Genomic DNA, 72,089 nt, shown 5'->3' on the forward strand with positions numbered 1-72,089 from the left:
AAAGAATACAATACTGTATAATACACTAGTGACTGGTGAACTAGCTAATAAATAAATGTATATATTTATCTTTGTACCAGAGCTACAAAAGAATACAATATTATATAATACACTAGTGACTAGTGAACTAGCTAATAAATAAATGTATATATTTCTCTTAGTACCAGAGCTACAAAAGAATACAATCCTTATACTAAAGTAACAGGATGTTTGTCTGTGTGTCTGTACCGAAGGATCTCGCTAACCGCTGAACTGATTGGGTTCTCCTTAACAGGGTAGATTCTCATATGTCCCGGGAAGGTTTTAACTATTTTGGGGGAGGGTACCACCACCCTCCCAAGAGAAATCACAATAAAATCGGAAAAAAATTTAAATATTACCGCCGCTTATAGTAGTCGCACTGCGTAGAAAAATGAATTTAACAGCTGATAACATAGACAAATTATTTCTCAAATTAGATATTTAAAATAAAAAAAAACATTTAAATGCCACTAGAGGCCTCTAGGCACGTAGCCGCTAGGTGTATAATACACTAGTTACTAGTGAACTAGCTATTAAAAAAATAAATGTATATATTTCTCTTCGTACCAGAGCTACAAAATAATACAAAATTGTATAATACACTAGTGACTAGTGAACTAGCTAATAAATAAATGTATATATTTCTCTTAGTACCAGAGCTACAAAAGAATACAATATTGTATAATACACTAGTGACTAGTGAACTAGCTAATAAATAAATGTATATATTTCTCTTAGTACCAGAGCTACAAAATAATACAAAATTGTATAATACACTAGTGACTAGTGAACTAGCTATTAAATAAATGTATATATTTCTCTTAGTACCAGAGCTACAAAATAATACAAAATTGTATAATGCACTAGTGACTAGTGAACTAGCTAATAAATAAATGTATCTATTTCTCTTAGAACCAGAGCTACAAAATAATACAATATTGTATAATACACTAGTGACTAGTGAACTAGCTAATAAATAAATGTATATATTTCTCTTAGTACCAGAGCTACAAAATAATACAATATTGTATAATACACTAGTTACTAGTGAACTATCTAATAAATAAATGTATATATTTCTCTTAGTACCAGAGCTACAAAATAATACAATATTGTATAATACACTAGTTACTAGAGAACTAGCTAATAAATAAATGTATATATTTCTCTTAGTATCAGAGCTACAAAATAATACTATATTGTATAATACACTAGTGACTAGAGAACTAGCTAATAAATAAATGTATATATTTCTCTTAGTACCAGAGCTACAAAAGAATACAATATTATATAATACACTAGTTACTAGTGAACTAGCTAATAAATAAATGTATATATTTCTCTTAGTACCAGAGCTACAAAAGAATAATTTTACAATTTTCTATAATGTTATGGTGTTCATACAGAAAATTATTTCTGGCATTTTAAAAATTTAATTCACATTTCTAGTAATAAAGTACAAAGAAACTCTTTGATTGCAAAGACTTATTTTAAAGTCTTGTCTATTGAAGAGAGAGGGAGAAGACAAATAGCATAAAACCATCAAAGAATAAAATTCAAATGGCTTATAACACTTCTGAAACCTATGAAAAGCTTCTCTAAAATTTAGATCTCGATTAGTTCAAAGGTTAGCGATATCTTAACGGACAAAGAACATAACCTAGCCCCTTAGTACGTTTGTCCGGGAAGGGAGGGGACATTGTGCTGTTTGTTATACTAGTCCTAAAGTCTTATTAGTAATGTTGTCTTATTCGTTAGTTTAACAATCTTGGTGACTTTGTCATTGAATTTTGATTGGTTGGCTCATTTATTTGAGTGTAAAAACTATTTTATGTAATCTATAGAAGGCGTAATTTTGTGTATCATTTATTGTGAATGAATAGACTAATGTTTTATCCCTTTATATCCCTGCCTCAAAGTCCTTGACGGTGTACAAATTTGCTTAACTTGATTGTTGGAACACTTGTATCTTGAGAAGAATATATGAATATTGTCATTTAGAATGACCATTGCTCTTTATCTCAAAGTAGCAACGTTACTCTATAAGTTACTTTGTCTGTACGTTCAAAACACTCGACACTCTACGTACAGAAGTTTAAACATATTTTTATTACCCAAGATAGTCAATAAAGCACAATAAACTTCTTATGGCTCTCCTATAATAGGAATAAAGTTAGCTGTTACTTAACTAAAGTTGAGTGTCCAAACGTTTCTGCAATTGGCAGAAATACAGTGGATGTGTTTTTGTCAAAATTGTTTGTCTGGATGTAAATTCGACAGTAATTTGCCATATATCGTAGGTACCCTGACAAATATACATCTAACACAGGCATTTAAACATCCAAAATTGTCAATTATACATCTATTTCTTGCCAATTTCACATCTAATTTTTTTTATATGTCAAAAATACATCTTGTACATTTTTATCAATAATAAACAATAGTAAACTGTATAGTAGATATTTATACTACAAGAATATACATAATTAATATATTAGATTATGGCTAAATGTTTAAAATCTTTATTCTATAATCTATTCCTTTTTCCCTGTTTACCCATTTCACGAATTATTTTTAGAATGTCATTTATTAATTAGTTTGATTGTATCCTATATTTGTATTTTTTTATTTAATTTATTTCATCTTAATATTTATGTCAGAAAATGTACAGTACACAAATGTTAGTAATTCGTTGTATTAACTGCGTGCAACATCAATTTATAATATGTGAATTTTTAAAAAAGAAGTGGTCATTATGTTTTCTTGTTATTTTTAAAGCGAAGTTTTTCTATAATTATGGTATGTATGCCTGTCAGCCCTGTTCGTTAAATTAGACGTTATAAAGTGGGGAGGCGGAAGTGACACTTTTTAAAACCAAAAATAAAAGTCAAAGTCAAGTGTCTAGTGAAAATATGAGGGAAATTTTTATGAAAAAATAATTTCTCAGATAATTGAAAATTGGTATTTTGAAAAAAGGCAAAAAATAATCGGCGGGAGCGGCGGTTCCACTGCCGTTTCTTCACAGTTCCAAAACTAAGAGCTCTAACTCTTTAGGTATTTAGTTGAGTTTCTTTGACTTTTAGTTTTGGTTTCAAAAAGTGTCACTTCCGCCCCCCTCACTTTTTTTCTATTTAGAAAGTGTAGCAATTCTATAATCGTAACCGGCAATTCCATTCCTCCAAGCAACACATGCAGATTTTTAACTTTTTAAAGGTAAGATTTTCTATGATTAGGGTTGGTCTGTCCGTCCGTTTAAAAAGGTTAGCTGTTTTCATTAATTTTGACATGTTCAAATTTTCCTATTGAATTCAAACTTTGCCTGATGATTCCTATAACTAATAGGTGCAATTTAGAAAAGGTGCAAACAACCTTGTAGCATATCGACCCTAAAACTAACCTTGTATGTCTGACTACTAAATGTGTATTACCTTGTAAAATTCTATTTAACTCACATTTATACATTTAAAAATGATCAATGTCATCACAATCAACTGTATAAATTCAATTTTAAAGATTTTAAACATTTAACTATAATTTTAATATAATATTTATGCATGTTCTTGTATTGATAGTAAATGTCTACTATACAGTTCACTATTGTTTATTATTAATTAAAATGTATAGGATGTATTTATGACATATAAAAAAGTTTAGATGTAAAATTGGCAAGAAATAGATGTAAATTTGACAATTTTGGATGTATAAATGCCTGTGTTAGATGTATTTATGGCGGTTACTTTAAGTATGACTGTATTTTTGGCAGAGGTTTTTACATTTTGACAAAATTACATCCAGCTGTAATTCTGCCAGTTGCAGGAACGCCATGTACCCGTTTCAACTACTCATTTTAATCTACAGAAGGAATATTCTAATTTACGTATTCTCATTAGAGATATATAAAAAATTTTCGGCCATTGACTTATCCCCTTAGATCCCTGATTGTTAGCTAACATTTTACTACTTATGCAACTACTATTCCTTGTTATTGGAATATTTTATTGGATTTATTAAAGAATAAATGGATTCAGATGAAACAAATGTATTTATATTCATGTCCTTTAGTTTTGTGAGAGGAATTTTAAATCTCTATCTATCTATCTATCAATCTATCTATCAATCTATCTATCTATCTATCTATCTATCTATCTATCTATCTATCTATCTATCTATCTATCTATCTATCTATCTATCTATCTATCTATCTATCTATCTATCTATCTATCTATCTATCTATCTATCTATCTATCTATCTATCTATCTATCTATCTATCTATCTATCTATCTATCTATCTATCTATCTATCTATCTATCTATCTATCTATCTATCTATCTATCTATCTATCTATCTATCTATCTATCTATCTATCTATCTATCTATCTATCTATCTATCTATCTATCTATCTATCTATCTATCTATCTATCTATCTATCTATCTATCTATCTATCTATCTATCTATCTATCTATCTATCTATCTATCTATCTATCTATCTATCTATCTATCTATCTATCTATCTATCTATCTATCTATCTATCTATCTATCTATCTATCTATCTATCTATCTATCTATCTATCTATCTATCTATCTATCTATCTATCTATCTATCTATCTATCTATCTATCTATCTATCTATCTATCTATCTATCTAATCCTTTCCTTAAAATAATAAGCTTTAGGTAAAGGTGTAACAAATTAAGAGTTAATAATTTGTTATTTTATTCAGGAATTAATTACTAAAAAGTTGAAAAATAACTTTTAGGGGTCATTACTTTAGAAAGCTTAGAGATTAAAATAACTTTTAGAAAACATTCCTGGACCTATAAGAAGCTACACTGTAAAAGAGTACCATATCAGTTGAGCAGTTAGCGAGATTTATCGCTACATCCTATTAGTTTTGTAAATTAAATATTTTTTTTCTTTTATAGTTTGAACCTTAATGCAAATAATAAAGGTACTAAGAAAGAGAGGGAATGTCTGATTGAGCCAATAGGAGAATCGCATCGGAATTTACATTGGATCTCATTGGTTGAAATTGTGTACACATTTTCCTACTAAGGCATGTTTTTTTTTCATTTCATACATACATAAAAGTCAGCTGTAAACAGTACATTTTCTTAGTAGAAAGCTTTGCGGAATCAGAATTAATTGCCCAAAAATTTCGTTTAAATTTGAAAGCTTAGTAACGAGGTGGATTCTTAAAAAAAAGTTAGGCTGGCTACTCGCTGGTGAGGCAAAATTATTTTTGTGAAAAATCCTCCAAAATCGAATAAAAAAATTACAAAAATTAAATAAAATCTTAAAGGGTTATTAACATATTATTTTGTTGAATTTTTGTAGATTTTTAATGTGCTTTTGAATGATTTTTCACAAAAATAATTTTGCCTCACTATCGAGTAGCGAGTCTATAATTTCTTAAGAATCCACATCAGCTTGAGTCGAAAGTAAACAATACTTTTGTCTGCTAGAAATGTTCCTTCTTAGATTTGACGAAAAAAGGGTTCAGAATATGCTTCTATTCTTCTATTTCTATTATGCAAATAAAGGTATAATTGTTTATATTATTATTTCTGTCATAAGTTAATGTATCACTATTAAATATTCCCACCTAATATTTTAAACTTTTAGATGTTCATACACAGACGCTAAAATTAGAATCTAGTGCAGTTCAGGCTAAAATGTTCCTGGGAACGATTATCTCCAAAAATATTTATATGAACTTTAAAGGCTACTAGCTGTCAAATGGCTGAACGTACATTTCTTTTTCGCATATTGTTATGTGATTCATTAGAAGGACTACAAATAATCTTTAATAGCCAAGATCCAATGATACTCAAGTAAAGCATGACTGAAGGATCAACGCGTAAAATTAGTGTTTTTTGGCACATTTTTGTGCGCTGCAAGATAAGATCAGAAAATGAGTGTTAAGTAATAAAATAAGAGCAATTTAATATCAGTTAGTTTCACTTTATTAAAATGCAAAAAACCATAGATAAATCGTTATATAGAAGTAACAAGATATCCTTGTGTCTGTCTTTACCTCAAGTGCCCCTTGAGGCCTGTAGCATATATTTTGCTAATTAATAAAATATGATACTTTGTAATTACACCCTATTCCTATTATACCCCCTGCAAGGCTATTGGAATTATTTTACAGAAAGAGGGGGGGGGGGTCAGGGGTCGTCTCCGGTTTCCGTAATTACACCTCTGTCAGTGATTGCTCAAGAGTAACAATCTCACATCCCCCCCCCCCCTCAACCCCCGGCCACTATGCTCTGACACTTAAAATCCTTTTATTGAAGTAACAGGATGTCTATCTGTTGCAGATAATCTGGCTAAACACTAAATTGATATAGTTCTTCTTCACAGTGAAGGTTTATGGAGAGTTTTTAACTATTTCGAGAGAGTGTACTTCCACCTTTCTACGATTAATCTATGATAAACAAAATTACCCTATTTATAGATTAAAATCATTGATTGAAACTTTAATTAATTTTATATTGCTGCAATACATATGGAATTATTTGCCCTTGTGTATAAGTGTGTGAATTTTGAAAAAAAAGGATGTGTTAATATTTTTCAAATGGTGAATATGATATCATAATTCCTGTATATAATATACGAAGATCTAATTGAACACATACACACGCCTTAACACACAGACAAACACACATCCTGTTACTCTTACATATACGATACATACATTCAATATAAAATGATTCAACGGGGTAAATATAATTTGATATTTAATGTATATAAAAACTTTGTGGGACCTTTAACAAGCTACATTGTAAAGGAGAACAATATCGGTTCAGCGTAAGATACTCATACTCACTCAGACATGCACAGAAAGTCATCCTGTTAATTTTAAATACGGATTATAGAATTTTTAAAAATGGGTTTTTCTATAAATATCAATTATTAGGACAACGAGGTACAATATTATAAATGTCTACTATACAGTTCACTATTGTTTATTATTAATTAAAATGTATAGGATGTATTTATGACATATAAAAAAGTTTAGATGTAAAATTGGCAAGAAATAGATGTAAATTTGACAATTTTGGATGTATAAATGCCTGTGTTAGATGTATTTATGGCGGTTACTTTAAGTATGACTGTATTTTTGGCAGAGGTTTTTACATTTTGACAAAATTACATCCAGCTGTAATTCTGCCAGTTGCAGGAACGCCATGTACCCGTTTCAACTACTCATTTTAATCTACAGAAGGAATATTCTAATTTACGTATTCTCATTAGAGATATATAAAAAATTTTCGGCCATTGACTTATCCCCTTAGATCCCTGATTGTTAGCTAACATTTTACTACTTATGCAACTACTATTCCTTGTTATTGGAATATTTTATTGGATTTATTAAAGAATAAATGGATTCAGATGAAACAAATGTATTTATATTCATGTCCTTTAGTTTTGTGAGAGGAATTTTAAATCTCTATCTATCTATCTATCAATCTATCTATCAATCTATCTATCTATCTATCTATCTATCTATCTATCTATCTATCTATCTATCTATCTATCTATCTATCTATCTATCTATCTATCTATCTATCTATCTATCTATCTATCTATCTATCTATCTATCTATCTATCTATCTATCTATCTATCTATCTATCTATCTATCTATCTATCTATCTATCTATCTATCTATCTATCTATCTATCTATCTATCTATCTATCTATCTATCTATCTATCTATCTATCTATCTATCTATCTATCTTTCTATCTATCTATCTATCTATCTATCTATCTATCTATCTATCTATCTATCTATCTATCTATCTATCTATCTATCTATCTATCTATCTATCTATCTATCTATCTATCTATCTATCTATCTATCTATCTATCTATCTATCTATCTATCTATCTATCTATCTATCTATCTATCTATCTATCTATCTATCTATCTAATCCTTTCCTTAAAATAATAAGCTTTAGGTAAAGGTGTAACAAATTAAGAGTTAATAATTTGTTATTTTATTCAGGAATTAATTACTAAAAAGTTGAAAAATAACTTTTAGGGGTCATTACTTTAGAAAGCTTAGAGATTAAAATAACTTTTAGAAAACATTCCTGGACCTATAAGAAGCTACACTGTAAAAGAGTACCATATCAGTTGAGCAGTTAGCGAGATTTATCGCTACATCCTATTAGTTTTGTAAATTAAATATTTTTTTTCTTTTATAGTTTGAACCTTAATGCAAATAATAAAGGTACTAAGAAAGAGAGGGAATGTCTGATTGAGCCAATAGGAGAATCGCATCGGAATTTACATTGGATCTCATTGGTTGAAATTGTGTACACATTTTCCTACTAAGGCATGTTTTTTTTTCATTTCATACATACATAAAAGTCAGCTGTAAACAGTACATTTTCTTAGTAGAAAGCTTTGCGGAATCAGAATTAATTGCCCAAAAATTTCGTTTAAATTTGAAAGCTTAGTAACGAGGTGGATTCTTAAAAAAAAGTTAGGCTGGCTACTTGCTGGTGAGGCAAAATTATTTTTGTGAAAAATCCTCCAAAATCGAATAAAAAAATTACAAAAATTAAATAAAATCTTAAAGGGTTATTAACATATTATTTTGTTGAATTTTTGTAGATTTTTAATGTGCTTTTGAATGATTTTTCACAAAAATAATTTTGCCTCACTATCGAGTAGCGAGTCTATAATTTCTTAAGAATCCACATCAGCTTGAGTCGAAAGTAAACAATACTTTTGTCTGCTAGAAATGTTCCTTCTTAGATTTGACGAAAAAAGGGTTCAGAATATGCTTCTATTCTTCTATTTCTATTATGCAAATAAAGGTATAATTGTTTATATTATTATTTCTGTCATAAGTTAATGTATCACTATTAAATATTCCCACCTAATATTTTAAACTTTTAGATGTTCATACACAGACGCTAAAATTAGAATCTAGTGCAGTTCAGGCTAAAATGTTCCTGGGAACGATTATCTCCAAAAATATTTATATGAACTTTAAAGGCTACTAGCTGTCAAATGGCTGAACGTACATTTCTTTTTCGCATATCGTTATGTGATTCATTAGAAGGACTACAAATAATCTTTAATAGCCAAGATCCAATGATACTCAAGTAAAGCATGACTGAAGGATCAACGCGTAAAATTAGTGTTTTTTGGCGCATTTTTGTGCGCTGCAAGATAAGATCAGAAAATGAGTGTTAAGTAATAAAATAAGAGCAATTTAATATCAGTTAGTTTCACTTTATTAAAATGCAAAAAACCATAGATAAATCGTTATATAGAAGTAACAAGATATCCTTGTGTCTGTCTTTACCTCAAGTGCCCCATGAGGCCTGTAGCATATATTTTGCTAATTTATAAAATATGATACTTTGTAATTACACCCTATTCCTATTATACCCCCTGCAAGGCTATTGGAATTAATTTACAGGAAAGGTGAGGGGGGGGGGGGGCAGAGGTCGTCTCCGGTTTCCGTAATTACACCTCTGTCAGTGTTTGCTCAAGAGTAACAATCCCCCCCCCCCCCAGCCCTTATGCTCTTACACCTAAAATCCTTTTAGAAAAGTAACAGGATGTCTATCTGTTGCAAAGAATCTCACTAAACACTAAATTTATATAGTTCTTCCTCACAGTGAAGGTTTATGGAGAGTTTCTAAATATTTTGAGGGAGGGTACTTCCACCTTTCTAAGAGGAATCTATGATAAACAAAATTACCCTGTTTTAGATTAAAATAATTGATTGAAAACTTTGATTAATTTGATATTGCTGCATTACATATGGAATTATTTGCCCTTGTGTATAAGTGTGTGAATTTAAAAAAGTGATGTGTTAATATTTTTCAAAGAGTAAATATGATATCATAATTCCTGTGTATATAACACCAAGATATTATCAGACACATACACACGCCTTAACACACTAACAAACACACATCCTATTACTCTTACATATACTCAATATAAATTGCATCAAAGGGTCATTATGAATTTATTATTTGATTTTTTTTTCAGGCCAAAGAATGTAAAAAGTTTTGGGACATATACAAGGCTTCATTGTAAAGGAGAACAATATCGGTTCAGCGTAAGATACTCATGCTCACTCAGACATGCACAGAAAGCCATCCTGTTACTTTTAAATACGGATTAAAGAATTTTTAAAAATGAGCTTTTCTATAATTATCAATTATTAGGACAAGAAGGTACAATATTATAAATAAGGCATCTCTATAATCAAATATTAAAAATGAAAGTATGTCCTTTTATTGTATTTATGCAATTTTAAGTACAATTTTGTTTTGACTTACAAATTAATTTTCTGCGTATTAGGCTATGACACTCTACAAGGGTTATTGGTCGTTTGTCTTTTCTATTAATTGTAGAACTGTGCTTTAATGGATGTTGTCATCTTTCTTACTTTTTTTTCTTTCTTTCTTATTTAATAATTTATTCCTTTAAGAACAAACTATACATAATTAAATCACATAGTCTTGAAGTATTAATATATACAGTTTAAAAAATAGCACATAAATTGTTAATAACAAGAGATATTATAGTATGATGTTAATAAATTTTTCAATAAGATATGTTGCTATACCACCTTTATATAATAATTTTGAACAAAATTGAGCTAAAAGCAATGTTTGAGAAAAATAATTGTTTTCATTCCATCTTGATAGACAAGGTTCTTTACTAATTTTTAGTGCCTTGTCTTTAGCTGCTAAAATAAGCATCGAAATTTGAGCAAAATCATCACCTTTAAAGCATTCATAATAGATGTTAAAAAGAAAGAAATTTTCTTTAAGAAAAATGAACTCAGGACAACCTTGGAAGTAAATTTCATCCAGAAAAATAGCAAGAATTATAAGAATAAGTAACAAAGTAAACTTATCCAATGACTCATATTTCCAATTATATTCATGTACTGTACATCCTTTTCATCTATCCATCTATCTAAATTCTTCAGGGATCATAAGAGATACGAAAATGGAAGATAAGTTTATGTACATACCAAATGATGAAAAAAATACTCCTTTTGTAGTTTAAAATTATTGACTGAAAGTTTGATTACTAACTAGTACCCAAAGTTTAAGCATACAAATTAGATAGCGTTCCATAAAACTTTGGGTATCAGTATAATTTACAGTCCAATATCCCCTACTTCATCCCTGATGAATCTAAATTATTAGAAAACCTAGAAATAACAAACTTACATCTGACTAACATGATATTTTACTTTTGTTGATAGATGGATGGATCTTTTCATAGAGCAACAATCTAAGAATGGATATAGGATAAACCTGGATATATTGACAGCGGAAATTAGTCGTCAATTTAGCTTGTTGATATGGGCCTCATTTATTGGTCAATTCGGTCATCCAGGAGAATAGCTGAACTGGCATGGGTGGCCACTGGCGGGTATCGTTATTTTATCCATCTACGAGAATCATTTTATCAGAGTACATTAAAATCTGGTGCAACATCCAAGTAATAATATATCGATTTTCAGCTTTAAATATGACTTTTATTACAGTGATTCATGTAACGATCAAGACAATGGATATACAATAAAAAGGTTGATTATCTGATAGGTGATATTTCTAAACAAACTAAATTTCTAGGATTTTTTTTAAAAATTCTGCCTCTTCACTTCATAATCAGGTTTAAAACACAAAGTTTTTTACTTTCTTTCTTATTTTTAATATTAGAAAATTAGAATTAGAAACTGTAGACTGGAAAAAAATAATTTTTAGGAAAAACAAAGCAAAATAGTTATTAGTCCGATTATGAAGCCTCTCTGTATAATCTAGTCGATGATTCACCTCAAAGTGCTTAACGAGCACTGAAATCTCTTTTTCCAGTTATTTTTTAAATACATTGTAAATAAGAAACGAAAAACTACAACAACGCCCCCCTCCCCTCCACTTATTTTTAATTTTTATTTTTTATCTAGAAAAATGTATGAAAGATTGATGACAACTTTGAGGACTTTAACTAAATATTGATTGGTTGGTTCATTAAGTTGAGTTTCAAAACGTTTAAACCACTAATTGTAATCTACACAAGGTGTAATTTTGTGTATCATCATTGTGGATATACTATACATCTATTTATTGGACATTGTCTTATCCCTTTAGATCCCTGGCTATATAGTATTTTATGGTATACTAGCGGCTTCGCCCCTAGCCTCTAGGGGCTTTGCCCCAAGAGGTTTGATCAAACCAATTTTTCGTATTTTAGATTTTAAAAAAAAAAGAAAAAAAAATTTATTTGGGGGGGGGGGGGGTAGTCGACCCCACTATTTTAATTTTAGTGTTAAAAGAAAAAAAAAAATTTTGGGGGGGTATTTTTCATTTTTTGGGGGGGGTTAGGGGTGTCCCACCCCCCAAGAAAATAGTTATAAACCTTCCTGGGAACTATGAGAAGCTACCCTGTAAAGGAGAACCCGATCGGTTCAGCGGTTAGCGAGATCCTTCGCTACAAACAAACAGACAAACACACAAACACACAGACAGACAGACATCGTTCTACTTTGTATTATAGATTAATTTCCTCTAATGAAACTCTAATGTCCTAGGATCTGAATTATTCACTCATCTAGAAATTATTCATTCAAAAGGTCAATACAAATTATAATTAACCTCCTTCTTTCTTCATACACAGATAGATAGAGAGACAGATAGATAGATAGATATATAGATAGCCGGACAGCTAGATAGATAGATGTATAGACAGACAGACAGACAGCTAGATATATTTCTAGATAGTTAGATAGATAGACAGATGGACATTTCTGAACTTTTTGATACATAAAGATTGATAAATATAACTTTGCTGACTGTTTACCATACATTTGTATTGTGTAAATATTCTGTCAGCTAGATGTAAACCACTAGACTTTGTAATATATATACAAAACAACCAAGAGATTCTTTTAAAAAGTAAATGCGCCCCTAGAGGCTCTGTATTGAAAGGGGCAATAATGGAAAGAAAAATAGCTTAAAACAAAACTAAACCTACATATAAAGTAGTATTTTTTTTTTGTCTGTAGAGAAGGATCTTGCTAATTTCTGAACTGATATGGGTCTCCATTACAGTGCAGCTTCTCTAAGGTCCATGGAGGGTTTACAACTATTCCATTATCTCAAGTGTTCATGGAGGGTTTACAACTATTCCATTATCTCAAGTGTTCATGGAGGGTTTACAACTAATCCATTATCTCAAGTGTTCATGGAGGGTTTACAACTAATCCATTATCTCAAGTGTTCATGGAGGGTTTACAACTATTCCATTATCTCAAGTGTTCATGGAGGGTTTACAACTAATCCATTATCTCAAGTGTTCATGGAGGGTTTACAACTATTCCATTATCTCAAGTGTTCATGGAGGGTTTACAACTATTCCATTATCTCAAGTGTTCATGGAGGGTTTACAACTAATCCATTATCTCAAGTGTTCATGGAGGGTTTACAACTAATCCATTATCTCAAGTGTTCATGGAGGGTTTACAACTATTCCATTATCTCAAGTGTTCATGGAGGGTTTACAACTAATCCATTATCTCAAGTGTTCATGGAGGGTTTACAACTAATCCATTATCTCAAGTGTTCATGGAGGGTTTACAACTATTCCATTATCTCAAGTGTTCATGGAGGGTTTACAACTAATCCATTATCTCAAGTGTTCATGGAGGGTTTACAACTATTCCATTATCTCAAGTGTTCATGGAGGGTTTACAACTATTCCATTATCTCAAGTGTTCATGGAGGGTTTACAACTATTCCATTCTCTCAAGTGTCCCTAGTAAATATCAAGCTGTTTGATAATAAATCTTTTTCTGTTTTGAATAAACACACCTCAGAGTGGTCACATCATCCAGGGAGAGAGGAGATATTAGATCCTAAATTATACTAGTATCCAAAGATAAATATACACCCATACATTTTTGGCTTAAAAAACACCAATAAATTTTTGTATGGTTAGTTTCAAACTTTTCAACCAATGATTCTAATTGCTTGTTTTCTGCCAAGCTAATTTGAAACGAATGACAACTTATTTCTTTTATATAAAAAATATTACTTACTTTGATTTAACCCTTACAGATCGGGCCCCAATTCCCACCTTAATAGATCGGGGGGGGGGGGGGGGCTAATTTGACCCCCCCCCTCTATCTTGGCTTCTGTTACAGTTAGAGACATAAACATTTTTTCTGGTGGCTCATGTGCATATTTAGAGAAAATTACTTTTTCTAGTCATAGCGGTCAGACCGCTCATTAGCCGCTATTTAGCGGCCAGCCGCTAAATATTAAAACAGCTGTAGAGTGGCCACTTTTAAAGCTAGGATCACAGGTGCCTGTCTAGCCTGGAAGTCCTATAATTCCTGGCAGTCCTGGCATTCCTGGCAGACCTAGCAATCCTGGCATTCCAGCAGTCCTGCTGAACTCTGCCCGCCCAGAGAGAGAAAGGACAATGAGCGTTTTATAAATGCCGTTTTCTTATTTGTTGGCTTCACAAATTTTGGACCCTTAGGGAATTTTGATTGGATGCATCATTTTGAGTGTTCAAACGTTTCAACTATTGATTTTAAACTTTTGTCTTATCCTTTTAGATCCATGATCCTGGCAGTCCTTGCAAGTCCTGCTGCCCTGTGGCCGCCAGCTTATGGATGCTTCAATGGTTTTCCTTTCACAATATTTTCCAACAAAATGTTTGTGTATGGATGGATGGTGGCTGCTAAATATACAACAGAATGTGTAACCATTACATTTGTCACACTATTTGGGGAAAAAACCCTAACCCTGCGGGGATTCCTGCAGTGCTCTAACCTTGCGGGACTACCCAGTACCCAAAATAACCTAACCTAACCTGCCCAGGCAACAGGCATTTTGAGAGATACCGCCTAAATTACATATGACAATCAAAATCAGATTTAGGCGAGAGGCGTAAAGAAGGGAAAATGTAGGTGTCCAACACATCTCCCTAATACAGCCAAGGGGGATTGCATGGTTAAAAAGTCACACACACCTTCGTTTGTCAATTTACCAATTTCGAGACGGTTGTTTGACTTTTGAGTGGGTGGGTACTATTGCTCAATTAATCAAGTTTTCAGGAAGGAAATTCTACTTAGAATAAAAATAGATAACATTATTTTGTTAAAAACCCCATAATTTACTTTTGCTTGTTGTTTCCCTAACTGAATGATTTTCTGATTTTTATATTTTGTTGGTTACTTCATTTACATAAATCTTTCAAAACATTGAAAAAATAACATTTACATTTATTTCATACGTTTATATCTGTCTATCTATCCAACTATCTATATATCTATCAAAATTTTTGTCTATCTATCTACCCATCTAATTATATGACTATCTATCATCTACATAAATCTGTCTATCTGGCAATCTATCTATCTATCTTACTATCTAATATATATCTCACTAATTATCTACCTATTTGTCTAACTGTCTATCTTACAATCTAACTATCTGTCTATCTATCTATTTTATATGGTACAAGTTCAATTTAGAGTCCAATTTTCCCTCCCTCCCTAGTTTATAAGTATGCATGAATCAAAGGGATAAGACAATGGTCAAAAAATTAATGTACATCCCTATTTACCCCCTTTGTAGATCATAATTTATGGTTTGGAAACTCAACTTATTGAACAAACCAATCAAAATTCACCAAAATTGGTTAGCCAACGACTAAGATGCCTTTGTTACAAATCTTTGAACACCAGTATTATTTAGAGTCCAATTTTCCCTCCCTCCCTAGAATATAAGTATGACTATTCAAATAATATAATGATATAATTACTTTTGTCCCATCAAGACAGACAGATGACACGTCATCATTTTTTTTATAGTAGCGAAGCTACTCTATAATTCACTTTGTCTGTCTGTCTGTCCGTCTGTAACGTAACGGAATATATGTGATTTTCTCGGCTGCTGTAAAATAGAATACTGAAATTTCTAGTCAAGATTCTAATCTATACATTATATTATTTGAACTGAACATCAGCTTTATAACTCACTTTGGATGATTGTCCATTTCATGATTTTGTTATGCTACGTTTTTTATGGATTTATCATCCTTGTTTTTGTGATGTATAGTCCCTTTCTTCCTGACTTAAGAGCAATGCATGTATTTTATAGTTTAGCTTTTAGTTCTTGTGTCAACCGTTTCGGAGCAAGACATTGCTCTGCAACACGACACGAACATAAAAGTGAATAGTTGTCTTAAAGTTTAATATTATTATTGTATGTTAATCTTGTCTTGAATTAATACACTTTATAAGAATATTTAGCTGTTTGTTCTTGCTATTACTACACGTCATTTTGGCGCAGTAGTGTAGTACGAATCTATAGCTCAGATTTTCTTTTACTTGTATTATTTCTTTTCTTTTTAGTTTGTTCAGGTATTTTTTGTGTTGGAACGATGGGATTGACCATTGAAGAGTGGAGGAAGTTGTCTCAGGATGAGAAGGATTTGCATTTGATTAATGAGATCCATGCTCTTGGGACTAGAATTGATAATGTGGCGGCGGAGCTGGGTGGGCGTATAGCGCCACTGGAGACGAAAATTCAAGAGTTGACGGATAATGTTGATACTAATGTTGCTGCGGTTACTGGACTGGCTACTCGGATGGACGATTTAGAAGATCGTCTTAATAAGGTGGTGGAGCCTAGTGTTGATAATGATATCAAGACTGAGAATGTGACCGTGGTTGATGAGTTCATGACTGGCCAGCAGCGAATTCTTGAAAAGATTGCTCAGCAGAATAGTTTGAATGACCAGCAGAATGGTTCGAATACCCAGCAGAATGGGTCGAATAACCAGCAGAATACCCAGCAGAATGGGTCGAATAACCAGCAGAATACCCAGCAGAATGGGTCGAATAACCAGCAGAATGGTTTAAATAACTCTATGCCGTGGCAGAGGACGGCTGGTGGATCTGGAGGATTTGGAGGATCAGAAGAGAAGCCTAAACTGTTTGCTGGTGGTTCTCGGCCTATTTTTGGTGGTATGCAGGGAAATGAAGATAAGATCATAAAACTTTGGGAATTGTCTAGGGTTGATGCTGTGGATAATATCTACAATGGAGTTCTCATGTGGTGGCCAGCCCTTTCTGAGGTTGATGCGGAGGATTTTAATACGCTCAATTTTTTTGAAGCTGGACTGAGTGATTCGCAGGTTAGTTGGTGTAAATCTCTTGTTTATGTACCAGATAGATCTCTGTATGTTTCGCAGGGGGAGGAGAATGTGCATAGGTACAATGAAACGTGTGCTAAACTTGATGATCAGTTCAGAAAAAATGCGCCTGAATTTGCGGTTGACGATGATGTGATTTTCTTTGATGATTATTTGGAGAGATTTTGGATGACTACTAGACGTTATCATATGACTAATCATCAAGTGTGTAAGGAAATTTTGTTTGATAAATGTGTGGGTGTAAGAACCGCTTGTGGTTATACACTAAAACCTGCTGATATGGAGAATAGACAATTAACATTAAAGGGGTACTTGTGTAAGATGCGAGAGACATTTTTACCACCTGACATGAAAAATGTGTGTAAAGATGCGTATTTGAGTGTTAAGCAACATGAGAATGATAAGATTGATGCATTTTTTGATAAGATACTATCTTTCTGGAAACGTGCGTATCCGAAACCAACTGATGATATGTTCATGGATTTCTATTCTCAAGTGTGTAATGTGGTTTTATCTCCACTTTTGGCTAATCAGATGCGTCAATTTGCGTTGGATTTGGAGCGTGACGGACAAGTGCGAATGATAACGAAGTTTCGGACAGAGTTAATAGTTAAAGCACAATTGATTGTTAAAGGGCTACAATTTAATCAAATTTCAGGGTCAATGGCTAGAGGATGTACAACAAACCAGATGGCTTTGGCTAAAACGATGGTTGGAGGCGTTGGTTCCAAGTCAAATCCTGTAACTATTGATCAGGTTAGTGATGAAGATAATTTGTCATATGAAATAAATCAATGTGAAATTGATTTAGCTGATGAATTTGGTGGACCAGCTGAACTTATTCCTTTAATTGGCGCAATTCAAGGTGGTTTTATTTGTTATTATTGCAACAGAAAAGGTCACATGATGAGGGATTGCTTTGATATTAGAGATAAAAAGTTGCCTAATCCTAAAGGAAAATACTTTTTGCGATGGGGAAACAAGCCTTTTGTTCCTTATAAGACGGGGCAAAAGAGTTTTAAAAAGAATGAAAATATTATTGATAAAAAGAAATTGGTTGGTGAAATTGAAGGAGAGGTGAAAGAAGGGGAGGATACGAAGGAAGTGGCGCATGTCGATGGTTTAGGGACAAGTGATTATGAGGACGATCTTGTAGCAGAGGTCGAGGCATGGAATAATGCTATTATAGATGACATTTTATGGTTTTAATGTTTTGTATGTATTATAATCATAAAACCTTATTCCATTTTCTACTTGTTACGCGGCATTGTTTTGATTTATGCGCATTGTAAATAAACAACAACAAAACAAAATTAATGATAAAGAGTGAACGAAGCAACTCTAATTTTGTGATAATTTATTTTGATATTTTGATGGTTTATTTTGAATTATGAAAAGATAACATATTGTTTATAAGCGTATATGAAATTATGAGATTATGTTATAATGGAGATCAAAATAATTAATTTAGTTTTTGATTATGTTTTGTTGAAATTAGGAAAATTCATTTTTGTTTCAGACTGTTGTGGAGTCTAACAGAGATAAGAATAATAAAAAGTGAAAATGAAAAACAAATTAGGAATACAATTTTGTAAAATTGCTATTGAAAAATATTAAATTGAATTTTAAATTGAATTAAATTTGATAAAAATGTGAAATTAGATAGTTGAAAAGTATTAAATTTTGATGAAATGTGGAAAATTGTTTTAAAAGTTGAGTCAGTTATTGTGATTTAAAGTATTTGATTTTAAAACAATTATATTGCGATTTAGTAAAGTTGATTCAGCAAAATTTTTTATGAAGTTTAGAATTTCATGAAGCAAAATTGTTATAATGCATTAGATATTATCGTGGAGTAGTCTCTTTCTATGAAGGAAGGGAGGGGTTGTCTCTCGGAGCTGGAATGCACAAATATGGTGGAGCTGTCTCTTTTGTTGGAGGAGAAAGGGGGAGTGAACATATTTGCAAAGAAGATTGCGCTACCTCTCAGAGTTGTTATGCGCAGATATGGGGAAGCTGTCTCTTTTGTTTGAGAAAAAGGGGGAGTGAACATATTTGCAAAGAAATTTGCACTATCTCTCAGAGCTGGTATGCGCAAAATGGGGTGGTGTAGAGAGGTAGCTGCAATGATTATCGGGCGTGGAGCGCGCCATGCGCAGAAAGTTGAGCTGCGCAGAGAGGCAGAGCTGCGCAAGAAAGTGCTCTCAGGTATTGAGATATATAGTTAGTTGAATTTCGACTTTTAAACCTTTTATACATCTCAGTTTTAATCTGACAATAATAGTTTTGTTAGGTAATATTTTATTGAATTACAAAAGAATTGAACTTATGGTATTTGGAAAGATTAATTTGCTTGGTGATTGATAATATTTGATCATGTCATATTTCTTAATACAATTTCTTTTATTGTGTTGCAAGTTTATTTGTTCAGTGAAAACATTTATTTATGGCATCTAAAATAATTGTATTTTATTTTAGATTGGCTGAAAAGAGTGTTTGTGGTGATTGAGAGATACTGTCATCATTATTTATTTTGATGGTGAGTTGTTGAGATTTGTTTCATGCTTGTTAATATTTGATTACCGTTATATATATTGCTGTTAAAAAAAAAAAATAGTCTTGCAAAAATTTGTTATATATATATATTAATATCGATATTAATTCTTATGTACAGTGATTTATTCATCAATTGGCATCTAAAAGTTTGTAATATTTTAGATTGGCCGGAGAGAAGTTTTACTGATTGTGGATTAAGAGATATTTTGGGATGTTTCTGTTGGCCGGAGAGAAGTTTTGTTGATTGTGGATTAAGAGATATTTTGGACGTTTCTGTTGGTGAATGAAATATTGTCGGTGAGTGATTTGTTTTATTCCATTATTTTGTTATTTGTTGTAGACAGATAGATAGTTATTTGATAGACAATTGGATAGTTACAACCTCATAACTGCTGGTGTTGGTTAGATAGCTGTTTATAAGTTTCATGAAGATTCTGAGATGGCGGCTGGAGCGGCTGAAGTCTACGTTCCAACGAAGATTGGTGGCATGGAAATTCTGACCTTAATTGATAGCGGCAATGCAAGAGGTTGCCTGATATCTCAAGTGTTGGCTAGAAAGCTTGATTGTATGATTGAAGAAACGGATTTGAAAGCAACAGGCGTGCAGGGTTCCAGCATCAAGATTGATGGTGTTGTTCGGAATGTTGAATTTCAGATTGGAGGCCACAGTTTTCAAGAAGATTGTCTTGTTATTTCTGGCATGACTGTACCTATGAATCTAGGCAGTCATTGGCTGAACAAAAATAACGTGAAGACGATATTTGCCAAAGACGGCAACAGGATTGAGATGCATGGAATCAGTGTGAATTTAGTAGCTAAACGGAAAATTGTAGTGAAGAATTTGGTTCATACGGTTTTGGAGAAAATGGAGAAAGCAAGAACTAAGAAACCTGAGATTAATGTAGCTGAGTTACAAGACCAAAAATGCATTTGTTCATTGAAAAATCGAATAGAAATTCCTGCATTAAGTACAGTGGTGGTAGAAGTTTCAACTAAGGGAAATATGCCTGAAGGACAGTTGTGTTATATAGCTCCTAGACAAGGTTACTGTAGCCGAAACAACTTGTTGATAAATGAAGGAATTACTGAGGTGGGAAAGAACGGTAAAATTATGACTAAAATCACGAATTTTGAGACTGTTAAGAAATCTGTTCCTGCTGGTACTTTGGTTGGAAATTTGTTTTTGGCGGAGAAGATAGCAATGTTGCAAGAGAACAGAGTTAAAGAAGATGTGTCAACAACATTAAAGAAGATTCGTTTTATTAAAGATAAATTGAAGTTGGATAAAGTTCCGTTTTTAAAAGATAATGTTTCTTTGAAAGGAAGAATAGTTGGTTTGTTTTTAAAGAATTTCAAGGCGTTATTGATTGACCCTACGGATATTGGATCTTGTACTTTGGAGGAGTATGATATTCAGTTGGTTCCTGGAGCTCAACCTTTCAAAAATAGGATGATTAGACTCAATCCTCATCATGCAGAGAAACTAAAAGAACAGATTGATTTATGGTTGGAAACAGATGTGATAGAAGAATGTAATTCACCGTTTAATTCTGGAATTTTTGCTGTTAAGAAGAAGGTTGGAAATACTAACGAGGTGAAAGTCCGTTTTGTCCTGGACTACCGCTCGTTAAATGAGATAACTGAGAAGATCTGTTACCCTTTGCCTAATATTGGTGAGCTATTTGACAAACTTGGAGGAAAGAAGATTTTTACGTCTATTGACCTTACTTCAGCGTATAATTCAATGCACTTGAAGGAATCTGTCAGGAAATATACAGCATTTTGTTCTAATGGACGGCAATATTGCTTCAAGAGGCTTCCGTTCGGATTGACCAATGCTCCAAGTGCATTTGTAAAGTTGATGGATAGAGTAATGGATTTGAGTCCTGAATTAAGGGCATTTTGCCTAGTTTATTTGGACGATGTTCTTGTATATAGTATGAATGTGGAGGAACATCTGGAGCATTTGAATACTCTACTACGAACATTCTGTGAAGCAGGCCTCAAGATTAATCTTGGAAAATGTACATTGTTTGCAGAGGAAGTGAAATTTCTGGGCCATATTATAAATGCAGAAGGCATATTTATGGACCAAGCATATATTGAAAAGATTAAGAATTGGCCAGTACCTGAAACAGGTAAAGATATTCAAAGATTTACTGGTTTCATAAATTATTATGGTTCATATTTCAAGAATTTTTCTGATATTACGGCACCATTGAACAAATTCAGAAACAGTAGTAAAATAGAATGGGATGAAAAAAGTATGGAAGACTAGAGAATTGTTCTGTGAAGAAATAAGTAAATCGTTTCCGGATTGGAGGATGGAGGCTGAACCATTTGTGTTGGATACAGATTGGTCATCTACAGCTATGTCTGCGGTGTTAAGTCAAAAACAAAATGGACAAGAGAAGATGATATCGTGTTGGTCACGTGTTTGTTCAACTCATGAAGCCAATTATGCAGCGCATAAAGGAGAATTATGTGCATTAGTAAATGCTGTTGAAAGATTTGAATGTTATTTGAGACACAAGAAGTTTATCGTGAGAACTGACTCAGCTGCACTGAAACATCTATCTACTTGGAGGCAGAACGGATATTTTGTTGGTCTCACCATAAGGTGGATAAACTTTTTATCCACCTTCAGTTATGAGGTTGTACATAGGCAGGGCAAGATGCATACTAATGTTGATATATTGTCACGTACTGCATTGAAGGATAGTAAAGATAGGATATCTAAATTATCGACAGACGAACAAGGAGAGTTAATATTGGATACTGTATATCAATTGGAAGATCCTAAATTATGTCTTATTGCAGGTATTGGAGCAGAGACGGCCAGTCAAATATCATCCAGATTGAAGGCGAGAGAATTCAGTCGTAGCCTGGAGAAGGATCCTGTTTTAGTTGAGGTGAGGAAATTTATTGTAAATAATGTCAAACCTACGTCCAGAGAATTGTCTCAAATGCCTTATCGTGGTAAACAAATATTAAGATTTTTTGAACATTTGAGTTATAAAGATGGTTTAATTATCTTGACTTCACCTATGCGGCTCCAGAAAGAATTTCAATTTATTGAACGGGTAGTGGTACCCATTGGAATGTACAATAAAGTTTTCTTGTTAGCTCATGCAGATGTTACAGCGGGGCATAGGGGTTATTTGGAAACTTTGAGCAGGATTAATCGTCACTTCATTTTTCCCTATGTGTCTAAATATGTAGCGGCGGCAGTTGCAAATTGTGTCATTTGTTTGAATAGACGTAAAAAACCAAAACATAATCATAATATAGAATTTTCTCCTTTGGCTGGGGAAGCTATGGCAGAGTTGGCCATAGATGCTTTAGGTCCTTTGAATGAGTGTGAATATAATGGAGTCATTTGTAAGCATATTTTAATAGTAGTTGACAGTTGTACTAGATATGTGTGGTTGTTTGCTATTGAGGATGTTAAAGCTGAAACAATTATTGAATGTTTGAAGTTTAATTTATTTTCTGTTTGGGGACTATGCGAGAGAATCAGGACTGACAATGCACAAAGTTTCAAATCAAAAGTTTTTAGGGAAGTTTGTTTAAGGTTGGGAATTGAACAAATTTTTATCCCTCCAAGATCAGCAAATTCGAATTACAGTGAAAGATACAACCAATCGGTGTATTCGTTTCTTAAGACTGATTTACGTTTTCAAGATGGAGATTGGGCTTATAAACTTAAAGCTACACAATTTTGTATGAACACTTCTTTCAATCGGAGGTTAGGATGTTCCCCGTATTTTAAGATGTTTCTACGAAACCCTAAGCTTCCGCTTGACTCATTTGATCCGTTAACCCGCTCGAAAATTAAACATATGAATTTTTCAGAGTTATTGGAGTGTCTTGACAAAAATTGGAGAACTGGACAAGAGAGAACTGAGAAGTATTTACAGGTAGAAAATACAGAAAGGATAGGTCGGCCGATAGCTATAAATTCCTATTGTTATATTTTTTATGACGTCACAACGATTGGTGTAGCTCGTAAACTCTGCTCGCTATGGGTGGGTCCGTGTCTAGTGACAAAAGTAATTTCTGATAGTTTATTCGAGGTTCAACCCCTAGAAAAGTGTAGATTGAAAGACAAAGGGGTAAGAATTGTACCAAGGGATAAAATATATGTTATTGAGAGTACTTTAGACTTGACTCCAGATGAAAAGATTGACTTAGTGATTACAGATGAGTTTTTCTCTGTGGATAATACCTTGAAAGTAAACTATGACTTTCCCAATACTTTAAGAAATTTAACTTGTTCAGGCGTTTCTGAAGAGGAGAATAGTTGTGGCGCTAGTCCAGAGGTGGTTGGAAGGCGGAAGGATGGACAGGTAACACCAGATTTTTTGGAGAAATCTTTTTTGGGTGTTGGGTTGTCACAGCAAAGGTCAAATGTATCTCAGGATAATGAAAATTTAGATGATTTAGTTGAGGATCTTAGTGATACTTTGGAAAGTACTCATATTTCTGATAGTGTAGATACGAATGATACGACTGACAAAACTAAGTTAGACTCTACATATTCTACTATTAGTAAGGATAGTGTTTTTCATGGAGATTATGCCTCTGATAATAGTTTAGTAGACAACAGTTTGGGTGTAGAGGATGTTAACATGGAATCTGCTAGAGAGTTAGAGTCTCGGATGAGTATTTTAGAGGACACTTTTCCAAAACTGCAAAGTAAAATTGTAAACTTGGAACAACGAAGGGGAAGTGTTAAACGAGGTAGAGATGTTGAGGAGGATGAATTAGATAGATCGTTAGATAACGCAAAATTGCAAAAAATGTCTGAGACTATTCCTGTTAAAGGTCGTCCTAAAGGTTCTACAAATGAAGTACAATTACAAAAATTGGAAGAGGATAGACAAAACAGAGAAAAAGACAGATTAGAACGTTATTCAGTAGCAGATGTAGTAACTCGGAACCTCGCAAAATTGATTAAAAAATAATATTTGTAATAATTTGTATAATATTTGCAGGAGAAGAGATTACCACGAAAACCGTCGGGAGCGTGATGACAAGAGAGGAAGCAGCGGTGGTGATAGACATGACCGGAATAGACGAGATGGAGATCGTGGTATGCGCAAGAGGTCGCCTGACGCTTGTAGTTCCAAGAGTGGACGTGCTGGACCAGTACCTGTGAAGAAATCCAAGGATGATAGAGGAGTCAGGTACTTGGATATTTTGTTATTTGTTGTTGTGATGCAGACTTATTGTTTGATTATTGTTGGTGGTATGTATACGTCACAGGATCCACGGTTAGCAGCTTATGATTGTTCTCAAATAAGTAATGTTGAACTTAGATCAGCTGCCTGTTTGCATGATAGGATGGAACCGGTCAGATCTGTAGAATTATTGGGGTTAGCAGAAACCGATTTTATACTGTCGGAAGCTATTAGTTGTGAGGTTAGACTAAAATTGGAGCGCTGGTTTTGCGGCACCGCGAGTCATGTGCACGTACTAGACGTGCCACATGAAAAACAGGTAGAGTTGAGTATGGACGAATGTAGAAGGATTTTTCATTCTGGCAAGTATCAGCATGATGGTATTAGTTTTAAAGTAAACATAGACTTGCCAACTGTTCACAGTTTCACAGTTAATGGAACATTGTCACCTTTCTGGGATGTTGGTGGTGAAAATATTCAATGCAAGACACTAGGAATATACGCGCACAATATGTGGTTCAATTTAGGTTTTGCTGTTGGGACTTTGCATATTTTAGTAAAAAATACACCCGTTTTGATCAAGGGAAATGTTGTTATGGATTATGATAAAAAGACGATTGTGGCGAATTTTGAAGAAAATCATTTGTGGGCAACATCAACTTCTCCATATTTCCCGTATGTAGTTCGAAAACCGGCCAGTAATTTTAAGGTAGTTTTTCAAGGTACATTTAATTTAACTACGTGGAATGAACAACTTTTTGTTTCTAACTTGGAAAGGAATATTTTAGTTAAAATTATGGGAACAGAGAAACTTACTTTGCAGCATCTGGATTTCAACATTTTTGTAACAGAATTGGAGGGTATCAAGTTTTTAGAGGAACCGAAGGCGGCTGTTAGAAGTTATTTTGGGGATTTGTTAAAAGAGGAAGCTAGATTTGATTTGAATGCTATGTTTTTGGCTAGTAGAGAAAGGAATGAGAGGATGATGGAACTTTTTAGTATTTCTAGATGTGCTCAAACAGAAGTTAGATCAAATGTACAGATGCATCATGGGTTCAGAATTATATACCTGGGAGAAATTGCTAAGTATGAAAAGTGTACAGCGGTTGAAATTCCAGTAAAGTTAAGTGTGGATTATGGATGTGCAGTAGGACATTTGATGGTGGATTATAAAGGTGAGACAGTTGGAATACAAGAATATAGTAGAATGATTGTTGCAGTAGAGGACATAAAATTGTTAAATTGTTCGCAAAGTCCGGTATTTTTGAAGTTGACAGCCAATTTGTTCCTTGGGAATCAGGGACAGGGACTCGAACTTCTGCACATTGCCAATGAAAAGTCTGAACATGTGGGACAAAAGATTTTTCTGAACGATGAAAAGGTGTTTATTGCTGATTTTAATAAGACTATTAAATATCAGGGGTTAGAGGATTTTGAGGATTTTAATGGACAAGCTTCTAAGTTGGATTTTGTTGATCATAAGTTGTCATTTTTCGAACAGGTTACAGGTCCTTGGTTTGGTTTAGAACATTTGTTCAAAGATATACTACCATTGTTTGCCAAGTTTGTTTTGATTGTGTTAATGTTGTTGTTAGGTATAATTCCTATGTTGGCATTGTTGTATTGTTGTTGTTCATGGTGTCATAAAAAAAGATTTACTGAGGAAGAATTTAATGCTAGATCTTAAATTCTTATGCTGAAATTTAATTATATTGTATTTTTGCAGGTTGGTTACGGCGGCAACAATGAATCAAAAGTTATTGAGCAACGAAGAAGATGGCCGCCACAAACAATCTGTCAATGAAGGAAATCAAGTCAAACCTGGTCTACCGGTATCTGCATTGGTCAGCAACTCTGCATCTCGGCTGGTGTTGGTAATGTCGCGCGTTGAGCTGCCCACGTTGAGTGTGGGCAGGGCGACAAGAAACATATTTTTGAGCAGTGAGGACATGCCACTGGCAGATTTAGCTCGTCTTATTGATAATGAACCAAGGTTTAAGTTGAATTTAGTAAACATGTTATCGGTGCAGTTAGAGATGGGGAGATGCATCAACTCCATAGACTGGCCTGTGGACAGGATCCCTATCTTTACCAGCCAGAATTCAAGACACCTCAACCTGATGGCGGCTGGTGAGCATTCTAAAGCTATAAACAGAAAGTTGTCATGGAACGAGACAACTAGTTTGAATAAGTTGAGTGCAACCATATTTCTCTCTAAGCTTGTTTGCGAAATTTTACCAAGTTTGGTGTTGCTTGCTAAGATTGAATACCTGGATGGAGATGAGAGAAAAAGCTGTCAAACGTTGGGCGAATTGTTACCCATAATCAAACATATGGGGGAACTTGAGGATTGGCATCAACTTTCAAAAATTGACGTCATACCTGCAGATGGTAAAATGAGCCTTCAGACGGTGTTGAGAACGGTGGGTAATAGCGTTGATCTGAGGTTGAAGACGCAGGTTGTGTCAGCTATCCGGCTCTTGGCACATTGGAAAGATGTCGTGAATAAAGTAAGCTTTATTCTGAAGCAAATGCCATCCACAACTTTGTTCGAGTTACAGAAAGATTGGCTTGATGGAAAGTCTGAACAGGATTTGAGTGCTAAAGTGTTTATTGACTCTATTCAGGTGAATGAATACATGAACTTATCAGTCTACATTCCACGCATTGTAAATGTGAATTCGGTGAGTTTAATCACCAGTGGAGAGATGCCAGCTGAGATACGTTATGTTAGATTGGATGGTCAAAGAGAAATAATTGATAACCTGGTGAGTGCCACATATGCAGGTAGTCTGGTGAATGATAAAGTAGACGCAAGAGTTTTGACCTGGGAAATGCAGATGCGCTGCAAGCGTCTCCGTCCGACTCTAGCCAAGCAGATATTGTTATGTGATCCAGATACCACTTTAGAGAATGTAGTAAAGGAACTTAGATTGGAGTTGGATGGAAAAGTTTATACAAGTTTGTTGACAACCAATATTGAGTGGAAGTTTAATCCTGAACACAAAGTAAATGAGTGGTTCGAAGGTGATTTCAAATTGGTTACTCGGTTTGGGGATCCTGTTTGTGTTCAGATGGATCAGCCCTTAAATCCGAACATTCCTGTTTGTCTGGACCTTGAATTGTCAGGTCAGCAATGGCGTGTTGATGAACAAGTGAGGGAGGAAATGAGGATGGAACACACGCCTGGAATATTGATGATGCTTGATAAATTTGGAGAGGAGGTTAGTCGTAAGCATCAAAAGATTTTGGATAATCAGGAGGAGGTTGATAACGTTGCAACCTCGATTTCGGTTGCGGTTACTAGTGGATTTGAAAGATGTTTTCATATGCTTGGTGATACTGAGGCAAGGATGTCTCAAGACGGCTTGTGTGATGAGACCGCAAAACTTGGAGTGAATGATGATGAAGCTATCATGCCCATGGATATTGAAGAATCTGGCAAGAAGAGCAGAACGTCTGGAAAAAGAAAGTAATAATTATAGTTTATGTGTATTAATTCATATTTTATTTTATTTTATGTATTTAATATTTGTTGAGGCAGTAGTAGTCTCAAAAAAGTTTAAAATTAATGTTTCATGTTAATGCTCTATAATACCATGCTTAAATCTGATGGTTATATGTTAACCAATGTTATTTTTATATCATGTATTTATGATAACTATGTAATTAATGCATTAGGTGTTAATCAATGCATTTTTCAATGATTATATGTTAATCAATGATTTTTTCTTAAAAAATATTAAAAAGAAAAAAAAACACATAAAGAAAAAAGGAATATAAAAAAAAAACACAAAAGAGTTCTAAGGAACCAAAATAAATAAAAAAAAAAAAATGTATACGAAGTGTTTAAAGATCTGGAATAAAAATATATATATAAAAAAAAAAAAAATATGGCAGGTGTCATACCAGATCAATTATTATCTATTTAATAAGCGTTCAACGCTACTTATAATATATATATGATAATTAACATGTAAAAACCTATTGTTATATTTAATCTGAAATATTACAGTTTGAAATCCAGGTTCATGTTAAAGCCAGGGAGAAATGTGATGTATAGTCCCTTTCTTCCTGACTTAAGAGCAATGCATGTATTTTATAGTTTAGCTTTTAGTTCTTGTGTCAACCGTTTCGGAGCAAGACATTGCTCTGCAACACGACACGAACATAAAAGTGAATAGTTGTCTTAAAGTTTAATATTATTATTGTATGTTAATCTTGTCTTGAATTAATACACTTTATAAGAATATTTAGCTGTTTGTTCTTGCTATTACTACACGTCATTTTCTCAACTTGTTCAAGTTTCTTATCTTGTACATTTTAGTTTTGGTAACGGAGCTACTCTATAATTAACTATGTATGTCTGTCCGTCCAACAGGTAACTCTACAGCGGAAATGAGTTTTACTCAGCTGCTATTAAAGGTATACCTCTTTACTACTTTAATACCTAAATAAGCTAATATAAGAGCACGGAAAATACGAATTCAATATTGAATCTAAGGAAACCAAAAATACATCCATTTTTTCTTATTCTTTTGTCGCGTATCTAAAAGTCATTTCTTGAGATTTTTATTTTGTGTCTGTATATTTTAAGTATTTTAACAAGGACATAAGTTGTTCAAAATATGCTAATAATAATTTTGGTAAAAAAACATGATGTACGCGAACAGTACCTAAAATAGAATATTATTAAAGATTACAATTGGTATTGATTTGATAATTTTTATTCTAATATTCGTTGAAAATTGTCTGAAATACTATTATGTTATATGTGATTTTTCATCGGATAATAATCGGTTTCGAAGCTATATTGGAAAATTTATTACAATGAATTTTCAAACAAAACTTCAGTAAAACAAGGATGGAAACATCCATAAGTAGCAAAGCACAAACAAAATAATGTATCGACAACCGGAATAGTTATTATTCCCATCGTATTATAAACAGCTTTCCGCGGATATACAATGTACAATTATAAGATTAAAACCAGTTTTTTAGCCCCGAGTTGCTGAAGGCACGGGCTAAAAAACTGGCTTTAATCTTATGATTGTACATTTTTATATCGTAGAAAGCTGGATATAATACGATGCTAGACATAGTTTTTTCGTATGGATGAGAACCGGTTCCTATCCACCGGATTCGAATGAATACGAGAAATGTTAATTTAAGAGCAGAGGGACAGAGAGCATAGGATGTTAAAAAGAAATTAAATGTTCATGCTTTAAAATTTATTCAAAATGTTAAAGCATGTGTGTTAGACCAACAGACAAACTAAATTATATACTTTATGCTCATACGAAATTTTCACAGTAAATTTAAGAAATATTTCGTGGATAAGGAGCCGAGAAAATCCCATTTCCCCCTAATCATTTAAGACAGACGTACAGACATTTCGTATTATAGGGTAGCTTAGTTACTAAAAGTACACATACGTTAAACGATTAAAAAAAAGTTGCTATTTCATAAAAATATATTAATGTTCAAAATCAATCAATAACTTATTATCATATTAATCAAAGCGAAGCCTAAATTATCAAAATCTTTATATAGCGCATAGAAAAATTATACCAGAAATTTTAAATATAAATACTAAATAGCATTTCTACTCTATAATCAAGTAATGTTCGAACGTCAGGCTCATTCAATCACCTAATCTGACATTATTTCAAAGCAATGTATATAGGATATACTTGGATATCTTGACAGGGGAAAATTTGTTGTCAATGTAGCTTGCTAATAAAGCCTTATTTATTGGTCAGTTTGTTTATTCAGTAGCAGTTGAGGAGATGGAGAGAAAGGGGTGGATGGAGGGTATCGTTATTATATCGAGCATCACTTTATCAGAGTACATGAAATTCTGATGCAACATGCAATTAATAATATATTAATTTTTTTAAAAGCAATAAATATCTTGCATTGCTACGCTTCTTATGGACACAAATTACCTGTCTAAAATTCTAAAATATTTTTTCTCTGGTCCAAATCAATCATTTTTCTCTGCTCTAGTATGGTGGCTTTTAATTCAGTTTTTGCTCCAACAACATCAGGGATATTAAGGGATAAGACAATTGGTGATAAATTGATATTTATCTCAAATGACGATAAACAAAATTACCCCTTCTGTAGACAATAATAGTTTGCAACCAACCATGTAAAGTTCAAGAAAAGTACCAAAAGTTTTTGTTAAGATAACGTGGTTATAATACTTTGAGTACAAGTGTAATTTACAATGCAATGTCCCCTTCCTCCCTGTCCAACATGGAATGCGTCAAGCTCTTATTGTAATCATCATTAAGTACTGAATATATTTAGAACAACAAAAAGACAAGATGATAACATCCATAAAAGCGAAGCTATTAAATCAGAAGGAAGAACAAACAATCAAAACTAAGTGCATATGTCTAAACGAAATCGTAAGCATAATTGTTGCAAAACTGCTGAAATAAAGGATATTGTTTAAGTTATTATAAATTAATTTATTTCAATATAATTACAAAGAACATGAAATAAACTATAATATTTTTGGATTTTTTTTTTATAATAAAATACAGTAAAATATTTCGCATTAATGAAAATATGTTTAATATTTTGTTTGTATTAATAGTTAAAATTTTACTTCATTGGAAAAAAACATTTTTAGGTTTGAAAGTAAGTAATATTATCTTTATATTGTAAAAGAAAATTAAAAAATTCAGATGCAATGTTAATATATGAAGAAGTTTTTTCTAAAATTTTTATGGCAAATTGGGCAACAAAAAGAGTTTGAGAGTAGCAATTATTAACAGTCCATTTTTTTATAGCTTCGTCCTTGCTAGATTTCAATGCTCTGTCTTTGGCTACTAAAATGATTGTTGAAATTTGAAGAAAATCTTTATCATTGAATTGAGGATAAATGATGTTAAAAAGGAAAAAGTTTTCTTTTAAAAAAATGAATTCTGGATTCCCATCATTATATTTTTGGTCTAGAAATAGTGCCAATGCATGAATAAAGTACTTAGCAAAATAGCAATAAAAAATCCCATGTTCGGTTGTTGATTCTGCATTGCATTTTGGACAAATAGCATTGTCAAGTAAGCCAAAATGCATTAACTTTTTTCTGCTTACAAGGGTTCTATTAAGCTGTTCTACTAAGAAAGATTTATAATGCAAAATTAAAGGTAATGACATTACTTTTTTAAAACTGTTTTCAAAACTTTCAATATCTGGAAAATAAAGACCATCTCTTTTCCTTGTTTTAATACTTGGGGCATGTTGATCGTATTTTTCTCTCTGCAACCATTTAAAATGCAATGATAAAATGGAAGGCTTAAAATCATTAACATTTATAAGAGGTAATCTTATCTTACTTAATTTCTTTTGGTCAATTGTATCTAGGCATAATATATTTTGTTTACTACTTATTACTTCTACATAAGATTGAAGTTTTTTAACTAGTCTACTATCTTGTATTAAAGTATGAATGTCAGAACGAATAGTCGGTAAAAGCATAATTCTATCTCCTATTATTCTGTGTTCAAGTAAATCGAACAAAGTTACAAGTGAGTTATCTGCTAAAATTTGTATCTGATTTTTTGTAAACCTCTTTGCCCAAAAAGAAGAAGCAATTAATGTTTTAAGCATTGTGTTTTTGTTTAATTCTAGATTTTTCAAAAATTGTACTGTTTTGTCAAAGTATATTTTGGTTGATCCTGGGTAGAGGAGTTTTAAAAATTTGCGATTTTTTTGTAGTGACTTTACACCAAAATTTTTAAGTAAAAAATTGATGTCAACTTTGTAAAATTTTAGTAGTATACCCAGGGAAGAAGAGGGATATAGACGGGCATGGTTTAGGAGATGTAGCAGGCTTGGCATAAAAATTGAGATGCTTTGACTTTCGGGTTTTAAGATCTTTAAACCACCCTGCCAAAGATTAAGCTCAATTTGTTTAGATGCAACCTTGTATCTGTAGCTTATACCTTCATTCGATTTAGATGACCACAAGAATTTAGACATAACTTTCCATAGTTTTTTAGTTTGAGTACTATTAGGTGAATATACACGAAAAATATGAAAACACATGGAATTTAAAAGTGACATGCAAAGGTTTCTACGTTTTATTATACTATAGTTACTAAATAGTGGATACTGTTTTGCCTTCCTATCTAGTTTTTGGATTAGTTCATCATAAGTTAGTTTTGCTCCTTGTGCCATATCAAAAGAAATAATTATACCAAGGTGTTTAAAATAAGGTTGAACTTTTCCAATTGTATCTAGGTTAGCAGGTTCAATACCATTAGTTAATATCTTAGTTTTGGTGAAGTTTACTTTTAATCCAGTTGTTTCTTCTAATTTTGAAAGCAAGGTAAAAACTTTTTCAACATCTGTGTTATTTTTGAAGCAATAAAATTTCCAAGAATCATCTGCAAAAGCCGCTGCAGGTATAATTTTTGAATTTACATGCAAAGAAATGGCTTTAAATAATTTACTGTCAAGGCATGACAAAAAAATATGATGAACAATATCATACAAAGTTGCAGCTGAAGGACCACCTTGAGGCGTCCCTAAAATGATATCAATAAACTCAGACACACAGTTGTTAGCAATTGCTCTAAATCTACCCTTAGAAATCAAATTAATCCATGAATCAGCAAAGTTTCCACTAGGAAAGATATGCTTAAGTATTCTATGAAGCACTTCCGGTAAAACACGGTCAAAAGCACGTTGAATGTCAAATGAAACTAATTGTGCATTTATTTCGTGTTTTTTGATGTAGTTCATAGTAGCAGTCATTGAAACGCTTGCTGTGTGCATATGTCTTCCTGGTATAAAACCATGTTGATCAGGATGTACTATTTGGTCTAAATAAGGTTTAACTTTACAATTTAATGATTTAGAAGAGATCTTATACATAGTTTCCATCATGCAAATACCTCTCAGATTTTTTGCCAGTTTTGGATCAGATCCTTTTTTGTTGATAAAAACTATGTTGCGATCTTTTATACTTGAGAAAGGTGATTTATCAATGTCAATACAATGAATGTGGTTAAAGGCTCTAGTTGAGAAGTTAGGGACGAAATTAAAAAGAAATTCATAAAGAATTTTTGGTTCAGTGGAGATTCCTGGACAGCTATTGTTTGACATTGATTTTATCACATCTCTATGCTCTTTAGTTGTACATAGAGGAGAAGAAAGTGTTGTTATTTTTGGGTACATTTCATCTAAGCTAATGTCAAATTCTGTTAATAATGTATCTAAAGAAGAGATAGGAACATTAGAAGGTGCAACTATGTCTGCATGCATTTTACTTAAATGTTTTACAATGGTTAATGGATCATTTGTTAGTACATTATCAATAATTAAGTTATGCTCATTTTTAGTTTTTCTACGACAATGACTGAAGGTGTAAGAGTTATTATTGCCATCTAATATCAAACCTCTTAAAAAAGCAGTTTCTGCTCTTATAAAGGATAAGTTTCTAAAAAATTCTTGCTGTTGGCTAATCAAAATTTTGATTTCATCAATTTTTTTAAGGTTTTTATATTTATCTAGATCTGCATAGAGCTTTGAAATTTCTTTGTCAAAATCTTGTGTTTTGTTAAAAGAATTAAACTTCAGTTTTGAGAAAAATTTATCATGATGAATTTTTAGGTGTTTAAGTAAAGCAAAAAGTACTGATAAATCTTTATATTCTGGTTTGTTAAATGAGAAATCTATGTCTACATTTTCCTTATTTTCAGAGTAAAATTCGAATTCTTTTTTTGTACTTTCGTCTGCATTGTCAAATAGAAAAGTAGCTGTTTCTTTTTTCATAAGATCTATGAAATCAGGGATTTTAAAAAGATGTTTTTGCCAGCTGGGGGGGTTATAGACATACTTTTTTTGTACACCAACAGTAAGGGTTTTATGATCAGAGAAGGAGTTATATTTAAAGCTTAAATGATTGAGGTTAGTATTGTTAGAAAAGCAGTAATCAATAACAGACATGCTTGTAGATCTTTCCCCCCTCCCCCTCCACGTGCAATCAGTTTGCATGTTCAGTATTTTAGCAACATCAAATAAATTGTATTTATCTACAAAGTTTAGTAAGGCACGTGCTTTAGTTCTATGCTCTGGTCTAGTAAAACTAATATTCATATCACCTATAAGTGTAAAATTGGTAATATTTCTTTTTAAAAGAAAATTGTCTATTTTTCTTAGGATTTGAATTGTAGATTCTGTATCACAAGGCAAATAAACAGTAATAATTTCAAATTCAGATCCTTTAGAAATAACTTTAGCATACATAGCATGAGCAGAGGAGATGACATGAATATTTGTTTTATCAAAAGATATACTTTTGTCACAAAACATGAAAATCCCTGCCTTTGGTTTAGGTGAACATGTTTCACCCACATAATCCATATTTGGAGGAAGTTTTAATTGTTTGTGATCAGCATCTAATTTAGTCTCTAAACATATGTATAAAGATGGAATATATTTAGCACTAGATACTAGTTCTCTAATTTTGGTGGGAACGCCTTTCATTTTATTTTTGCTCCTTGAATGAATGCCTAACCCCATAACATTAGCACAAACAATGTTAAATTTTGCCATAATTTCTTATTGAGAGATATGGCGCCCTCAAAATCTATCGTATATAGACCCTTAGTTCAATTTACTATAAAGAATAGAGAAGCCTTGAACTGTGGCAAGTAGTGTGAATATGATAATACCAAAGCCCGAATATCGGACTATAATACACAAGTTTAGTATAATGTAAATAAAAGAAACAATATTGTGTTCATACAAAACAGGAACAGTGCAATATTAAACATTACAATATTAATTTGAGATTTTTATGTTAATATTTACTTCTTAGTAGATAATACATTATTTACCTTTTGTGTTTTGTATGAACACTTTCATGACGCATTTATAGGATTAAATAATCAAATAAAACAAGGATGACAACATCCATAAAAGCGAAGCTCTGAAATGAAAGAACAAACAAACATTAACACTTGTAGAAAGTCAGGACTGAAGAAATATTAAGTCTATACAAAATTGTAAGTACATTTGTTGCATAGCTGATTAAATACCAATTACTGTTTAAGGACATACTGACGTTTTTAGAACTTGATTATTGAGATGCTTCGCTTATAAAATTGTACCTTGTTGTAATAGGAATCAGTATTAAAAAATAGATGAATGGGTTAATTTTAGCATACAAAAATTTGTTGTCAAAAAGTAAAAAAAGAAAAAGAAAAAAAACAGCATGTTTTAAATGAATGTATGGACTTTCTTGTAACGATTATAGAGTTGCTACGATTTCTAAGTTGTACCTAACTGTTAAAGGAGTTAGCATGCAATGTTTGGAATAGATATGACAATTCTAACCTGTTTAAATTTTTGAAAGAGCTAACTGTTATGAACGTACGGACGGACGGACAGACCCTAATTATAGAAAAGCTTTGTCTTTAGAAACTAATGGCAGGAAATTAATATGGTGCATAGCAAAGCTTTATCGAGAAATACGTTTAATAGATTTATCTAACATTTTCATAAGAAATTAAAGGTTTTGTTGTGAGAAAAAAGAGAGAAAAACAGGACAGATTAATTTCCATAAGTTGTAATGTTTAATATTATTTTAATTGAACTAATTAAGTAAATTTTAGAGTAGCTTTACTTTTTAAGAGTATATTCTTGTTGGAGGCAATAATTCTGTAAGCTGGGCTGGAGCAGGGGGTGTGCCGATCTGGGATGGAGATACTGCAAAGGGTATGTTTAAGTAAGTACACAATTACATATCTAGAACTTAATTATAGAGATCCTTCACTCATAACATTGCACTTAGTTTCTTAAAATGACAATTACATTATGTAAAGTATAAACTTTGACCTGTAAGGCCCTCAGGGCTAACAAAACTGATTTTAATCTTAGTTTAATATAATATCAATGGAAAGCTGTCTATAATACTATGCGATAAATAACCATTATTTATCAAAATTTCTTAGAAATTCACAATGTGTCATACAACACAAAGATAAATGAAAAATGCGCGAGCAGCTTTTGTGCGCAAAGAATGCCGCTGTTAATTTTAATCAGGTGCAACTGTACACACACCCACACACTGGCTGGACACACACACACACGCGTCAATGGGTTTTGGTCATGGCGGTGAATGTTTAAATGATAAATGATATAAAAAACTGAGTAGAAACTGGGCGTGTATGTATTTCTACATTGATAGATTGGTTCAACTAAGGGCTGGTTCTAGACCAGATATTAAAAGACTAAGTTACTTTTTTGTAATAATGTGTTAAAATTATATATCTAACTGTTAATATTGAAAGTAATTATTTTAGAACCATCTGGCTTGCATAGCCATTTTCCAGGAATGTGGATCTGGTACTTTTTTTAATTGATTGCTGCGTTCCTAGCCTTTAAGGGCTTAGCTTTATAAAGGAATGATTACAAGAATTTTACTAATTTTAACTAATTCACCAATGGTTATATTGAAAGGGAAAATTTTGTCATATTAGGTTGTTAACTTGGACATCATTAATTGGCCAGTTCGTTCATCCAGTTGGAGGGGAGAGTATCAACAAATCGATATTTGATAACAGCTTTCAAAGCTTTAAAGCCAACAAATGAGAGAACGTGTTTATAAAAGTTTTGTTAAATGTAGAGTTTAATGTCCCTCTCCTTGGCGCTTTCTTCAAGGTGCCTATAAAGCAAAAGGGAGAAGAAAGATTAGTTTTTACCCTATTCCTAACCCTTGTGGAGTGTACTCACCCTGCAGCACCTTAACCCTGCGGGACTATCCTATATCCAAAATAACCTAACCTTACTTGCCATAATGTTTGTATAAGTATAGACGTATAATCTAGACAACACGTAGCCAAAGTGGTGGAGACCCTTTTCTTTAAGTAGCAAATTGCTTCAGTTCTTTTGTATAGAAACGGCTGTGTTTATATTTCCTACGCTAATTTCAAAGACCCAATAGAGTCTATAGACATACAGCTCATGCCTCTCTATTCTTTTACTTTAATCTTGACTTCAAGTACAAAACAATCACACAAGAAACCAACTAGAAACTTTAAAAGAAACCGCCGGAGATAAATATTACGCTGAACCGCAACCCTGTAAAGCAGAGCGACCCTCACAGCAAAGTCCTATAAAGGAGGAGAAATATCTTTTCTTCATAAACTTACAAACAACAGAGTAACTCGCAATAGAGTAAACATTTACAAAAACTATTTTACATTCACTAAGAACTAATAATACTATCCTATTAAATAAAGTAGTATGTTGTTTTTTTCGTTATTATTAATCTATTAACCAAATCAATTTAGTTCTCCAGTTTTAAAAAGCTTAGCATAGGTCCAAGGCTGGTTTTATGCTCTTTTAATTTGTGATTAAAGTATTGGATGGACGATATCCCGATTTTTAATGGGTCGTTTAATCAGCTAATAGCATCCTAAATATAAAGACGTCCGAGTCACCACAAATGAGCAAAAAGCACTTAGCTACAGACGAAAAATGTCTCCACCACTAGGGCCAGGTAGTTTTCTGGATTAACATCAATATTTAAACATTTATTGTCCGTTTCGCATATTTAATAGTTGCTAATGCGTACTGATGAATGAACGTGGGTTAATTAATATTGTATTTTGGGGAAAAAAAGCTTCTGTGAAAATCAAGTAAAAATAGACATGCCATTTAAGAGATATTATACAACTTTGTTTCCCTAGGGATCTAAAGCAATAAGGCAATGCAATGGCCAAAAAATTGATGTACATCCTAAATGGTGATACATAAAATTACCCTTGTTGCAGATTACAATTAGTGGTTTATACGTTATTAGTGAGACACCAAAAAACTTTGGGGACTATTAATTTCCACTCTTTTGTGTGTATGTGTATGACCCTATGCCCACTTGTATCCATAATTTATTCAACAGTAGTGGTCATCAACAAACCAAGGGAGACAACACAACCCCCTCCCCCCCCCCCACAACAAAACAATATTTAGGGGGGGAGGGGGTTGTAAGAGGTATGAGGGGCATCTCTGACATTCCTCTCCCTCTATGCACTAACCCCAAACACAGTGAAATACTCAGGGACATTGGAGGTACCCAAAGTTTTATAACTATGTTATATATCTTATTCATGGGATCAAAAGCTTTGGTTACTTTTGTTAAAACATTGGTTAGTTCTAAACTAGTAGTTTGCTATTTTTTCACCAATAATAAAATCTGAGATGTATATTTATTTATTTTACTTTCAAGGAAATTAAATAGCGGCTACGCCCCTAGAGGCCTCTAGGGACACTTGAAGTGGGAGGAGTCGACCTCCGCTAATTTTCAATTTCATTTTTTTAAAAGCAAATAAATTTTTTGAGGTGTGTTATATTTTTTTAGGGGAGATTTCTTTTGGTACTTTCTCTTCAAAATAGAAATAAACCTTTCTAGGACCTATGAGAAGGAGAACCATATAGGTTCAGTGGATAGAAAATCCTACGGACAGACACACAGACACAGAGATCCTGTTACTTTATGTATAAGAATAATCCCACTGTGATTCTCTTTCTCTCCCCAAATGTCTTGTGAGTTGTGCAACCTCTTGGAAGCAAAAACATCAACAATTTCTCATCTACAAATACCAAGGAGTCAAAGGAAAATTATTATAATAAAGTAAAAGAATCTTTTTCTGTGTGTCTGTCTGAACCAAAAGATCTTGATAACCGCTAAACCGATATGGTTCTCCTTACATTTTTGCTTGTCATAGGTCCTAAGAAGATTTATAGCTATTTTGGAGAAGGTACAAACACTCTCTTAAAAGAAATCGCCCTTCTAGAGGCCTTTACAAGCGTTACTGATAGTTATTCTATATCCTAGCAATCCAACATTATGCTAAGACTACCAAACCAATAATTTGTTGGAATATTAGTTTATCATCCATTGTGCTTTCCCTGCAATTCGTGAGGAATTTGCTCCCCCTTGCAATACAAGAAGATCAATAATCTCAAGCTGGTCCTTCTGCGGGAGTACATCTCAAAATTCGCCATCCAACAAATCAGGACATATAAATTAGTCACATGGAAATGAAAAAAAAAGCTGTTTTATCAATTTACATAGTAGCGGTTGCGCTTCTAGCATCCTAGAAAAATAGTATAAACAATCAGAAAAAAAAACCCTCTTAGAATCTAAAGCGAAAACCTATATTGGTTCAATGGTTAGCAAGATTCAATATTTTAAAAAAGATCCGCTCAAAGTGCACTGAACCGCCCCCACAATTAAAGCATCTCCCTTTATTTAAAATTATTTAAAAATAGAGGGAGGTGGTTTCTGCTCGACAGGGCACTTTAAAGGAAATTACCATTTATCTTGACAAAATTATAGATATTGACCATATTTTTCAAGAAAGACAGGTTAGCAAGACCTGAATACTTTGCTTTAAGAATCACGGCCTCTTTTTGGAGTTTCCGTTTTTTAAAAGGCCCTCCTTTGAGATACAATATTTTCTAAGTTTGGTTACTTGGACTTGAACATTATTCATGTCTTTAACTCATTCTAACATGTTGATTTTAGTTGAGGTAATAGAGATTATTAGAGTGTCTTTAACCCATTCTAACATGTTGATTTTGGTTGTGGTAATATAGATTATTAGAGTGTCTTTAACACATTCTAACATGTTGATTTTAGTTGAGGTTATATAGATTATTAGAGTGTCTTTAACACATTCTAACATGTTGATTTTAGTTGAGGTAATAGAGATTATTAGAGTGTCTTTAACACATTCTAACATGTTGATTTTAGTTGAGGTAATAGATATTATTAGAGTGTCTTTAACACATTCTAACATGTTGATTTTAGTTGAGGTAATAGAGATTATTAGAGTGTCTTAACCCATTCTAACATGTTAATTTTGGTTGGTTTTAAGCCATTTCTCTAGCCTATCTCTGCACCATTGAATATAGAGCTCCTTGAGGCTTGGGTAGATATACCACACTTTTCTGGGATCTTGCTGAGTCAAGTATCAACTGTTGGGAATATCAAAGGATGACTCCATGCAAAATTTGAGCCGGATCCGGCCAAAACCGGCCGTGAATTTTATGAAAAACCGGTTTTTTTCCGGTTTTTAGGGGGTATCTGTAAATCAATTCAGCTGGAGCAAAACCGGTTAGAGGTACAAAAAATTTTACTTCACATGAAATTTAGCCAATGCAATTTCCTACAAAAATGTACTTCATCATCAACTTGATTGGACAACTCTTTTCCCTCCTAAATGTCCATTAAAACCTCGGAAACGGCAAAAATCGCCAAAAATCACGCCTTCGGCGGCAAATAACGGCTAAACGGTCAGCCGGAGGCGAATGAAACATAAATAAAGAAATGTCTGCCTCAAAAAGTTGTTCAACATCAAAGAGATGCTCGAAGTCTCTAAAACGACTCCTTCCCCTCCTTTAAGGGGAAAAACTGAAAAAACGTGATTTTCAAAAGTATGCCCACTTCGTGGGTGTGGGGGGCACTGAACCCGTCACCCCAGGGTCACCAAATATAAAGTCTAGGCGGCCCACAATGCTGAATTTTCACCAAGTAAATGTCTTGTGTCATTATCTCTTATGAGAAAAAATTTATTAATTAATTAAAATTTCAAATTGTGATTTTTTGATGGATTTCTATGATGAAATGACAGGCTGGTCAATTTTTAGGCCATATTTTGTTGTTTTCGGCCCGCCACGCCCAAACGGTTTGAGATAGTCTCACGGGACCTTTTGCCCGACCTAAGCCTGGTTATTTGTAAGGTCTAAGAAAAAAAAAATCCCAGATTGGATGAAGCACGACGTCGCTGCGCGCCGTCAAAAATCGCTGGTCGGCTCATTTTGCCCCCTCAAATCCTCACCTCGTGCCATTTTTTTGTGTAAAGATTATAATTATAATCTTTTGCGTAAGTCTGTTTTTTTTTCCTAGACCTCACAAATAACCAGACTTAGGTTGGGCAAAAAGTCCCGTGGGATTATCTCAAACCGTTTGGGCGTGGCGGGCCGAAAACAGCAAAAAATGGCCTAAAAATTGACCAGCCTGTCATTTCATCAAAGAAATCCATCAAAAAATCACAATTTGAAATTTTAATTAATTAATGACTTTTTTCTCATAAGAGATAATGACACAAGACTTTCACTTGGTGAAAATTCAGCATTGATTTACAGATACCCCCTAAAAACCGGAAAAAACCGGTTTTTCATAAAATTCACGGCCGGTTTTGGCCGGATCCGGCTCAAATTTTGCATGGAGTCATCCTTTGATATTCCCAACAGTTGATACTTGACTCAGCAAGATCCCAGAAAAGTGTGGTATATCTAGGCTTGGGGCGCTACTGTATAATATAAAGTAAAATAAATGTTTCTCAATAAAGAATATTGCTTCTGCATATAAACTTGATTATACAGATAGACACAATATTCTTAGGTGGGATATTTATACAAAAAAAAGATAAAAATATGGACAATTATGTCCATAAAAGCACAGCATTAAAGAATAACAATAATGATCACATGAATAGTAACAGGATCACTTGTGTGTGTCTGTCTGTCTGTTCTAAAGGATATTGCTAACCTCTGATCCGATATGGTTCTCCTTTACAATATAGCTTCCTTTAGGTCCTGGGAACTTCCCTTCTTACAATGGTTCCGATTTTTATTTTTCAAAACTTTAATTTAAACTCACCTCTAGGGCCCCTAGTGGCCTCTAGAGGCGTAGTCGCTTGTTTACTAATATGACACGCTAATGCTAGTTAATGAGTAGATGTCCATCGGTTAGCATAACCTTCCCAAAAAATTAACCGTCCGTCTTTTAGTACATTCTCTAAAGAAGTGTTATTTCTCCTAGAGCGTTACAGATAAACCGATAGACAAAGAAATTATGCTTAATATTAAAAAGCAGCAAAGTAGATTTTTTGCTGTTTTGTAATATGTAAAAAGGTGATACTATAATATTTATTGGATACTTGTTTAACAATTCTTTTCATCTGCATTTATTATCAGCAGGGATAGGACAATGAACGATATATCCCAAAAAAATGTAAATAAAAGATTATATAGATTAAAATTATGGGTTGAAAAAATTGGATACTAAGTTTTGAACCAACCAATAAAAATTCAATTAAAGTACCCAAATTTTCGAGACTTCGAATAAGATGAGACTTTGGGTACCAGTCCCACACAGCCTAATAATTATGGAAACAGGAAAAGTATATACTATGATAGATAATCATTGCAATCATGTGTATGGCATCCTATAATATATGATAAGGGTTTTCTGTCTGGAGCCCAAGATTTCTGGTCCGATTGTTTTTTTGTTCTTAGAAATTTTATAAATGCCTTGGGGAGGTTTATGTTATTTTTCTGACAGATTAAAAGAATAAATCTGAAAATTTTGTTAGTTTGTTATTGCTGCGCTATCTATGGAATAAATTTCCTGTTATAAAATAATGGATATAGAATACGTGGATAAATTGAATTGACATGAAAAATTTGTCATCAATTTAAGTTGCTAACATGGACCTTATTTATTGGTCAGTTCGTTTATCCAGTAAGAGAAGAGATGATAAGGTATATGGGCTGGATTTTGGGTATCGTTATTTTAGCCACTACTTAAGTAGAGTACATGCAAATCTGGTACAATATCCAAGTAGTAATATATCCATTTTAAAAATGTGTCTATCTCATCCTACCATGACATCTTATTCTTATTTCTACTGCCTTAACTTTTATTACCAGTGTTTCTACATTATCATATGATTTATATATAAATGAAAGAATTAAAAAGTCCTAAATTTTTCTGTTACTTGCCTTTCCAGGGAAAAAGGGAATGTAAATTATACAATATTTAGTCGTTAGCTCTTGGATATTTCATTACCTTTCAACTCAATCTTAGGCACATTAACCCGGGATAACTAAGAGGTGCCAGATCTCTCCCTTCCCGTCCAAACATCCAGGGGTATTAGGTTAAGTAACACACCTATCAACAACTCTTTGATTTACAAGATCTTTTAAATCTTAATACATTTACTACTAACGGCTACGTCCCTAAAATAGTTATAAACCTTCCCGGTACTTATGAGAAGCTACCCCGTTAAAGAGAATCTGATCGGTTCAGCGGTTAGTGAGATAATTTGGAAAAAACAAAAAAGACAGACAAATACACATCCTGTTACTTTATTTTAAGGATTAACGAATGAAAAGTTGGTTGTTTTGTATAGTAACCATTATAAGAATAAAGTATTGACATAATGACATCTCTTTGACGAGTAACATTTTTTATTAAATTTAAATGGACCTAGATTCTTAACCCTTAACAGTCGGGCTTAAAACTTAGATTAACGATAATTAGTCAGGTAGGGGGGGGGGGGAGCTAGCATCTTGCCAATTCCTGAACTAATATGGTTCTTCTTTAATATTTATCCTTTCATAGGACCAGTGAAGGTATATAACTATTTTGGGTGAGGGTATCTTCACCCTCCGAAGAGTAATAGCCACTAGAAAAAAATTACCCCCAAAGAAAATTTTGTTTTAACTTTTAAAAACTTTAATTTAAATGGGGATAGGGGGGGGGGGGGTGACTTCTTTCTTGAGTACCCCTGGAGGCTAATAAACGCGAGTATTATTAAATTATTTGTAAGTTACATTAAAGTTGAAATTAATTCCTTAAAACTATACAAGAGTAAATCCCCTGATTACAAAAAAAAAGTTATTAAAAATGACATGTAAGATGATTGGTTAAAAAAACTTGTGTCTAACTCTTTTTTTCATTGACAGAATGAGTCGTCTTTTTCTTTTAGGTGCTTTATGATTTTTTTTTAAAGGCAAAGATTTTCTTTAATTATGATTTGTCCGTATAACGTTGGGTAGTAACTTTTCTTCTTATAGTATACTAGCGGCTTCGCCCCTAGCCTCTAGGGGCTGTGCCCCAAGAGGTGATAAAAACTTTTTTTGGCGAAATTCGTAAAAGGACCAGGAAATTTTCAGCAAAAAAAAGGAACAAGGTAATCTTCAGCAAAAAAAAAATGGGGGGGATTTTTTTTGTTTTTTGGGGGTTGGAGGTGTCCCACTCCCCAAGAAAATAGCCTAAAACCACCACAGGACCAGTAGGTATATACCCTGAAGAGTAGAATCCGATCGGTTCAGTGGTTATTGAGATCTTAAGGGACGGACAGACGGACAGACGGACAGACAGACTGACAGACAGACAGACGGATGAACAAACATCATTATACTTTGTATTATAGATAATACAAAATAGGACGATGTATGTACGTCAGAGGCTTAAGATCTCGGTAACCGCTTAACAGATTGGGCTAATCTCTTCAGGGAACATAGATACTGTTCCTACTGTGGTTTAAGCTAATTTATTTTTAGTGCAATTTTCTATGATTTCTCCTCTCAATAACTATATAACCAACTGAGTTCTCCATAATAGATAAGCCACACATAAGTCCAAGGATGATCTAGCCCCTCTATACTAGGGGCTCAATTGCTAATATGTATATATGTAGCATAAACAAATAAGCGGTACAACTATATTGTTATGCAAATTTTCAGAAGTCTACTAAAAACTTTCAATTAGGTAAAATTTTGTAAAAATAAGTATTTCTATGTTTTAATTTTACATTTTCGAAGAATAAAACATTTTCATTGCGTTTTACGCATAAGGAAAAAGGATAAGAGGATGAATACTCACCCCAATTTCATTGTAAAATATTACTTCCCCCCTACTAAAATAATTTGTCTGCTATTTATCTAAACCGTCCGCGTCTTTTTGCATCTTAATCATAACCTATTCTATATATGTAAAAAAAAATAAAAAAAATTTTATCTCATTAATTATTATTATTTTTCTGTAATTTATTATGTTTTAAAAAAAATTAAAGAAAATATTTAAAATACAATTTGATTTAGAATCTTAAAAAACAAACAGCCGTGGGCGGTCTTAGTGCAGCAGAAAAGTATGTTTCGCCTAGTTTAAAAATAGGAGGGTTCACCTTTTATGATCAAAAATTTATTTTTTTTCAAATTAGCCTAAATGTAATATTTAAATCTAATTAACATGATAAAACTTTTAAATGTTTACTAATAAAAAATTAATAGTTAAGCTCTCAGCCACCAGGTTCGCTAGTTGTCTACTTCAAAGACATACATTTAAAACTAAGGCTAAATATTAAATAAAAAATTTCATAACTGAATAATCTAAATAAGTGAATAATCTGTAATGCTATCTTTGTTCTTTCTCAGACAATACTCGTTTTTACAATATTTTTAACATTTTCAAGTGATGTTATTAGTGACAAAAATCCAAAACAAGAAAAATACAGGCAAAATAAAAATTGATGAACGCTTTGATATTCTAGTTCTATATTCAAAGCTAGATGGCACTGAAAAACTGATTATTATAATTTACAATCAAATGTTCATATTAAATTTGTAAAAACGTTTATTTATTAAAAAATATAAGTTAGATAGACTGCAATATAAATCTTATAAGCTGATAATGAGTGTTATGATTAAAGTCAGTAGCAAAGTCATGAAAAATTAATAATGATAATTTTATATTCTTTCATTAGGTTTCATCAGAATGGATGATAATTCAAAATATTTCTATATCATACCTTAAAAATTAGATTTATGCTTCAAACAGCAACTATAATTGTCTTGAAATTGTATTTAATTTTAAGATATTCCCATTTTGAAAAGTGGTGGAATAACATTAAAAATTCAGCGCGGCAATTGCTCAATATAGGCCTCTAGGCCCACTGCCTATTTTAGTCCTTCAAATACCTCGATTTCTCTCTTTTATTATTTTCTCTATGGTTTTACGCAATCCCTACCAATAATTAGTTCAATAATTTCTATGATTTTTACCTTTCCATGTTTCTCTCTGTGTATTTGATATTCCCTAAAGTTTTACACATGTATAAAACTCAGGGATTTTTAGGGATAAGACAATGGAAGAAAACTTGATATACATCCTCAATGATGATAAATGAAATTATCCCTTCTATAAATTAAAAAGATTGATTAAAAAGTTTAGAAACCATGCAAAAGTACTCAAAGTTTTTGAGATTAATGAAACTTTGGTTACCTTTATATTTACACTTTTTCCTTGATCCCGGATAAAACTTGATACCCAAGTTCCTTTTAAATCTCAGTGACCCATAACATTATGTTTTCCTGCTTTTTCGTGTGAATCAACTATTTAGTCATATTAACATGTAATATAAATTTCTAGTGGCTGCTCCCCTATCATCTGGCGGCTCTGTATTGAAAGGGTCAGAGAGGGACTGAGATAACTTGAAACCTTCCCAAGAAATAAATCTGAAAATCAAATAGCCTAAGACCTCTAAAACCATCACGGGACCTATGTGAAGCTTACCTTCAATGGAAAACCTAATTAGTTAAGTTGTTATTGAGATCTTAAGCTTCAGACAAAAATCCTTTTTACTTTACATAATAGGATTAACATGAAGGGATGGGACATTTGACTGTAAATTTGCTGATACTCAAAGTTCTCTTATTCGTTGACTTAAAAAACTTTGGGTACTTGTATTAAGTTAGTTCAAACTGGTAGTTTTCAATTTTGTTAAATAGTAATTTTGATATCTTTGTAGATTTATGTAATTTATAGTCTAGACATCATTATTAAAGAAAATTAGATTTATATGCTAATTTTATCTTGCAAAAAGTTGTTTCCAAAAAAGTTAAAAATCAGCATGTTTTAAATGAAAGTGCGGACTTCTGGTAATAATTATAGAGTTGCTATGCTTCCTAAATCGTACATAACTGTTATAGGAATCATCAAGCAAAGTTTGAAATCGATAGGATTCTAAAACGTCTAATTTAACGAAAAGAGCTATCCGTTTCGGAAGGACTTGTCTTAATTATAGAAAAGTATCTCTTTAAAAAAAGTATTTTTAATTTTGTCATTGTTTTTATTATAGGGTTGCATGACAGAAGCCATTCTTTTTAATTAAATCAACATACTATACTACAATATTTCATAACAGAAAATTAAAGAAAGGTTAAATAAGGGAATTTAGAAAGTAAGAAAAATAAAAAGGGGAAAAAGATGTAAAGAAAACGCAAAAATAGTAAAAAATCTCCTGATGAACTGATATGGTTCTCCTTTACAGTAATGCTTCTTGTTAATTATTATTTTGGGGAAGAATACATTCATGTACCTAAGACAAATCACTTGAAGAGAAAAGTCTCTATTTTTTTTTTTATTTGCAAAATCAAATTTAGCAAACGGTCGACTTCCCACTCAAAACTCCCTCAAGTGCCTAAATAGACAGGAAAGGATGGGGTATTGGGTTGTTTATAACTAGAGTCCCCAAAGTTTTATAATAACTGTTTTTATTTGTTGGCTTAACAACTTTTAGGACATTGTTGGTTGATTTTTTGGTTCATTAAGTTGAGTGTTCAAACATTACAACCACTGTTATCTATAAAAAGGGTAATTTAGTGCAACCTCATTGGCGATATATTCTAATTTACCTGCCGTTGTCTTATCCCCTTAGATCCCTACCCAATGGGACTGGAACTAGTGGTGAAGCAACTAGCATTGTAAAATAGAAAAGGAGGGACAAAATGTGATTAACTGATAATAAAACAATAAAAAAGGACTTCTGTCGTTTTTGATTACTAATCAAACAAGGATAGTTTTGTTCATTAATAAGTAGCGTGGCAATATAAGAGTTAATGTAACTTTAAAAGAATATAAATAGTGATTCTCTAGTAGTTACTGTTTATCAAATTGATAATGAAAACGTAATTTGCAGCCAGTAAAATTTATAAATAGAATATGTCTTTTGTTCATTAGGGCCTTTTCCCCATTAGGTCATTTTTTCCCATTAGGTCTTTTTTCCCAACTAGGACTTTTGTGCCATTAGGGCCTTTTTCCAATTAATTCTTATGCTTAGAGGTCTTATGTTTTGGGGCATTTTGTCCTTTAGGACTTTTGTCGATCTAGGTTTCTTATGGCAACGCCTAAATTATTGTAAAGCTTCGCTACTTACAATCGAAGGAAGGGAGTTTTCACAAAAAACAACGGTATTAGCACGTTCAACAAGGATGACTACATCTATAAAATGAGTTAAGCTTGAACTTAAACTTTATGTTAGCTTGTTATTTAGAGTTACTTTTGGTCAATACTGTAGTTGTTTAAATTAAGTCTATAATAAGCCGTCTACAATTGTAAAACTTGTGACTTCAGTTCTATTAAAATAACCCTAAACCGGCCTTTTTTTCATAAACGCAAACAACCAATTACTTAGTAAAATATGATTTTATAATGTAAGTTGTAAAAAGTTATGCATCTAGAAACCAATGCTTGTAAAGACATAATAAAGTCACAGACAATGAATATAGAAAGTCTAGATGCTCAATCACTTGATAGGACCAATAGATACACAGTGTAGAAAATAAGTCAGATATAAATGGTTGCATTTCTGAGAGAAAAAAAACTTGTATAAGTATAGATATATAATCCAGAAAATTATTTGGCCCAAGATGTAAAGACCCTTTTATTCTGCTAACAAATTGCTTTCTGTTCTTTCATAGGGACGTAGATGTGGTTACATTTTCGACGCTAATAGCTGATTTCAAAGATCCAATACAAAATCGGGACAGTTGATAAGTAAGCTATAATTTGTTGCATTTATAAAGTGAAAGCTTTGCTTTACGGAAATTATATCGTTTAAAAAATTTTTAGATGTGACTTAATGTAAAACAAAAATCTTCGTTTGCTAAAAACTGCTGATTAAACATCTAGGGTAATACATCGATTGGTAACACACACAAACCCTCACACACAAATCTACAGAGACACTAAATAAAATGGATGTAGAATGTACAAGGATATTATAACAGGTGAAAAATTGTCGTCAATTTTGCCAGTTAACATCAAACTCATTTCTTTGTCAGATCGTTTATCCACTTGGAGAATAGGGTATGAGGTAAATGGGATGGTTGGGGTCTATTATTCTTTTAGCCAGCTTGGAGTATTACTTAATTAGAGTAAACGAAAATCTGGTGCAACATCCATGTAACAATATATTGATTACACTAAATATGCCGAAAACATGCAACAATTAGAAAACAAATGTTATACTTTTAATTAAAACTTTTGTGTCAAATAAAATAAAATATAGTTATGTCAATAATTAAGTAATAATAATCAAAATTTTAATGAAACAAGGATACGACTTCTACTGAAGCGAAGCTCTAAAGTAAGACGGTAGGACAAACGAACATTATCATACATGTTAACAGAATTACTATTATTATGTTTATTCAAAAATCTACTTTTAATTTAGTGTATTAGTAGTCTTTCTAAGTATTTAACAGATTTTCTAAATTGTTATGAAATCCAAGATTTAAGGAAATCTATTTTAACCTCTTTAAAAGCGATGCTTTTCTATAATTAAGGTCGGTCCATTTGTCTATAATGGTTAGCTCTTTTCGTTAATTTAGACATATTAGAATTGTCCCATCGATTTATAATGATCTCTATTTAAAGTATGTTGTTTTACTGTATTCTGTAATTAATCAATTTTGCAACAAATTATATACAATTTTGTTTAGACCTACTAACACTCTACAAGGCTTATAGTGAATTTGTTCTTCCTTCTGATTTTAGAGCTTTGCATTATTGGATGTTGTCATCCTTGTTAGTTTAACCTTTATGTTTGAAATTTGTAGTATTAGAAAGCAATATTGATTATGATGTGATTTAAACAAGAACAAATTTTATATTAGATAAAAAAAATTATAACTTAGTTTTCAAGTACTGCTTTTAAATCAATTAATAGAACTGGATTTTATTACAGACAATTTTTCACGAATCCTAAAATAAAAAAAAATAATAAAATAAATAACAAATTTGTTAGCCGGGTCATTAGACCACTCAAGTCTAACAAAACATGTTTTAATTTTATAAATTTTTATTCTAATATCCGCGGATAGCTGTCTATAATACGATAAAATGAATATCTATTCCCCATCTCTACTTTATAGTACAGTTATGTCTGTGAAAGATATCCGCTTGTACGTCCGTTTGTTTATCTGATACGGCTCTTGATATAGCTCGTGCCCCCTCAATTATTTTACTTTAATGACACGCATACAAAATGACGTACGTAATACCCTAGTGTATAGAGCAGCTACGCTAAAAAAAACAGGTAAAGAGTATGACAGATTAAATCCTTGGCATTAGTCAAGTTTCAGGAATATTGTGGATATTTCCTACTAATAATTATTACTTATATAAAACAGAAAGTAAACTCTTTGTTTGTACGACCTTTGTCTGAAAGTCCTAACTGTGCATGGTAATGAGTTGCATGTTTTTGGCTAAAGCATTCCCACTACTCTAATTATTAATGTCGCGCATCTGACTTAGCAGCAGTAGGAACCATTTTCAATGTCTCTACTTTTGACGCAGTGTTGAGCCGAGCCTCGATCCCGTCACCGCCCTGACGACGAGCAGATGCGCTACGTTTAAAGCCACAATCATGGATTAAATTGACAGGATATGCTTTATTATCCCTGAGAAGAAAAAAAACCTGTGTACGCATCTGATTGAAGGCTCACGTCAAATAATTTCAACTTGACGTAAATATCACATTTATCAATAGGGTTGCCTCGAATATGCACTAAAATTAGATATTAGCAATCGGTATTTTATGACTTGGATGTTGCACCAGATTTCCATGTACCCTGATATAGTGAATATAGTGATGCTTGCAGCTGACTAACTGACCAATAAATGAGGTCCATAATAGCAACCTAAATTGACGAAAAAATTTCCCCTTTTCAGTATATCCACGTTTATTCTATATTATTTTAGCTTCATACAATAATGAAGTCTTGTTGTGTTTTCAATCATCAATATTGAAAAAATAAATAGATTAAAACCATCATAAAATCTATGTGAAACTTGTCTAGAATTTGAACTAAATCGGTTTATTTAGTAGGATCCTAACAAAATCTTACTAGTTTATATTAAACTAGCGACTACGCCCCTAGAGGCCTATTTCAGGTATTTCTGACAAAAGCCTAAAAAATATGTAAACATTCTAGCATGTTATTATCCCCGTGTCAGTCTAGGACTAACCTTCCTAAATTTCTTACATTTTTGTAACAAATTTTCCGTATATCCGTCCGTCTGTCTGTCTATTTTTTCTATGTATTTCTGTGAGAAGTCTAACAAACTTTGTGTAAACATTTTATCGTGTTATTATCCCCGTGTCAGTCTAGGACTAATCCGGCCTATATTTCTTTACTTTTTTTACATAACAGAAGATTTATGTAGAATGTCATGTACTCATGTTAGAAAAGTTTAAAGTTTTAAGTATCTAAGTCAAAATTACGGTTACAGGATATATCTAAAGATTCCTGGAGGATCAGAACCTGCAGGATCATACCTGGAACCTAGTATTTACTTGAATACCTATATTCCATACAAGGATGTAGAATATTTAGTATTTAAGTAACATTTTTTAAGTCAAAAAGTATTAAACTATCTATTCCTCTACCTATCAACCTATTATTCTATTAGTTTATCTTTTTGTTTCTTCATTTAATTATTCATCTTATATCTGTATTTAAAATCACTAATGATTCCAAACTTAACCATACTTTGAAAATATTTCAGCAGCAGTCTATCTATCTATTCTTCTACCTATTATTCTGTTTGTATATCTATCTCCTTATCTATCATTCAGTCTATCTATCTATTCTTCTACCTATTATTCTGTTTGTATATATATCTCTTTATCTATCATTCAGTCTATCTATCTATTTCTGTACCTATTATTCTATCTATCTGTTTATCTATCTATATATATATTTATCTTATCTGTATTTAAAATTACTAATAATTCCAAACTTAACCATACTTTGAAAATATTTTAGCAGCAGTCTATCTATCTATTCCTCTACCTATTATTCTATTTGTATATCTATCTTTTTATCTATCATTCAGTCTATCTATCTATTTCTGTACCTATTAGTCTATTTGTCCGTTTATCTATCTATCTATGTATTCATCCTATCTGTATTTAAAATCATTAATGATTTCAAACTTAACCATACTTTATATATTTTAGAAGCAGTCTATCTATCTATTCCTCTATCTTTTATTTGTATGTCTATCTATATGTCATATATTTATCTATCTATATATTCATCTTATCTGTATTTAAAATCATTAATTATTCCAAACTTAGCCATACTTTGAAAATATTTTAGCAGCTTTCTATCTATCTATTCCTCTATTTTTATTGTATATGTCTATCTATATGTCATATATCTATCTATCTATATATTTATTCATCTTATCTGTATTTAAAATCATTAATGATTCCAAACTTAACCATACTTAGAAAATATTTTAGCGGCAGTCCCCTATTTTATCTCTTTATCTTCAGCCAATAGAGTAACTCAAGATTGCGGCTTTACGTTCTTCCGTCTGTAAAAGATAGCTTTAATCAATAATTTAGTACACATTGGTCTATCTATTACACTAGTCCCAAAAGTTTTATAATAACGTTTTCTTATTTGATTGTTTGTCAACTTGCATTGAATTTTGATTGGTTTGTTCATTAAGTTGAATGTCCACCACTTAGATCCCTGATATGAAATAGGTCTAGATCTTACAACTCTAATATTCATAATTTAACTATCCCCCCCCCCCCATATTAAACTATTAAACTCATACGTCGCCCATATGTTTGAAAACTATATTGTTTGTTTTCATTAGATTCAACTGATCATCATCATTATTCTTTTCGCAGCTACTCTATAAATATGCTAGCGGCTAAGCCCCTAGAGACCTGTAGGGGCATTTGAGGTAAAAGGGGATAAATTCGACACCACCATTTTATCTTATTTTTAAAAAGAAAACAATTTAAGGGGGAAGGGTTACCCTACCCCAAAATAGTTATAAAAATTGCCAACATATTTGAGAAGCTACTCTGTAAAAGAGAACCATACAGGTTCAGAGGTAAGCGTGATCTTTCTGTGCAGACAGACACATAGACATCCTGTTACTTTTATATAAGGAAAGTTCTTTACGTCAATTATAAATTATTTGTTTAATCTTAGGAAAATAGACGGTTTCCCTCGAAATGTCTAGTTGAGTAAAGAAATCCCCCCCCCCTTTTAAACTTCAAATATACTGAAAATTAAAGGGGTTTAGTTTTTTATTCATTTAGATCAGGTTAGGTTGGTACTAGGATAGCCCTGTAGGGTTAGAACACGGAAAGTTAGGCCACGTGGGGTTATGGTTTCCCCGCAAGGGTCAAACGAAGAAAAAAAATACTACTCACCCTTATTATTTAAAAAAAAAGATTCTGAGCTCAATAGACACTTTTAGGGGGGAAAAGTTCTTTTTAAATTCTTACTTTTGTTTACCTTAATTTTATTTTACTGTCCTTTTACTTAAAGTTGCTGTACTACACATGGACATAATTTATTCAAGTTTAGAGCGTTAAGAACAATCATTAGCAGCACAGGGCTAAAGTAAATTCTTAAGTAGCGCACAAATTACACTACACTGGTACCCAAAGTTTTTCAGTGGCTAGCTTTAAAACTTTTTTTGAATTGTTGGTTTCGAACTTGTAGTGCCCAAACTTTTCAACCAATAATCTTGATTTATAAACAGACATAGTACCTTGGGCTGTCTAAATTCGAAATTATCCAATATCTCAAAAATGAATATTACATATATGATTATCCTATATGATTTTGTTTATTTATTTTTATTTTCAAAAAAAATAATCAACTATGAAATAATAGGAATATGACAAACCTTATTAATTTTTATATTTTCTGTATTTTTAAGAAAAGATAATTAAGTGTGTAATATTGGGTAAGAAAAGATAATTAGTGATGTAATATTCGTCAATATAGCATCCTTAATGATGTTAGGTAAAAGGGGTTTATTTTCTAATTTTTCAAAAAGGGGGACTTGTAAATTTTTTCCGAAAAAAATCACTCAACCTTGCATGACTTTTGAAACTATTAGTACTTAAATTTTTAACAAATAATTATATTTGGCTTGTCATTATTGGGTTTATAACAATTTATCTACTTTGGGGCTACTTTGTCCAATCCCTTAAGATCCCTGTTAATAGTAGACAGTCAACCTGCCAACAAAAGTCGTAAAAAATTCTTTTTAAAAAGTCTTATCCACTAAAATCCATTATTTTCTAGACCTCAGTTTCGCTTCGCTTCTCTTTTAAAAACACCTTTTTATCCCTAGATAAATAAGTTTGGTCAAATCAAGATTTTTTACAGATTTTTTTCCCCTAAAGAGTAGAATCCAATCATATCAGTGGTTACCAAGATCTTAAGGGACAGACAGACGGACAGACATCAAGCTACTTTGTATTAGAGAATAGAGTTATACACATTTTTAACAGCAAAGCTTTTCTATATAATAGCTTTCCGTCCGAGATAGATAGCTTTTATTCGTTAATTTAGGCATGTTAGAATTGTCCTTTCGATTTCAAACTTTTCATGGTGATTCCTGTAGTAGTTAGGTACGATTTAGAAAGCGTATCAAATCTATAATAATTACCAGAATGTCCGTACTTCCAATTGTAAACAAGTTGTTTTTTCTACTTTTTTAACAACACATTTTTAAAGCGAAGCTTTTCTATAATTAAGGTTGGTCCGTCCGTCCGTCCGAGATAGATAGCTTTTATTCGTTAATTTAGGCATGTTAGAATTGTCCTATCGATTTCAAACTTTGCATGATGATTCCTGTAGTAGTTAGGTACTATTTGGAAAGCGTAGAAACTCTATAATCATTGCCAGAATGTCCATACGTCCATTTTAAACATGTTAATTTTTCGTCCGAGATAGATAGCTTTTATTTGTTAATTTAGGCATGTTAGAATTGTCCTATCGATTTCAAAAATAGCATGATGATTCCTCTAGTAGTTAGGTACGATTTAAAAAGCGAAGCAACTCTATAATTATTACCAGAATGTCCGTACGTCCATTTTAAACATGTTGATTTTTCTACTTTTTTAACAACAAAATTTTATGTGATCTAATTATCCGTTTGATCTGGTTTTTGGTATATTGATTCCTGGGACAACAAAGAACAATATTATTAGCAAAGCAACTCTATAATCAACTCATAAAATGTAAGTATGTCCAAAAACATTATCCTGTATCAAGCAGTTTTTCAACAAATTTACTTACAATTTTGCTTCGACTCTTATACTTTATATTCTGATTATTCAGTTCAGACACTATACAAGTGTTAATGTCCATTTCTCCTAACGTTTCAGTGCTTCGCTTTTATGGATGTTGTCATCCTTGTTATGTGATCTAATTATCCGTTTGATCTGATTTTTGGTATATTGAATATTAATCAACTCTATAATCAACTTTTAAAAATGTAAGTACGTCCATAAACATTATCCTGTATCATGCAGTTTTGCAACAAATTTACTTACAATTTTGCTTTGACTCTTATACTTTTACATTCTGATTATTCAGTTCAGACACTATACAAGTGTTAATGTCCGTTTGTTCTACCGTTTTAATGCTTCGCTTTTATGGATGTTGTCATCCTTCTTTTAATTGATTTTTTTGGGGGGGTTGGGAATTTTTCTTAATGCAATCTCTCTCGGTATAATGATACCCTTGCAGAAATAGTTATAAACTCTCCTATACAAGTGTTAATGTCCTTTTGTTCTACTGTTTTAATGGTTTGCTTTAATGGATGTTGTCATCCTTGTTATAATTGATTTTTTTTGAGGGGGGGGGGATTGGAATTTTTCTTGATGCAATCTCTCTCGGTATAATGATACCCTTGCAGAAATAGTTATAAACTCTCCTATGAACAGCTACTATTTATACTTTTTAAAAGCAAACCTTTTCCATAATTAGGGTCGGTCAGTCCGTCCGTACGAGATAGTTAGCTTTTATTCGTTAATTTAGGCATGTTAGAATTGTCCTAGCGATTTCAAACTTTGCATGGTGATTCCTGTAGTAGTAAGGTACGATTGAGAAAGCGTAGAAACTCTGTAATCGTTACCAGAAGGTCCGTACGTCCATTTTAAACATGTTGTTTTTTTTTACTTTTCTAATAAGAATTATTTATGTGATAAAATCATCCGATTGATCTGATTTCTTATTACTGATTCCTATTACAATAAGGTACAATATTATACAATATTATAATCAAGTATTAAAAATGGCAGTATGTCCTTAAACAGAATTCTGTTTTTAAGAAGTTTTGCAACAAATTTACGTATAATATTGTCAAACCTTATATTTTTATATTTTGTATATTCAGTTCTGACACTCAACAAAAGTTAATGTTCATCTGTCATATTGTTTCAGAGCTTCGCTTTTATGGATGTTATTATCCTTGTTTGTGTGTAATTTAATAACGAACAACTTTGGTTTAATGATTTTCCTATCAGTCGATTAAAACATGGAGAAAAGTGTCATTTAATGAAAGTGTGTTGAAAATTACCAACTTTGCCTCGCCACTGAGATCGCCTCACTTTAACCTATGATTGAATTTCCTAATAATCAATGACTTATTAGTGAAACAAGGAAAATAATTTCCAAATTTAAATCAGTTTCAGCTCTAAGCATGTCTAAAACTTTTATTGATCTTTAAAAAAATGTTTAATACATTTTTTTAACTTTAGGTTACAATAGATTACATGTTTATTTTGATGGAGATACGTTGTGACGTACAGCCAAACAAATTAAATAGAAGCTGCGCTTCTTAAAAATATATCTGGATGTGTGTGATGGGGGAGGGGGGGGGGTCAAACAAGGTCAAGTTATTTGACCGAAAAGAAATGTTGTTAATTATGTTACATGATATTTAGGGGTTGGGGGGATTATTCATATTTGTTTTTTCTCCTCCCATTCAAACTAAATTGTTCTATCCTTTCTTTGCATCTCAAATAATATTTTATTTGTTATTAAGGTAATAGAGGTGGTTTGATTTTAAGCTGTATTGTTAAGGGGAACCATATTAGTTGAGCGGTTAGCACATATATTGCTTAAGGACAGGTTTTAAGCCATTTTAATAATATTAGTTAGACAAACAACATTCACCGTAAATACTAATTACTATAATAAAGAAAAAAACAACATTATGCTATTAAACATTAGCCTTTTGTATTGGAATAAAATTGTGGATAAGCATCAAATTTCGTTTTAATCGGTAGAAAAGTAAGAATACAAGTCCATGTTTAAGGACAAGTCTCCCCCCTCCCCCTTTGCTCAGTATCATACAGAGCAGCAGTGGAATTAACACAATCTTTTGAGCTTAGCTTCTCTATGACTCACTATTATTTTCAACAAAACGGTTAAATTGATAGAATTTCAAAATTTATCAGGGATCTAAATGGACAAGACAATGGACAATAAATTGATGTACATCCCCAATGATGATACACAAAATTAACCCCTTTATGTAGATTATAATTAGTGGTTGAAACATTTGGACACTCAACTCAATAAACCGATAATTAAAGTTGCAAAGTTGCAACGAATAAGAAAATGTTACTAAATGCTTTTGAGTCTAGTGTAATAAACAGCCCAATGTTCCTCCCTCCCTGAAATTTATCTAAAATCATAATAATGAACAATGGAGGATAATTTGATATCTCAATCTGATTATAATAAACATTATTAGCACCTATCTTCAGATTAAAATTATTGGTAGTTTGAAGGTTTGGTCAGATGTTGTCATCCTTTTTAATTTTTAAAGAGCTAACCATTTTGTTATTCAAATTTACTTGTTTTAAATTAGTAAATGGGTTAATGTTTGGCTTTATTTCTCAAACCGTTTTATGATGCATTTGTTTGAGCAAACCAGGAGGGAGGTGCCATTGAACCATAAATTACACTTGTACCCAAAGTTTTATAACCAGTTCATACAGGATAATGGACATACTTACATTTTTAGGACTTGATTATAGAGTTACTTAGCTTATAATATTGTACTTTGTTGTCCCAGGAATCAATATACAAAAATATACAAAAATCAGATCAATCGGATAATTGATCACATAAAAATTTGTTGTTAAAAAAGTAAAAAATCTACATGTTTAAAATGAACATACCGACATTTTGATAATGATTATAGAATTGCTGCGCTTTCTAAATGGTACCTAACTACTACAGGAATCACAATGCAGAGTTTGAAATCGATAGGACAATTAACATGCGTAAATTAACAAAAAAAAGCTATCCATTCAGGATGTACAGACGGACGTACATACGAAAGGACGGACCGACCCTAATTATAGAAAGCTTTGCTTTTAGAATATGACGAAACGCCCTTTGTCACTAAAGGGACTATACCCAAATAAAGGAACCTACAGGAATAAGACAATGGCAGATTAATTGATGTACATCCTCAATTACAGTAAACAAAATTACCCCTTCTATACATTACGATTAGGGGTTTACGTTTGGACACTATAGTTAATAAACTAACCAATCAAAATTCGATAAAAGTCCTCAAAACTTTTTGAACAATCATTTGTTTATTTCTTATCGTAAATGGGAAATTTTCATCAATTTATCGTCCATTGTCTTATTCCCAAAGTTGTTAAGCCAACGAAAAAGAAAACGTTATTATCAAACGTTGGAAACTAGCAGAAAGAGAGAGAGGGGGACAATGGGCTGTTTATTAAACTAGTCCCCAAAGTTTTACGATAATGTTTTCTTATTCGCTGGCTTAACAACTTTGGGGTCTTTTATTGTATTTTGAATGGTTAGGTTATTAATATAGCAGTGGTTATACCAACAAAATTGAAAATTCAGTAAAATTCACCAAAGTTGTTAAGCCAACAAATAAGAAAACGTTATTTTAAGACTTTGGGAACTAGCAGAGAGAGAGAGAGAGGGGGGGGCATTTTGCTGTTTATTACACTAGTCCCAAAAGATTAAAATAACGTTTTCTTGTGCGATGGCTTAACAACTTTTGGGACTACAGAAGGGGTAATTTTATGTGTCATCATTGGTAATGTACATCAATTTAACAGCCATTGTCTTATCTCTATAGATCCCTATATTTTGATATAATTTCAGTATTTTGATTGATTGGTTCCAAACTAGCAGAATCCTAACTTTTTTGGCCAATAATTTAATTATTTTTTTTTGTATTGTAATTGGCAATTTTCATAATTTTATACTCCATTTTCTAATTAATTAAGATTCATGGTTAAAATTAAATTTAGTTTAAAGTAAAAACAAGAATCATGTAGAATCCATGTAGTAAAAGCGATGCTAAAACAAGGATGACAACATCCATAAGTATCGAAGCTCAAAATTTATTGATAGACATCAGGAAAAATAATCTTTTAGGTATGTTAAAAGACATAAATGAAATAAATCCCGAAACCTTTTAAAAATGTATGATATCTTTTGAAGCATTAAGCTAAGAAGAAAAACGTGAAATCTAGGAATCGATCTAGCCCCCCAACCAATAGCAAGTCTTTAATAAACTTGGTGAAAATATGTATAATGTTGACTTAATTATTCCCTAAAAATTTCAGCTGTTTATCTTGAACAGGAGTCGAAAAATCATGAAAACTTGAAAAACTAGGAAGTGATCTAGCACCCCAACCAATTACCATATCTTAAAAAAAGCTTTTTAAAAATGTGTAAAATGTTGACTTGGTTAATCCCTAAAAAATCCAGCCGTTTATCCTGAACAGGAGTTGAGATAATCATTAAAATTGAAAAACTAGGAATCGATCTAGCACCCGAATTAATATACAAATCTTAATTGAACTTAGTAAAAATATGTATGATGCAAATTTACTTAATCCCTGAAAATTTCAGTTGTCTGTCTTGAAAAGGAGTCGAGAAAATTATGAAAACAAAAAAAATCAAGGAATCGATCTAATTAACATACAGATGGACAAAAGAATGTATAGATTAGATGCGCATTTATCATGGGAATCTTCACAAAAAATTTCAGCTGTCTTTAATAGGAGCCGAGAAAATCATGTTTCCCCCATTTTTTCTCAGATAGACGGACAAACAGACGGACGGACAGACGGACCGACGGACTGACGGACGGACATTTTGAATGATAGAGTAGCTTCGCTATTAAAAATCACGTTTCCCCCACGTTTCCCCCAAATTTACTATAATCGCAATAATTTTATCCTGAACAGGAGTTGAGATAATCATTAAAATTGAAAAACTAGGAATCGATCTAGCACCCGAATTAATATACAAATCTTAATTGAACTTAGTAAAAATATGTATGATGCAAATTTACTTAATCCCTGAAAATTTCAGTTGTCTGTCTTGAAAAGGAGTCGAGAAAATTATGAAAACAAAAAAAATCTAGGAATCGATCTAATTAACATACAGATGGACAAAAGAATGTATAGATTAGATGCGCATTTATCATGGGAATCTTCACAAAAAATTTCAGCTGTCTTTAATAGGAGCCGAGAAAATCACGTTTCCCCCATTTTGTCTCAGATAGACGGACAAACAGACGGACGGACAGACGGACCGACGGACTAACGGACGGACATTTTGAATGATAGAGTAGCTTCGCTACTAAAAATCACGTTTCCCCCACGTTTCCCCCAAATTTACTATAATCGCAATAATTTTATGTAGACTTATGCATTTTATCCTGTAAATGTTAGTTTGTCCTTTCATTTCAGAGCTTCGCTTTTATGGATTTTCAATATTTGGTTCCTAAATCTGTATTAAAGTTAAATGATATGTGAGCCACAACATGCGTAGATTTTAAAATTTAAATTGAGCGGCTCATAGTAATTGTAGAATAAGGTAGGCATACCATTAGAACCACTATGAAGTCTATTTTAGGTCAACTGACTTAAAACTTGACTTGTTTAAGATTGTAAAAGGGGCTCTTTGAAAAGATTTTGTGTTAAACAGTGAAATTGTTGAAACAGTAAGTTTAAACATTATTGTCAACCATATTTTTTAGAAGCACAGCTTCGCTATAATTAAAATTTATCTGTTCGTCACAACGTATCTCTAATGTAATAAATAAGTAATCCTTAATGTTTTCTATGTACACATAAGATACTTTTTCATAAGCTTCCACCTTGAACTGCCCAAATACTTAGATATTATTTTCTTTGTTTGAAGGGATTATTTGGAAATTCGATATTTCCTCCCCCCCCCCCCCCCCCCCCGTCACAAAAAATAGAGTTAAAAGTATGTTACAGGGATAAAGTTATAATTACAAGATAATAAGTTAAAAGTATTATAGGGATAATGAGTAGTTGGTGTGAAAATTGGGAGAAGCAATTTATAGATTCATGGAAAGAGGCGTATATTATAATACAATTAAGAATTATGAAACCATATTTCAGGAAGGAAGTAATATAATTTGAATACCAAGATTTTTTAAATGGTTCAACCTAATGTGACAAAGAGGGAGGAGAAATTTATAGATTCCAAGAAAGAGGCGTATATCATAATACAATTAAGAAGGAAATAATATAATTTTGAATCAAAAATTGTTTGGCATTTACAGTTTGAAAAAAAAGAAAATATGTTATCCCACTTTTTAAATCTAATCCAGCCTTTAACAATTCAAGTATTAAAATTCATCCAATTTCCATTGTAATTATAATATAATTATTGATTGATATCAATTTTATATAATTAAATCAATAAACAAATATTTGATATGTTCATTATTACATTAGCTTCATTCATTCTACGATTTTAACACTAGTCTCCTAGCTAAAACAAACTTTGCTAAAACAGATATAGCACTGATTTACTTAATCCTAAATCCCTGTGTTTGCCTGTCAATTCAGGATGAACTGAAATTAGTTGCCGAATGTGTACGCAGTTTCCTGAGTGTTTCCTCATCCTAGCTCAATATTTACTACTAGCTAAAAAAGCTTCAAACTTCAAAAACAAATCAAATTTAAAAAATTCAAATTTATAATGTATAATGTTTAAATCGTTTATACATTCAAATTTTGATTTTTTTAAGGGAAGTTTGAAGATTTGTAGCTAGTAGTAAATATTGAGCTAGGTTGAGGAAACACCCAGGAAACTGCGTACACATTCGGCAACTATTTTCAGTTGACCCAATTCAGGGTTAAATTGAAAATGAAAGTTAAATAATAAATCAATGTTCAGCGTCTCATTTAGTTATTAAGAATAGAGGGTAAGAGGGGGGGGGGTTGGTTAAGGCTATTTTTGTCAAATTTTAACATATTTACTTATTAACAAGGATGACAACATCCATAAAAGCGAAGCACTGAAACAGTAGGACAAACAGACATTAAGACTTGTATAGTGTCTGAACTTAATAATAAGAATATAAATATAAGTCAGCTACTCTATAAATTAATATGCTCCCTCGTCTTTGATAAGAAACTGAATAAGGAAAACGAAATTTCTGACAACTATAATTATATGGTGAATTATATGTTTTACATCTTTCTCAACATCTATATCGTACCTAACTACTAGAGGTATGGTATCATCATGACAAGTTTGAAATCGATAGGACAATTCTAACATGCCTAAATTAAGGAATAAAAGCTATTTATCAAGGACGGACATACGGATGGACAAACCGATCTTAATTATATAAAAGCTTCGCTTTTAAAAATATCATCCTTATAATAAAGTAACAGGATGTGTGTTTGTCTGTGTGTACCAAAGGATCTCGCTAACCACTGAACTGGTTGGGTTCTCCTTTACACAGTAACTTTTTGGGGGAGGGTACCACCACCCTCCCAAGAGAAATCGCCCCTAGAAAAAAATTTCCTCTCCCCCCACACAAAAAAAAATAAACTCCCCCATCATCAAGTGACCCTAGAGGCCTCTAGGGGCGTAGCCGCTGGTACATAATAAAGAATAAGAATATTTTTCATTAAAAGATTTTTGCTAGGTTTAGTGATTTTATAATAAACTATAATTATCATATTTTTAAAAAAATATTGGAATATTACAAACAAAATCCATTAGCCTAGCAATATATATGTTATTACACAATATTGCAACGCTAATTGTTTCTAAGGCTTTAATTTTACATTCACAAAACATAATTAAGTCTGCAATATTCTGACTATTTGAGACTTAATTATTCTTATTTCCTTTTTAATGGATGCATATTACATATTTTCAAACAAAATTTTATGTTATTTTGGGTAATTAGTATTGTCGCAAATTTGCAATATTACATGAATTTTAATTTTGTCAGCCCAAGGTACTATGTCTGTTTATAAATGAGGTAGTTTAATTGATCTTGATTGGGGTTCTACATTAAATTTTCTTCCATTATATTATCCCTGCCAATTACTAGAAAAAATAAAATGATAATGTGGAAAGGTTTCGTGATTTTGAGGGAAATTTTTTTTTTAAATGCAAAACTTCTCTATAACTAAGGGGGACGGGTAGTTCTTTGTTTGTTTGTTTATTGCTGTAGGTTATGTTAGGATTAGATTGTACTAGTAAGATTTACAGGGTTAGGACACCGTAGTTTTATGCTCCACAGGTTTAAGGCCACACCTAGGGGTTATGCATTGAAAAAAGAAACTTGCCCCGCCCCCCCCCCCTTTTATTTTTCAATTTATTTCAACAAAAATTACATTTTCAAAATACAAAAAGAATATAATTACAGTTGAGAAAACTTACAATCAGAGAGTTCTATCTTTTATAACAGTTGAGTTAATCACATTTCCCCCATAGCGTTACGGACTGACGGGCGGGCATGGTTAATTATAGAGTAGCTTCGTTACTAAAAAGAAAATAATTAGAATATAGTAAACTAAAAATCACACGAATATTGTTTGAATGAATTTCTTTTTCTATAAACCACATTTTATTGGACTATAGCCTGTTGTGTTTTACTCTTTTAGTGTTTTCTTTATTACGTTGATAACAATAATAGCACTTTTTAAAAACATTTTATATAATATGTTACAATAATAAATGTGTATGTGTTAATGTATAATCAAGATTATTATCTTTCCTAAGGGGAACAGATTCGTCTACTAGGCAATTGCTTTGTGCTCTTTTGGGAGGGCTTGGCTGTGTTAATATTTCCGACGATATTGGCTAATATTCAAAGACCCAAATGAAAGTCGGCACTGCGTCACAAATCCAATGGACATACAGTTATTTAAACCCTGCCCCCTATTCATTTTACTTTTATATCAAAATGAATTTTCCTATATTTAGACAGTAGAATAAGCAATTTTGTTTGAACATTATCATATAGTTTTGTCTCAAGAAAAAAATTGGAGTTTCTATAAAGCTGCGAAAAATTACGGGTCCTTGAAATCAGCTAACAGAAAGTCCCAAATTAAGAACTAAAGCAGTTTGCTAGCAGGCAAACAAACAGCAGGTGCCAAAGAAATAATAATTTCGCTACATTATGAGTTTTCTGTATTACAAAAACGCGTCAGAAAAAATTGTTCGACACCAAAAAGTTATTGCTGAATGGTTATTGTCTTATTTTGGGTGTCTTATCCCTTCCGCCTTAAGCCACATTCTAAAATTATCTATTTTCAAGGACTAAGCTTTTTTTGAGATGGGTAAAATGCGAAGTTTTAGAGTTTAAGAGAATAATCTAATGTACTTTTTGAATTTTTTTGTGGGGGTAAAATGTGAGGTTTCAAAAGAAGCTAAAAATTTGCAATAATTATGTCTGCGGACATGATGGAGCAACCATATTTTTATAGCCTTGTTCCTTCCGTTAGGTCTCTAGATTTCTGTAGCGTAGCTCCTCTATTAAGTACTAACGGCGACGTCCCTAGAGGCCTCTACATTAAATTTTAGTTTAAAAAAGAAAAGTTGAAAAAATATTGTTTAAGGGGGGAGGGATCATTTTTTCTTAGGGCGATATCCCCACCTTCCCCCAAAAATAGGAAGGACCTATAAGAAGCTACATTGTAAATAAGATCCATATCGGTTCAGTGGTTAGCTAGATTCTGTTTCTTTGTTTAAGGATATTTGTTTGCTAATCCTTGTCTGTCTATATAACATAAAATGGCTTTTGCAGTTTACTGTCTACTTAGAAAACTTTACTTATAACTATAATACTTATAATTTTTATTGTAGGGACAAACATTTTTTATTTACTGCAGAAAATTTTACGGCAAAAAGTTATATTTAGTAACCCTATCCCTGATAACTACATAATAAAAAAAATGTGTCTCGCGGTTACTTTTCAATTTTTTTCCATGGTCGCAATATTGAGGTTTATTTTCTGTTTTATAGTCGTAGACAATATACATACAGGAAGGAAGGGGACAATGGACTGTTTATTACACTAGTCCCCAAAGTTTTTTAATACTTTTCTTATTCGTTGGCTAAAACAACTTTGAAGACTTGTATTGCATTTTGGTTGGTTTGCTTTTAAGTTGAGTGTTCAAACCTTTCAAACAATGATTGTAATCTAAAGAAGGGGTAATTTTGTGTATCACCATTGGGTAAGTCCATCAATTTATCGGTCAAAGTCTTGTTCCTTTAGTTCCCTGATATGCATATGTATATGTATAAGTACATAGCATATTTCTATTTATGTGGTCACAGATTTTTATAGCGACTGCATCTTAGCCTCTAGGTTCTCTATTTAGTTGAAAATGCTTCTTATTAGAATGATTTTATAAAAAGCACTTCTGATTATTGATAATTAATCAGGAACAAAAATATTAATATATTTTTAGAGGCCTCCAGAGGCCCTTGGGTGGGAGGGGGGCGCTAGGGAGATGTGAACCCCCCACCCCGCAGTATGTTATACAGTAGCGTTCTCTAGCGGTACTTTACATTTTTTTTGTAATTCTTTTCCAGAGGGGTATTATCTCTTAGGTGGGTGGTGGTACCCCACAAAATAGTTGTAAAATTTTCCAAGGACGTATGAGAAGCTACACTGAAAAGGAGAACCATTTCGGTTCTGCTGGTAGCGAGATCCTTTGGTACAGACAGACACACAAGCACACAGATCCTCTTACTTTCATATCGGGATATACATTTTTAACCCTTACAGATCGGGCCCCTATTCCCACCTTAATAGATCGGGGGGGGGGGGTCATATTGACCCCCCCCCCTCTATCTCGGCTTCTGTTACAGATAAAGACGTAATTTTTTTTTCTGGTGGTTCATTTGTTTTTTTAGAGAAAATAACTTTTTCTAGTCATAGCGGCCAGGCCGCTCCTTAGCTGCTTTTTAGCGGCCAGCCGCTAAATTTTAAAACAGCTGTAGAGCGGCCAATTTTGCAGCTAGGATGACCAAATTTTAGGACGAACTTTTTTTTTCATCACAAAAAAATTACTTTTTCTGATCATCGCCGAAAAACGGCAAATAACGGAAACCGCCATTTTGGCGGTTACGGCGGTGAAACGGCGGTTGGCGGCGCCAATTAATATTTTTATCTGTTTATTGTTGCTAAAGAATTTACCAAAAAAAAATATAGGTCTCTAGCTCTAATAGAAGCCTTGATATTCATGATATATGTCTGTAGTAAAAGCTGGACAAAAATCGGTCATAAAGTCGGTCAGGGTGCGGTCAAACGGTTATAACACCACTTTTCTCATAAGGTCATTGATATCTCAGTATTCACCAAAAAATTTTTAGGTTTCTACATTATACAAAAAAGTCATAATGTAGAAATTAAGATTTATTTAGAATTTTTTTTTAATATTGGTGCCACCCAACCGACTTTGACCGGACACAACGACCGACACAGACTAGAAATCCTAATAAAATCAACTCTTGCCGACGCATAATTACTAAACTTAAAAAGTCATGAAGTCACAGCTCTCCATCTTACCTACAAAAAAAAAGACATTGAAAAACTAGAGGAGGGGGGGTCAATATGACCCCCCCCCCCCGATCTGTAAGGGTTAATATAAATTCACAAAATAATATATTATTAAGGTTTTTTGCTATTTATTATTAAGAAATCAAAGATTTTTCTCCTGTAAGAAGGACTTACATACAGTCACTCTTTTAAAGAGTAGCTGTGCTACTATTAAAAAAATCAAAGCGCTTTTAATGATTTATCTAAAAAACTACTGATTTTCAAAGCTATATCATAAGAGAGGGAGGGGGCACTGGACTGTAAATTATCATGTTACTCAAAAATTTACAACCACATTATCTTATTATCTTTTATTTGATTTTGATTGGTTGATTTCAAATTACCAGTGTCAAAACTTTGTCATCAATAATTTGAATCTATAGTAGAATTATTTTGTTTATAATCATTAGGGGGTATATCAATTAATCGTCAATTGTCTTATCCCTTAAAATCCCTGAATACTAATCAAAATTTTATTTCCCTTTTCATCCCCCAGATCATCAATTTCAATTTAACAAAAAATACTTTCCCTTTTTCTAACAATTATAAAACAAGAATGACAACATCCATAAAAGCAAAGCTTAAAAATCAGAAAGTCGGATAAAAGAACCATAAATCTTGAAGAGTGAAAAAACTTAAAAGCAGAACAATAATTTGTAAATCTAAACGAAATTGTACATTTATTTGTTAATAAATTAATAGCAGTTTTGTTAGCCCAGGCCTACGGCTTCCTAGGGCCTAACAAAACTTGTTTTAGTTTTATAATTCTTTATTTTAATATCCGCGGAAAGCTGTCTATAATGCTATTATTCCTCCATTACCCCATTCCTTTATCCCTGAAGAATAATTATTATTATCCACTATCCCATTCATTTATCCCTGTATAAAAATGGACTCTCTTGACTTTGTTGAAAGGAAGAATAATTAATCCTGACTTTAACAGTTCTATATATCAGAGATAATTTAGAGGGTTATACGCAGGGATCTAAAGGGGTAAGACAACAGCCGATAAATTGATGTACATTGTACATACCCAATAATGATTTACAAAATTACCACTCTTGTAGATTACAGTTAGTTGTTGAATCGTTAGGACACTCAACTAAACGACCCAACCAATCAAACTTCAATAAAGAAAACGTTATTATACGACTTTGGGGACTGGTGTAATAAACAGCCTAATGTTCCCTACCTACCTGGGTTATACGTGTTTTTATGATTGTTGGAAAAGTAAGGCTCGTCTTTTTCTATCTCTAAAATTGTATCAACTTAACTAAATTTTTATATGCTTTTAAATGTTGCTTGTTATTGCTGCCCTACTATTAGACATTATTGTTCAAATACTAATGTAAAATAATAAAGGAGGCGTGAGCTATATATGATTTTGTATTGGGTCTTTTAAATCAGCTATTATCGTCGGAAATATAAACACAGAGTCCCTACAAAAGAACAGAAAGCAATTTGCTAGTAGACGAAAATAGTCTCTTCTTCTTTAGGTAGTTGTCTGGATTATACATCTATGCTTATACATTTTTCTTCCAATTTTAACTAAGGGTCTAGAATGAATAACTCTATTATCAAAATACATTCTATTTCTATATTTCCCTATTCCAAAACGTGCATATAATACCACAAAAAATCGTCATCATGCCTGCCTTTAACAAAGATGATAACATCCAGAAAACATATATCAATAGGAACCGAGAAACAGGCCATACTAGTAAAGTAGCCATACATTTTGTATTAAACATTGTTTACAGTATGGCTTCGAAACCGATGAATATCCGCAGGATTAAAACTGGTTCTCAGCAATTCTGAAAAAGCATTATTACAGACAATTTTCCACGAATATTAAAACAATTAACACAAAGATATAAGAATATGCAAAATTGCTGTTTTATTTGATATCTTTGTCTATATATCTTTTTGGCTGTAAAGACTTACTTTCAAAATTTCTACTTTAACATTATCTTCAATTAATATGAAACATTTGCCTACAAACAGTCACTATATATTGCTATTGTAAATTAAACTGGTACCCAAAGTTTTAAAAACAAATATCTACTTCGTTTTCCTCGCCTCGAGGCTGGTCTCTTTCATGTGAGCCATTATCTTTCAGTTTCCAAACTTTTCAAACAAGGATTTCATTTACATTAGGGGTCTTTTTGTTTTTCTTCATTGGGACTGTATATTTATTTATGGTACAAATCTAAGAAATTTTTATAGGTTTCTACTCGAATGCTGCTTAATACCTCAAAGGATTTGAATTATCATTTGTCAAAAATGTAATGGGATTCATCCCAAAGAATAATCTATTTTAAATTCACAGTTTCCTTTGTTCGGGATAGATAGAAAATAGATTGATAAATAGATAGATAGATAGATAGATAGATATATAGATAGATAGATAGATAGATAGATAGATAGATAGATAGATAGATAGATAGATAGATAGATAGATAGATAGATAGATAGATAGATAGATAGATAGATAGATAGATAGATAGATAGATAGATAGATAGATAGATAGATAGATAGATAGATAGATAGATAGATAGATAGATAGATAGATAGATAGATAGATAGATAGTTAGATAGATAGATAGATAGATAGATAGATAGATAGATAGATAGATAGATAGATAGATAGATAGATAGATAGATAGATAGATAGATAGATAGATAGATAGATAGAAAAAGAAAGAAAAATATGACGTCACTGGAGTCGTGTTCCTCAAAATTAATACAAATTCGGGACAGTTTTTATTGTGTCAAACTAATTGATAACATAAATATACTTACTATACCCATTGCCCAACTGCATATTTATTAAATTGACTATTTAAATTGCTAATCATATAGCCATCCTTAACAAAGGTGTTTTGCATAAACAGAAAATAGTAAACAAGCAAAAAAGTTTATGATCTAGGATGAAATAAAAAATTTAGATTCGCTATTTTTTTGCAATATTTTGATAAATTTGCTGTTTAAAAGGATTTGTTATTATTTCAATATTACAGCAGATTTTTGTGTTCTCGGGGTAAAATAACGATAACCACCATCCATCCCCTATACCCCTTCCCTTCTACTGAATGAACGAAATTACCAATAAATAAGTTCTTAGTTAGCAATCTAAATAGACGACAGTTATTCCTCTGTCATAATATCCAAATATATTATACATCCATTGTTGTATAATTTAAACAGTATGATTTAAAGAGGGGTTGAGTTTCAGAATTGATATTGTAATATTTTCATTGAATATGTCCATAGACTAATATATTTTAATTATATCCATCTATTATTTGACTGTTTATCTATCTATCTTTAAGTCTATCATTTCAATATCAATATTCTATTCAAAGTTAGTTGTCTGATGGATGTTACTTGACGAAATATCCAAGAATTGAAAGGTAATGTTTCCTAGAGACGCAGCAACCTATGAAAAATATTGGGACCTAATTGTTTTTTCGTGTTCTATTATAATAAAATAACTCTAGGAACAAGTATGAAATAGGAAGAAAAACCTTTTTTACTTCTTATTGCGAAGCTTTTTATAGCACCTATCAAAATAACGTTTTACTGGCCTACCTTTGGTCAATTAAAATGTACACTGGCCTACCAGAGGTGATTTAATCTTTTATTGGCCTATTATTGTTCATTTTTTATAGGCACTTTAAAGAGCTTCTCTTGTAGATGCTTACCACCTAACGGCTGGGTGGCCACTATGAAGTTTCACATATCACTATAGAAGACTTTCCTTAGAGTGCCTATAGAGCAACAAATACCCCCCAGGGCCCACCCCTTATTTCTTTTATAAAAATTTAAAGTTAATCGTTGGTTTTCTATTACTAACCCATGCAGGAAGACTTAACCTTGTAGGGCATATACCTGCGTTGCCTTAACCCTTAATAAACAAACAATGAAACCCTCCCCTACTGTTTTAAATTATCTATTATCAGTACTCAACAAGGTGCTTTATGTGAAAGCGCTTTTGGCTATTAGAAGCCAGCGAGAGAGGGTACAATGAGCTATGTATTACACTAGTACCCAAAGTCCAATAATAACGTTTTCTTATTCGTTGGCTTAACAACTTTGGGGATTTGGAATTTTGATATGTTGGTTAATTAAGTTGAGTTTTCAAACGTTTCAAATACTAATTTTATCTTATAAAAGGGATAATTTTGTTCATTATCATTGGGAATGTTCATCAATTTATCGGTAATTGTCTTATCACTTTAGAAGTTTAGATCCCTGATT

Source organism: Acartia tonsa, chromosome 2 (genome assembly GCF_053477335.1).
Source record: "Acartia tonsa isolate MP-2025a chromosome 2, ASM5347733v1, whole genome shotgun sequence".
NCBI classification, from domain to species: Eukaryota; Metazoa; Arthropoda; class Copepoda; order Calanoida; family Acartiidae; genus Acartia; species Acartia tonsa.